The sequence below is a fragment of the Lupinus angustifolius genome, chromosome LG12 (assembly GCF_001865875.1).
Source record: "Lupinus angustifolius cultivar Tanjil chromosome LG12, LupAngTanjil_v1.0, whole genome shotgun sequence".
Lineage (NCBI taxonomy): Eukaryota > Viridiplantae > Streptophyta > Magnoliopsida > Fabales > Fabaceae > Lupinus > Lupinus angustifolius.
In genome coordinates, this window is record NC_032020.1 from 6,560,713 (window position 1) to 6,632,801 (window position 72,089).

Sequence of the window (72,089 nt, forward strand, 5' to 3'; positions counted from 1 at the left end):
ATTTGTTCCTTCAACTGATTTTCTAACAAATTTTTTATATATTACAATGTTTTTGTTAAAAGGTTTTCACATCCACTAGGAAAATAGGCAAAGATTTAGGAATATTGAAGCATGGTGAGTGACTTATAATATTTTTTTTCAAAAGAAGAAGAAATATATTGAAAATTAGGGATGAGCAAGACTCGACTCGACCCATAGATCCATCTTAACCCGATGATTTAATGATAGGTCTGATTTGTCTAACTAAATAAAAAAGGACAAACCCGATTAAAAGGGATGGAGCCGTTGTCAAAAAAGGACGGGTTCAGGTCTATGTCTGGATCACTCGGCCCATTCCTTATAGTTATATATCAATAATAGTTGAATAAGTATCTATCAATATTCATTATATCCAGCCCACATAACTCAAATACATACAAGCTCATACAACATATTCACATCAATTATCATATGATCCTTATTCCTTACCATTTTTTCATTGTTTAATTCTCTTACATAGAGAAGGATTGTTGCGATGAGAGTAAATGACACTACGACACTTAAGAATTAGTTATTTTTTGTTTGTCATTGTTTGTTTTTCCTCTTTCAAGTTGTTTATGCTTATGATATTGCCTCTAATTCCCAATGCCCAATAGCCTTCAACATGTCTTCTCCATCTTTTTTCGATTATTTTCAAGCCAACATCCAATCCATAATAGACTCTTGTCTTTTTCCTTTGTAGGTAACTGTACATATTCTAAACTTTTACTTTCACAAAATTTAAAACATAAGTTTCAAAATAATCGGTGTCCTTTATTTATAATTGATGTGACAAACCAACCATCTTGGTTTACTAGGTGCCTAGGTGGTTAATCATTATTTTATGTAGTAAAATTTTATTTAAAGAAAATTAATCATTAATTTATAATAGTTATTGCACTATGTCAGTACCTTGTGTCAACAGGAAAATTATAGTGACACTTACATTTTTGAATGATGCAATTTACGGTTTGAAGTTTATATACTGATGTATGTGAGATGCAGGTTTTAGTTAAGTTTATATACAGATTGTGATAATTTTGATTGTGCATGCTTATAGATTTGAGAAAAAAATCTACGTTTGTCATTTTGTCATTTTCCAACCCGGACTTGTTCCTATCTTGACTCGTCTTATCTTGGACTTGTCCCTCATGCGTCCCATCCTAATTAGGGATTAGTTCAAGTTTAAAAGTTGACCAAATTAATATTTAGGAATGGATGCGAGACATGCTTAATTCGTCTCACATTCACTCCTATTAAAATTGATGTTTTTAGGTATGGAGAAGTATTAGACTTATGTTATCAACGTAGGCTTTTTTGCTTTTGTATTTTTAAATAATGTTATTAGAACATTTGATAACATTTGCTTTTGTATTTTTCAATTTATAGTTTTTTTTAATTAAAAACTATAAATTGAAAATATGGAAAAGAAAAAGAAACCACTTAAAGAACTAGCCCAAAAAATATTAAAGTGAGAGAGTCTCACCTCATAAGATTATTTAGTATCACATTTTGAATTTATTACTTTATGCAATATGAGATCTATACATGGGATTTAATATTTATATATTCGTAATGTAAGTATTGTTTTATGTTGTCAGCAAATTATCTATTATTCATATGTTAACTATTATTGACTCTAAAAATAATATAAATCAATGATAGATGATATATAAACAATGTAAATACATAGATCTTAAACTCTAAATTGTGATGCCCACCCCTAACATTGGATGTAGTCACCTATTAGTATTTAGTATTCATTAATAATATACATTAATTCAACCTTTAATTAAATCTTTTCAAAATTCAACTTTCAACAAAATGTATCAATTGTTAGAACTTAATTATTTAAAAATAATTCATTCTTAAGTAATAATTCATTAAGTGAGAGTCTCTTAGCTATTTAACTGTGAAGAGCACATCTGATGTCCCACAAAAGTGTATTACTCTATATGTTATTATATGTGATTAATTGAAAAATGTATCGAAGTTAAAAAATTAATAATTAATTATTTTTCTGACCAATTATAAATAATGACATATAGAGAAATACACTTCTTAGGATGGAAGATGTCCACCCTCAACCATCCATTTTTTTCTCCTAAAAAAACATCCCACCTGAATTTATGAACTATGCCAAAAAAAAGTTGATTATTCTAGGACTAATTCATTTAAACATGTTATTTATTTTGTTGGGATATAATGTATGCCCAAGAATCAATTTGTCATGTTTATAATAAAAAAATTATATGAATTATTATCTTAATATCATATTCATTGTTTGTCAAAATAATTAATATAAAAGGTCCTTGATTAAAATAAGAGACTTATTATTATAATAGAGATTATAATAATGAGAAATAAATCTTTTATAATTTTAATCTAAATTGTTATTGATCATATGATTATTGGGCTTAGGACACTATTAATCCAAATAGATCAATATATGTGTAATGATCTTTATTAGATAAAGATTAATAAATCTCATTTATTAAATTACACATATAAATGGTGCATATAGATATATGACCATTGAATGACTCAAAGGAGAATTTCTAATGGTTAATATATTACCTTTGAATTGTTAATAGGATATTCTTATGAAGAAATATATATTTTCCTTAAACTTGAGATTACCATAGTAATTAACAAGTTATTTATTATATTTTGATATCTGACACCTAATGCCTTATGATATTAGTTGAATGATTATTGGGTATAATTAAATCCTTGTAGAATTAGTGATTAATCAAGAAAGAATCCATCAACTCATGGTACTGAATTTGAGCTCTATAGAAATAAAAACATTGACCAAGAGGAATTGAATGAATGAAGAAATGAGTTTCTTAAGTCATTCACTACGAGTTAACTTATTAGAATTTGACAATTATATCATATTCTAGAGTTAACATAGAGTTGTAAAAATGAAAGAAAATTTTATATTAATCTTCTAATGGGTCTAAAGTAAAAGATATTACTTCATTTCTATCCGGTCGTTAAGGAGTGTTGCTAGATGTCAACCTTGATTAGTAAATTAATGAGTTGATTTACTACCGTTTAGTAATGAACCTACATGGTCACACACTAACGAGTATTCTGATTTTTGTTGACGAGAAAATATCTAAATTAAATAGTTTAATTTTGTATATTTACTTTTAAGTGAAATATTGTTTTATTTTTTGCTTGCACCAAAAATAAAAATAATATTATTCAGTTGTCTTTAATATAATTAAGTGAAACTTAATTGTAATATTCCAAAGGTTTAAAACTGATAGTCAGTTTTGAAAACCGAAAACAAAAATTTAAGCTAAATTAATGAGTTGTTAATTAGCACTAAATGGATTAAAGGAGGTTTTGGTTTTATATTTTATAAACCAAATTTATGTCAAATAAATGAGTTGTTAATTGGCACTAAATGGATTGAAGGGGGTTTTGGTTTTATATAAACCAAAACTCACATAACCTTCATGGTAGAAAGTAACATAGGCAATATACAAAGAATCATATTGCTTTCTTTCAATCCTTTCATTTTGGTTTTATTTCAGTTGAATTTTTGCTCCACGGATCAAGTGTTGATACAACAAGGAATGGTTTTGGTGCAGATACGCGTGTAGGACCTTCATACTAATGAAGGAGAACATTTTCGAAAGTCATCACAGTCTCCTGATGTATTTTTACAAGCATTTATGTCTACTTATTATAGTGTATGCATATTTTAACACAAATAGATGATTTATTTTCCGATGTGCATGTTATGAACACGCTTAATAAACCTTCAATTGGTATCAGAGCAAGTTTTTGTCTTTTAATTTATGCTGCAATGTTAATTGGTTTTTTGAAACTGATTAAATTATTGAGACAATATGACTTGAACGTTTTAGGTTATGAATATATTTTTTTTTATTTCATCACATGGTGATTGCATGAAATTATTAAGACTGAGATATGAACAATTCTTAAAATTATTCAAACCCTTAAACTTTATTGTGTGTAAAATGTAAATTGGTAGACTGTGAATTTTTTATTCAATGTGTTGAATGTTCTTAAGTTTTATTCACACACTGATTATTCTATTGATTTGATCACATAGTTATTGGCTTTTACATTCATCACATGACTTGAATGTGTTGGATTGTGTAGATTTTTATGAAAAACAAAACAATCTTATTTAAAAGATTGTATCTAGCAAATACATATAAAGAATTATGTTAATAATATTTTAAATATTGCATCTACAAGAGTGTAGAGATCAATATGTGTTGTTGTTAATATAAAATAGTTATATATGAATGTGTTTAATCATATAATTAGAATACTGTGATATGCTTAATATATTGGCTTTTGTTGTTTGCGGTTTTAATTCACTCAATGATTGAGTTTTAATTTACAGTGAGTGAATTATTTTTGTTAACGTGTTGATTGTCACACTAATAAAAAACTAAATCCGGATGAATTGGTTATATGAGTTAGAAACATATGAATAAATGTTTACAACAATATATTGGTTTACAATATATGATTCGATAGTTATTAATTAATAATGATTAATTAGTATACTAATATATAAATTAGATTTATATATCATAGTTAGAAATTCCAGAATATATATATTTGTATATATATTAATCATAAGTTTCATGTGATGAGGTGTGTGGACAAAATTATTTTAACGTTCTTAAAATTATTTTGTATAAGATACATTTTTTAAGATTGTATTAATTATTTGATTTCAAGAGGCTGTAATTAAGATGACTAACATGGTATGTGATACCAATCAATCAATAAAATTAATTTTATCACTACTCGTCTAGACTACATAGGGAGTGTAAATATTAATTCAATTATACTTATAGAAATGATCTGACAAACAAGTAGCTATTTGTTATTTATTATTTTGAATAAAATTGTATATGATACATTTGTCTTAAAATGTGCATTAGAAATAACTTGACAACCAATTATTTGTTCACAATTTTAGAGACAATTATTTTATATTTCCACTAGAAGAAATTTTTATTTCTTAAATTGTTATTATAGTAAGTGAGAGTATTTTATTTGTGATATATCTCTTTACACTAATATGTTCTCACATGTTTATTTAACTCTTTGTAGATATCTCGACATTTCTTCTTTATCATTACGTTCGATACTTGCAGATGGAAATTTGGTTGGAAACAATTTTCATGACTGGTACCAAACTTTGAGAATCATTCTATAAGTCTGCTATGTCTGAACCAGTCAAAGAAGATGATGTTGAGGCAGTTTTAGCTTATGAGAAGTACTTGGAGGACTTGATGAGTACAAAATGCCTCATCTTAGCATCAATGAGTCCTGAACTCTAGAGGCAGCATGAGGATATGGTCCCAACTGATATCGTCACACATCTTAAGAAGATGTATAGTGCACAGAAGAACATATAGATACCAGTTGTCTAAGACTCTATTTAGGTCCATGTTGAATGTGAATGCTCAGGTAGGACCTCATGTTCTGAAGATGATTAGTCTTATGGAACAACTTGAGAAGTTGGGCTACAAACTTGTGAAGGAGTTATCCCAAGATTTGATTCTACAGTCACTCCCTGATTCGTTCTAACCATTCATTGTTAATTTTAACATGAATAAGATGGATTGTGACTTGCATGAGATGTTGAATATGTTAATTGACTATCAGAATCAGATTGACTCTGGAAAGAACCAAGGATTCGTCTTGGTAGTTGGAAAGTCCAACAAGAAAAAGGGCAAATGGAACAATAAGCCCAGAAAGAAGCCTTTCGCCCATAAAGGTGGTGTGACCAAACCTAGGGACAAGAAAGGTGGTGTTGACCAAACCAATGTTGAATGTTTCTTCTGTAAGGAGAATGGACATTGGAAGAGGAATTGCCACAAATATCTTGATTCTTTGAAAGAAAAGAAACAAGGTGAGACATTAATGAAAAATATTTTCATGATTTCCTTAAATGTTACAAATTCTTCAATATGAATATTAGATACTAGCAGTAGTTTTAACATCTGCAATTCATTGCAGGGACTACAAATAACTAGATGGTTGAAGAAGGGATAAATCAATCTCCAAGTGAGGAATGAAGCAAGTGTTGCAACCAAGGCTATAGGAATAGTCTCGTTAATAATGTCAACTGACAATGTACTAGTCTTAGAAAATTGTTACTATGTTCTTAATTCTGTTTCAAACATTATTTCAATTTAGATGTTGGATATTCATGGTTATCACTTTGTTTTTAATAAAGTGTTTGCTCAATTTATAATAATGACATCTTTTATGCGAATGAGTATATCGAACATGACATTTATATCTTACCTCAAGTGCGTTTTAATTCGATTATGCATATTTCTAGTCCTAAAAGAGAAAGAGATAATCAAGTAAACAAAACATATCTTTGGGATTGTAGACTTGGTCATATTGGTGAGAAAAGAATTAACAAGTTGCACAAGGAAGGTTACCTTGACAATTATGATTATGAATCTTGTCTCGAAGGAAAAATGACCAAATCTCCATTTATTGGAAATGGAGAAAGAGCCTCTGAATTGTTGGGACTAATTCATACTAATGTTTGTGGGCCCTTGAGAATTGAAGTTAGATGAGGATATTCTTATTTTATTACATTCACTGTTGATGTTTCACGATATGGTTTTTTATATCTCATGAAACATAAATCTGAATCTTTTGACATGTTCAAAAGATTTGAAAGTGAAGTGGAAAAACAAACTGGTAAAATTATCAAGATGCTAAGATCTGATAGAGGACGAGAATATCTTAATGCTAATTTTCTTGATTATTTGAAAGAAAATGGAATTCTCTCACAATGGGCACCTCCAGGTACGCTACAACATAATGGTGTATCTGAAAGAAGGAATTGAACCTTATTAGATATGGTTAGATCCATGATGGGGTTCACTGATCTTCTAATAAGCTTATGGGGATATGCTTTGGAAGCGGCAAATTATTTGTTAAATAAAGTTCTCAAAAAATCTGTCTCTACAACGCCATATGAGATATGGAAAGAGCGCAAACCAAGCCTTAAGCACATTAAAGTTTGGGGATGCCCATCCTATGTTAAGAGATTACAAACGAATAAACTTGAAGCAAGATCTGACAAGTGTAGATTCATTGGGTATCCTAAGGAAAAAATGGGATATTATTTCTACTACTCTTCTGACCATAAAGCGTTTATGGCAAGAGGATGACCTTTTTTAGAAAAAGAATTTCTTGCAGAAGGAATTCACTATAACGAAATAATGCTTGATGAAGATTAACAAACCAATGAAACATTTAATGCTCAACAACATGATATGGAACTTGAGTAACCTTGTTTAGATATTTTAAGTCCAATACAAAGGTTACCACCGTCAAATGTTGTGGTTCAATACCCGGTTGCAGTTCAGGAACAGGTTATTGAACCAGTTCAGGAACAAATGGAACAACCAATAAATCCAGAACAAAGGGATTCAGATGCACAAGTGTCTCTTATAAGATCTACGAGATCACATCATACACCAGATAGATTAAACTTGATGGTGTAAGATACAATAGCAAATGAGGATTATCATATTCATGATGAACCCAAATGTTACGAAGAGGCCATGCAAATCTTGGACCATGAGAAGTGGATAGAATCCATGGAATCTGAAATGGAATCCTTGAAGACCAACAAAGTATAGACTTTAGTTGAGGCTTCAAAGGATATAAAACCAATTGGTTGTAAATGGATTTACAATAAAAAGATTGGAGCAGATGGAAATGTTGAGACTTATAAAGATCGCCTTGTTGCTAAGGGATATCGTCAAAAAGAAGGAATAGGTTATGATGAGACTTATTCTCCTGTGGCAATGCTCAAATCGATTCAGATTCTACGTGCTATAGCAACATACCATGATTATGAAATATGACAGATGGATGTGAAAACAACTTTTCTTAATGGAGAGTTGGAAGAGGATGTGTATATGACACACCCCAAAGGATTCACACCTATGTCTGATCATAATAAAGTTTATAAGCTACAACGATCCATTTATAGATTAAAGCAAGCTTCTAGAAGTTGAATATTCACTTTAACAATACAATCAAAATGTTTGGTTTTGTAAGATATGAAGAAAAACCTTGTATTTACAAAAAGGTCAATGGGAGCATGATCATCTTCCTATTGCTATATGTTGATGACGTATTACTCATAGGAAATGATATTCCGGCATTGCAATCTATAAAGACTTGGTTATCAAAACAGTTCTCCATGAAGGATCTGAGAGAAGTAGCTTTTATTCTAGGAATAAAGATCTATAGAGATAGATCCATAAGAATGATTCGACTCTCCCAATCCTTGTACATTGATACCATCTTGAAGAGGTATAACATGGACATCTCCAAAAGAGGCTATTTACCTATAGGATCTGGAGTTACTCTCAGTAGGCAGGATTATCCTAAGACTGCTGAGGAAAGAGAACGCATCAATAGAGTACCATATGCTAGTGCAGTGGGAGCTATAATGTACACCATTACTTGTACACTACCTGATATCGCATATGCACTGAGTGTAACTAGTAGATATCAAGCAGATCCAAGTGCAGAACATTGGAAAGTGGTTAAGACCACTCTTAAGTACTTAAGAAGAACTAAAGACCAATTCCTTATATATGGAGAGTCTGAACTCAAGTTAAAGGGTTATACCGATGCAAGTTTCCAATTAGATAAAGATAATGCCAAATTAGTTTCTGGTTATGTCTTCACCTTGAATGGAGGCGCAATAAGTTGGAAAAGTTCCAAATAAATGGCAATAGCTGATTCAACTACTGAAGTAGAGTATATAGCAGCAAGTGAATCTGCTAAAGAAGTTGTTTGGATAAAGAACTTCCTAACTGAACTCGGTGTAGTTCATTAGATGGATGAACCAATTATGTTATTGTGTGACAATAATGGATTTATGGCTCAAGGACAGGAGCATAGATCGCATCAAAAGAATAAGCATGTCTTGTGAAAATATCACATAATTAGGACATGGTGATTTTAAGCTACAAAAGGTTGATGGCAAAGAGAATGTTGCAGATCCATTCACAAAAGCACTTGGCAGAAAAGAGTTTGATAAGCACAAGTGGGAGATGGGAATGAAGTACATGACTGATTGGCTCTAGTACAAGTGGGAGATTGTTGGGATATAATGTATGCCCAAGAACCAATTTGTCATGTTTATAATAATAAAGTTATATCAGACACTATTAATCCAGATAGAACAATATATGTGTAATGATCTTTATTAGATAAAATTAATAGATCTCATTTATTAAATTACACATATAAATGGTGTATATAGAGATATGACCATTGAACTGACTCAAATGAGATTTCCTAATGATTAATATATTACCTTTGAATTGTCAATAGGATATTCTTATGAAGAAATCATATTCTCCTTAGACTTGAGATTACCATAGTAATTAACAAGTTATTTATTATTTTTCGCTATCGGATACCTAATGTCTTATGATATTAGTTAAATGATTATTGCATATAATTAAATCCTTGTAGAATAAGTGATTAATCAAGAAAGAATCCATCAACTCATGGTAATGAGTTTGAGCTCTATAGAAATAAAGATCTTGGCCAAGGAGAATTGAATGAATGGAGAAATGAGTTTCTTAAGTCATTCATTAGGAGTTAACTTATTAGAATTTGACAATTATAACATATTCTAGAGTTAACATAGAGTTGTAAAGATAGAATGAAATGTTATATTAATCTTCTAATGGTTCTAAAGTAAAAGATATTATTTCATTTCTATCTGATCATTAAGGAATATTGCTAGATGCCAACCTTGATTAGTAAATTAATGAGTTGATTTACTACCGGTTTAGTAATGAACCTACAGGATCACACACTAATGAGTGTTCTGATTTTTGTTAGACGAGAAAATATATAAATTAAATAGTTTAATTTTGTATATTTACTTTTAAGTGAAATATTATTGTATTTTTTGCTAGCACCAAAAATACAAATAATATTATCCAGTCATCTTTAATATAATTAAGTGATACTTAATTGTATTATTTCAAATATTTAAAACTGATAGTCAGTTTTGAAAACCAAAAACCAAAATTTATACTAAATTAATTGAAACTGAATGGATTGAAGGAGGTTTTGGTTTTATATATTATAAACCAAAATTTATGCCAAATAAATGAGTTTTTAATTGACCCACTAAATGGATTGAAGGAGTTTTTGGTTTTATATAAACCAAAACTCACGTAACCTTCATTGTACAAAGTAACATAGACAATATACAAAGAATCATATTGCTTTCTTTCAATCCTTTCATTTTGATTTTATTTCAGTTGAATTTTTGCTGCACTGATCAAGTGTTGATATAACAAGGATTGGTCTCGGTGTAGATATGCGTGTAGGACCTTCATACTTTTGAAGGGGAACATTTTCGAAAGTCATCACAGTCTCTTGAGGTATTTTTACAAACATTTCTATCTACTTATTATAGTGTGTACATATTTTAACACAAATAGATGAATTATTTTCCGTTGTGCATGTTATCAACACGCTTAATAAACCTTCATATTTATTATTATAGGACTTAAGCTCTTCATTTTCATTCTTATATACACAATTAGGACTAGCTAGAGGAATAATGATCCCCTTTAATATAGAATAAGTGAGTTTTTGTCTTCAATTTTCTGAGTAAAATTGTTATATTGTTATAAAAAGAAATATAGAGGTATCATAATATATTAGTTTTGTTATTTATTTTGAGAGATTTCCCTTGATAATATTGAAAACAATCCTCACTCTACGGTCACGAGTAATTTTTTTATTAGCAATGAAAACTTTATGAATCAGGAGATAAATAAATTAGGAGAATAAGTGATACTCATATCCACATAATCCCAAATTAATAAACTGATAGACAATTTGATGGGTGTCTCACCCAATCAACAAGAGAATAAAAAAAAGGAAAACGAGCATTGAGAATGCTCCAAGCATGCATAAAAATAAACTTCATCACCTCATATACTTGGAACCTCTTATTATCAAAAATAGTTTTGTTCCTAATGTGCCAAGTAGTCCAAATTGTGACAAATCAAAGTGTCACCCACCATTTTTTGTATCTTATTCTCCAACCATAGAGCGTTTTCATGGATTGAAAAAGTAGACATGACATCATAATGAATAATGGAGGATATCCCAAAGCAAGAATAAAATTTTTGTCAAACAAGATAAGACACAGAATAATAGAAGAACAAATGACTAGTAGATTCCTCCACTTTACCATAAAGAGAGCAAAGAGGGGTGTCATGAGCATTTAGTCCACCTCTATGAGCAAGGTTCACTCTAGTTGGTAACCCATCCAACACAACTTTCCACACTAAGAATTTCATCTTTGTCGGAGCATTACAAGCCCAACATCTTTTGAAGAAGGCAAGACCACGAGTTTCATCCACTTTTTGTAGAGGTTGATAAATATTCCTAACCGAGTATTTTCCATTCGTATCATGAATCCAATTCTAAGAGTCATAAGAGTGTTGGTTAGACACAAATCCATGGAGATGTCTAAGGAGTTCTTCAAAATCCTCCACCTCCCAAGAGAATAAGTTCCTTCTCCATCTCAAAATCCACGACCAAACCCCGTTATTCCATGCACCCAAGGAAATAACAGTAGCCTATTTGTCCAAAGCCACCTGTAATAATCTGGGAAAAGATTTTTTGAGAGTATCTATCCCCGCCCATAAACCAGTCTAAAATTTAACAGAAGAGCCACAACCTAAAGTCCTACGGATACCATCATTTACTCAACCACGACCTATTTCTTCTATGTTCTGACTAAGATTATCTAGTTCTCTCCATCAAATATAACCCCTCCTAAAGCACTCTAAGTCACCATCCCATGTACACCTTAAAAACTCATCCTCATACCTCAACTTTAACACGTTCACCCAAAGAGAGTCTCTCTCAAACAACAATATCCATTTCCATTTATCTAACAGAGCTAAGTTAAATAGGAATAGATTTTTAATCCCAAGACCCCTTTTTCATCTTTAGGCCTTCACAATTTCTCCCACCTCACCCAATGAATCCATTTTCTCTCTTAATGCTTCCCCCGAAGAATTTACCACACTAATCGGGGCTTTATAGAATCGGGGCTTTATAGAAAGAAAAGAAATATATAGGTAAGGAACATAATAATGATTTTAGAAGAGTGACCCTACCACCAAAAGAGATGAGCTTATGCTTCCAAAGAGAGATTTTCTTTTGGAAAGAATCAATGATAGGAGACCAAGTAGAAAACCCTTTTAGGATTTGTGCCACAAGGAATTTCCAAGAAATTGAAAGGGATGGAGCCAATATCATAATACAATTTATCCATCGACTTCATAATAAAGTCACGGCTCGAGTTTATACCTATAAAACAACTTTTGTGAAAGTTAATTTTCAGCCTAAAAGTCAATTCGAAATATTTAAGGATACTTTTTAGCACCATAACATTATGCTCAAAATTCTCTCTAATTAGAAAGGTGCCATCTGCATATTGAAGATGAGATAATGCCACTAAGACCTTATGATAATGTCACTAAGACCTTCAGCAACAATAAGGAAAAGAAAAGGAGCTAAAAGATTGCATTGTATCAAACCTCTAGCCATATAAAATTCTTTGATAGGACTCTCATTTACCAAAATGGACACGAAATTTACCTTGAAGTAAATTCTTTATCCACATCCTCCATTTAAGACAAAAATCCAATCTCTCCATCATATAAATGAGGAACTCCAAATTCACTTAGTCATAAGCCATTACGAAGTCTACTTTCATAATAAAGCAATCTGCTTAGCTTGATCAATTACCTCATTAGCCACCACTATTCCATCCATGATAAATCTACCTTTTATAAAGGTAGACTGGCAATCAGAAATAACCAAGTGGATCACCTTTTTAATTCTAGCATCGAGCAGCTTCAAGATAATCTTTTGAATACATCCAATGAGGGAGATGAGACGAAAATCATTGAGACCCTGTGGAATTTTGTTCTTTGGAATAAGAACAATAAACAAAGCATTATATCATCTAGGAAGGTTTTCGAATCTATAGAAGTCATCCACCAAACTGATCAGGTCATCCTTAACGCAAACCTAGAACTTTTTGAAGAAAGTAAAATTGTAACCATCAGGTCTAGGACTTTTATCACCATCACAACTCCATATGGCTTCCTTGATTTCTTCAACCTCAAATTTTGCAGTTAAGAAAGCATTATTCTCATCAGACAAACAATTAAAATCAATATCATCAAGAGAAGGTATGTTCCGGTAGTTCTCCTCAAAGAATGTTGAAATGTGATTTTTAAGCGTGATTAGGTCATCAATCTACTCCCAATCAATATCAAAACCTGTGATTTTCTTGACACTCCGGTTTTTGTTTATAGATAAGTGGAAGAATTTAGAGTTAGTCAATTATCTTACAAAAGAACAGTTCAAGTTATTATAATTATTTCTTCATTCATATTTTAATGATCGTACATGCCAATTGTTTAACACATTGTTTGAAATGATGGCCTATGATGTAAGGTCTCGTTAGATCCTCAATATTATCAAAAGGTTAATTGTCAATGTGAGAGACAGTTATTGAGAGGGGTAACCACACACCCCAAAAATGATTAGTTCTTTACCCAAAATTGGGGAAAGTTCGAGATACTCTTAGTAGTACCAAAAACATTGTTTGAAAGTGAATATTTTGAAGCAGCTATTTTATATGAGGAGACATATGTTGGTGGTCTGCTCTCTTATATGATACATTATAATAATTGACATTATATGTCAAAAAATTGAGATTCAATCCTTTACTTAGTTTAAAGTTGATTTTTGTGTGATAATACTTGTAAGTGTAAATCTACACTTCCAATTAATTTTCATATAAGGTAACTTTAAATTTTACACTCTGGTTAACAATGTTTTATCAATTATTTAATTAATTTTAATATCTTATATAAGTTGGAACACAGAAGTTGAATTGTGAATGGAATGAATGAAACCAGAGTGAATGGAATGAAGAGAATGAGTTGCAGATTGAAAGTAAAGTGCAAATAGAAGTGATGATGTGAGAATTATGCAGGGAAGATTATGTAGAGAGCGCATTGAGGAATGAATATCAATGAATTTTATATTTTGTGTGTTAATTGCAAAGAGATAGTTAGGATTTACTATTTATAAAAACCCTTAACTAACTCAACTAGAATTTGAATTATACTTTCAACACTCCCCTATAATTCGAAATCTACAAACAAACGTCGAAGTCCAAAACATTTAACTACTCAAAACAATCAAATCTACTCCTGCATCAAACCTTGAAATTCTATCTTCATCCTCAAGTCTTTAAACTTATCTATCTTCAAAGGCTTAGTCATAATATCTGCCAATTGAAGCTCACTCTTGCAATGGATGAGCTTAATTCCTCCTTCTACAACCCGCTGCCTTAAGTAATGGTACCTTGTTTCAATATACTTGCTTCTATCATGTGAGACTGGATTCTTGGCTAAATCAATTGCTGAATTATTGTCTATCAAAAATGCTATTACTTATCCATTTTCAATACCAAGTTCCAGCATCAATGATGATAACCAAATTTCTTGGTTAGCTGTTGCACAAGCTGCTATGTACTCAGCTTCACAAGTTGATAATGCCACAACCTTTTGTTTCGGTGAACACCAAGATATAGGAGCACCTACAACCATGAACACATACCCCATTGTGCTCTTTATATCTAATATATCTCCACACCAATCAGAGTCGGAATAGGCCATGAGTTGTGAGCTAATCTTCTCATTTTGATGAGGAAAAACAATGCCAACATCATGTGTTCCCTTTAGATATCTCAAAATTCTTTTGGCTGCAATCATGTGAGGTGTCTTGGATCACTTATGAACCTACTAATCACACCTACACTGAAAAATATTTATGGTCTATAGTGGCAAATGTACCTCAAACTTCCCACAATTTGCCTAAACAATGTTGCATCCATAACCGTTTCTCCCCCACAATTATCCAATTTCATATTCATCTCAGCTGGAGTTTGTGAGGCATTGCAATTCATCATATTGAACTTGTTTAACACCTCAAGTAGGTAGTTCTTTTGGTGCATGAATAACCTTCTCTAAGTGTGTTGAAATTCCAGACCAAGGAAGTATGACAATCTTCCCAAATCCGCCATTTCAAACGCACCCTTTAGGCTTTCCTTCAACTCTTCAATTCCTCTCGAGCTACTACATCTCATTATAAGATTATCTACATATAGTGAGATGAACAAGACACTATGGTTTTGGTCTATAGTCTTGATGTACACACCATGCTCAACCGTGCATTTATGAAAACTAGAGTCATGTATAAATTTGTCAATCCTCTTGTTCCATGCTCTAGGTGCTTGTTTTAATCCATAGAGTGCTTTCTTGAGTCTTAGCACTTTATCATCATTGCCTTTGCTGATAAAACCATAGGGTTGAGACACAAACACCATTTCTTCTAGTGGACAATTGAGAAAGACTAACTTGACATCCAATTGGCACAACCTCCATTTCTTCCAACTAGCTAAGGCCCCCATAAGTCTCACAGTTTCCAATCTAGTCACTCGTGCAAAGACCTCAGATTAGTCAAGTCTTTCCTTTTGCATGAACCCTTTGGCCACAAGCCTGACTTTGTGCTTTTCTATAGAGCAATCAGTTTTTAGCTTAACCTTGAAGATCCATTTGACATCTATACGAGCTTTCTAATCTGACATGGTAACCAATTCCCATGTGTCATTCTTATCTATTGACTTGATCTCTTCTAGCATAGCATCTCCCCAAACATTACTAGAGATTGCTTCTTCAAAGCTTACTAGCTCAGCATCAGCTAGTAGAGCCATGTGTTGAATCAAGTCTCCATCTATATTGATAGCCCTATCAGAATAGAGGTGAAAGTCTTTGAGTCTAGATGAAATATTCCTTTGTCTTCTTGGTCTTTCAACAATTCCTTGTTACATATTCTTTTGCACATGGCTTGGTGCATCTATCTCTTGTTCTCTCATCAGTTCATCATGTTCTCAATCCACATTCAAGCTAGCCATATGAATAGTGTTGTCTTGAGACCATTTCCATGATTCAGATTCATCAAAGTGTACATCTCTACTGAACACAACTTTCTTGTTTGTAGGATTGTACAATTTATATGAACTAGTAGGATTGTATCCAATTAAGATCATTGGTTCACTCTTGTTGTCTAGCTTCTTTCTTCATTGATCTAGTATATGACTATAATAGAGTGAGCCAAATATCCTTAGATGTTCCACTGAAGGTTTTACTCCTGACCAAGCCTCTTCTGGCACTACTTAATTCAGCTTCTAAGTAGGACATCTACTCTGAAAAAATGAGCAGTGGTGATTGCTTCTCCCCAAAAACTGTGTGGGAGAGATTCTTGATCTTCAACAGGCTCCTAACCTTGATTTGTTCCATTCCTTCTTTATGCAATTCCATTGTACTAAGGTGTGTATGGAATAGTTACCTCCTGTACAATTCCTTGCTCCTTGCACAATTCAGCAAACTCCCTTGATGTGTACTCACCACCACCATCGTTTTTAAGGATCTTTATGCTCCTCCCATATTGCTTTTCTTCCAATCTCTTAAAGTCTTTAAAGATTGAGAAGACTTCATTCTTGAGTTTGATTAGATAGATCCACAACTTGCTGCTCAAGTCATCTATGAGTGAGACAAAGTACTTGTTGTTTCATAGTGAAGAAACATCAAATGGCTCACATACATAAGAGTAAACTATGTGTAGCAAGTCATTTGCTCTTGAGGCAGTGTATAAGTTGAAAGAATTTCTTGGCTGCTTGCTAATAAGGAAATTGTCACACACCTTCTTTGGAAGATCTATTGAAGGCAATCCTGGAACCATGTCTCTAGTTCTCAACATACTCAAGTCTCTGAAGTTCAAATCCCAAATCTTAGATGCCAAAGCCAAGAATCCTCAGATAGTATCATAGCAGATAACCACCGAGATTCCATCATTAGCAAGAGAGGTTGATTACCATTTTCTGTTTCAACTTCTTCTTTTGCCATGTGTGCTTCATTATGTTGTCTGTTTCTATTATCACCTTGGCTAGGAGAGGCTTTGCATTCATTTGAGAAGTGGTCAATTTTGCCACAATTGAAGCACTTTATCTTCTTCATATCCACTACTTTTCTACCTCCTCTCCATTGATTGAAACCCCTTATCTTGATTGAGCCTTCTAATCTATTAGTATTGATTCTTTCTTGATCTCTTTGTTGAAGATTCTTGAAATTTCCACCTCTGAAATCTCTACATCTACCTTAAAATCCATTTCTTCCACCAAAGCTCCTTCTACTTGTATGAGCTTGTAAGGCCTCCTCAACAGGTCTTTATATGGATTTTTTCACGAGCTTTTGCTCATGTGCCTCAAGAGAACCTTGAAGAGCTTCCACCTTCATTTCTTCTAATGTTTTGGACTCCTCAATTGCCACTACAATATGATCAAATTTTGGAGTTAAAGTGCGAAGGATCTTTTCTGTAACATCCCAAAAATTACAATATTTTAGAAATAAATTTTTGAACCACATATTATAGTTTTATTCTATGATAAAATATGTACAATGATATAATCAATTTATTTTAAGAAGGTATCTCAACATTAATATAAGAAATATAATATAATTGTATTGTTATTATATTCTTATTGTTATATTTATCGTTATTATTATCATACAATTATGTTTGTTAACATATTGTTTGATCTTACACGATACTATTTATGTATAGACTATTTTATTTTATTATTATGATGATATGTTTTCTTTATATAATTTGTATTATCCACATAAGCCAAGTTTTTGTTTATAGATAAGTGGAAGAATTTAGAGTTAGTCTATTATCTTACAAAAGAACGGTTCAAGTTATTATAATTGTTTCTTAATTAATATTTTAATGATCGTACATGCCAATTATTTAACACATTGTTTGAAATGATGGCCTATGATGTAAGACCTCGTTAGATCCTCAATAATACCAAAAGGTTAATGGTCAATGTGAGAGACACTTATTGAGAGAGGTAACCATACACTCCAAAAATGATTAGTTCTTTACCCAAAATTGGGGAAAGTTCGAGATACTCTCAGTAGTACCAAAAACATTATTTGAAAGTGAATATTTGAAGCAACTATTTTATATGAGGAGACATATGTTGGTGGTTTGCTCTCTTATATCATGCATTATAATAATTGACATTATATGTCAAAAAATCGAGATTTAATCCTTTAATTAGTTTAAAGTTGATTTTTGTGCGATAATACATGTAAGTGTAAATCTACACTTCCAATTAATTTTCATAGAAGGTAACTGTAAATTTTACACTCTGGTTAAGAATGTTTTATCAATTATTTAATTAATTTTAATATCTTGTATATGTTGGAACACAGAACTTGAATTGTGAATGGAATGAATGAAACCAGAGTGAATGGAATGAAGAGAATGAGTTGCATATTGAAAGTAAAGTGCAAATAGAAGTGATGATGTGAGAATTATGCAGGGAAGATTATGTAGAGATGGAATTGAAGTTGAGAGGAATGAATATCAATGAATTTTATATTTTGTGTGTTAATTGCAAATAGATAGTTAGGATTTACTATTTATAAAAACCCTTAACTAACTCAACTAGAATTTGAATTATACTTTCAACACTCCCCTATAATTCGAAATCTACAAACAAACCTCGAAGTCCAAAACATTTAACTACTCAAAACAATCAAATCTACTCCTGCATCAAACCTTGAAATTCTATCTTCATCCTCAAGTCTTTAAACTTATCTATCTTCAAAGGCTTAGTCATAATATCTGCCAATTGAAGCTCACTCTTGCAATGGATGAGCTTAATTCCTCCTTCTACAACCCGCTGCCTTAAGTAATGGTACCTTGTTTCAATATACTTGCTTCTATCATGTGAGACTGGATTCTTGGCTAAATCAATTGTTGATTTATTGTCTATCAACAATTCTATTACTTATCCATTTTCAATACCAAGTTCCAGCATCAATGATGATAACCAAATTGCTTGGTTAGCTTTTGCACAAGCTGCTATGTACTCAGCTTCACAAGTTGACAATGCCACAACCCTTTGTTTCGGTGAACACCAAGATATAGGAGCACCTACAACCATGAACACATACCCCATTGTACTCTTTATATCTAATATATCTTCACACCAATCAGAGTCGGAATAGGCCATGAGTTGTGAGCTAATCTTCTCATTTTGATGAGGAAAAACAATGCCAACATCATGTGTTCCCTTTAGATATCTCAAAATTCTTTTGGCTGCAATCATGTGAGGTGTCTTGGATCACTTATGAACCTACTAATCACACCTACACTGAAAAATATTTATGGTCTATAGTGGCAAATGTACCTCAAACTTCCCACAATTTGCCTAAACAATGTTGCATCCACAACCATTTCTCCTCCACAATTATCCAATTTCATATTCATCTCAGCTGGAGTTTGTGAGGCATTGCAATTCATCATATTGAACTTGTTTAACACCTCAAGTAGGTAGTTCTTTTGGTGCATGAATAACCCTCTCTTAGTGTGTTGAAATTCCAGACCAAGGAAGTATGACAATCTTCCCAAATCTGTCATTTGAAACGCACCCTCTAGGCTTTCCTTCAACTCTTCAATTCCTCTCGAGCTACTACATCTCATTAGAAGATTATCTACATATAGTGAGATAAACAAGACACTATGGTTTTGGTCTATAGTCTTGATGTACACACCATACTCAACTGTGCATTTATGCAAACTAGAGTCATGTATAAATTTGTCAATCCTCTTGTTCCATGCTCTAGGTGCTTGTTTTAATCCATAGAGTGCTTTCTTGAGTCTTAGCACTTTATCATCATTGCCTTTGCTGATAAAACCACGGGGTTGAGACACAAACACCATTTCCTCTAGTGGACAATTGAGAAAGACTAACTTGACATCCAATTGGCACAACCTCCATTTCTTCCAACTAGCTAAGGCCCCCATAAGTCTCACAGTTTCCAATCTAGTCACTCGTGCAAAGACCTCAGATTAGTCAAGTCTTTCCTTTTGCATGAACCCTTTGGCCACAAGCCTGACTTTGTGCTTTTCTATAGAGCAATCATTTTTTAGCTTAACCTTGAAGATCCATTTGACATCTATACGTGCTTTCTGATCTGACAGGGTAACCAATTCCCATGTGTCATTCTTATCTATTGACTTGATCTCTTCTAGCATAGCATCTCTCGAAACATTACTAGAGATTGCTTCTTCAAAGCTTACTAGCTCATCATCAACTAGTAGAGCCATGTGTTGAATCAAGTCTCCATCTATATTGATAGCCCTATCAGAATAGAGGTGAAAGTCTTTGAGTCTAGATGAAATATTCATTTGTCTTCTTGGTCTTTCAACAATTCCTTGTTGCATATTCTCTCAATCCAGATTCAAGCTAGCCATATGAATAGTGTTGTCTTGAGACCATTTCCATGATTCAGATTTATCAAAGTGTACATCTCTACTGTACACAACTTTCTTGTTTGTAGGATTGTACAATTTATATGTACTAGTAGAATTGTATCCAATTAAGATCATTGGTTCACTCTTGTTGTCTAGCTTCTTTCTTCATTTATATGAGGAGACATATTTTGGTGGTCTGCTCTCTTGTATCATACATTATAATAATTGACATTATATGTCAAAAAATTGAGATTCAATCCTTTAATTAGTTTAAAGTTGATTTTTGTGCGATAATACATGTAAGTGTAAATCTACACTTCCAATTAATTTTCCTAGAAGGTAACTGTAAACTTTACACTCTGGTTAAGAATGTTTTATCTATTATTTAATTAATTTTAATATCTTATATATGTTGGAACAGAGAAGTTGAATTGTGAATGGAATGAATACAACCAGAGTGAATGAAATGAAGAGAATGAGTTGCAGATTGAAAGTACAGAGCAAATAGAAGTGATGATGTGAGAATTATGCAAGGAAGATTATGCAGAGAGAGAATTGAAGTTGAGAGGAATGAATATCAATGAATTTTATATTTTGTATGTTTATTGCAAAGAGATAGTTAGGATTTACTATTTATAAAAATCCTTAACTAACTCAACTAGAATTTGAATTACATTTTCAACAATATAAATATGACTAAACTTGTCACGTGCAAAAATAGAATATAATTGAAAACTAAACGATGATGAAAACATTATACTAATAATACATTAAAAGATTGAACAAAATTTAGATATTCAAATGTAGATATAATAGATACATGTATCTCTCGGTTGAAACAAAACCAAAGAAATAATTTAATAATTTAATATTGGAAGTACAAATACGAACCACCTAACCCCATTCGTTTTCTATATAATTTGTATTATACCACTGCCCTCCATTCCAATAGTTGCCATGAGGAAAATTTGAGATTTTTTTAAAAACTTAGCAAATAAACAAAGAAAGAAAAGAAAATCAGACCATATACGCGCATTAGTTAATTAGAATAGAAGGAAACTCCCAACATGCACACTCTAAAGCCAAACCGCTACATATATTTTTGTATAACTAACGTACCCCGAGTTAACATTGTCTCTAAAAAGACAAATATATTATAATCAAAATGAAAAAATATAAAGATATGACATTTTTCCTTTAAATATATTTATATGTATGATACTTTTATCCTTTATTGTAAATGTAAGAACAAAAACTTATCTCTATTATTAGAGAGAATACTCTCATCTAATCATCTAATCATCTAATAGATAAGAAGTAATTAATCTCTTTCGGAGTGTGACTAATTATTATTGCGATCCATAATTACTAACAATATTATACTTTCACACACTTAGATCACATTATTATTTACAAGCTTGTAGTTATATAATTTGCGTCCCTAGATAATATCATTTTGATTTAAGCCGTCCCTAATTTTATTTAGTATTACTTCCTAATTTTGAGTAATGGTTGATTTTCTTTTCTGTCATTAAATTTGGATAAAAAATGATAACATGAAGAAACTAAACTTAAATGAGGAAAAAAAAAAGATTAAAATCATTGCGACACAAACACAAATTTACTTAGAAAAAACGCGTTGATTTTAGTTTTTGTGTTTTTATTTTGTAAGTATTCACTCCCCCACCTTAGCACTCTGCATCAATGTTATTGACGAATACAAAAATCAACACCTACTCAAGATGAATACATTGAATGATAACAAAGCTCGTGGACTAAAATCAACATAACTCATAAATGTAAGGATAAAAATGTATTTAATCCTTATTATTTATATATAAAACATACATTTTTATTTTACCATCTGACTATAATCAAAATGTCTCATTTTTTACATATATTCTTCCATTAACTAATTTTATCATATAACCAGGCAAAAGAAGTGTAAACAAAAATGATGTAAATCTTTGCTCAATATATCTCACATTATCATATTATGCATGCAGCGCCTTCTCTTAAGACTTAAGAGTGTGACAAATACATGTGAGAAATGTGAAAATATTTTTAACCCACATAAATAATTTTATAATTCTTGCAAAATATTCAATCTCACTGCTCTTACTTTTATTCCTTTTTAAATTTATTATGTTATAAAGTATTATTATTATTCTATTCATAAATTTGTTCAATACATTATTAGTTTTAGTTATCATTGTTTTATATTATTATATCATTGATATATAATTACCCTACTTTTTTCTGGCAGAGGACGGGCAAAATATTAGGACCACCCTTTATGCATGCTTTTACGATAAAGGATCATAAGAAAAGGTTACATTATTTCAACACTCAGCATATGGTACCTTAACAACATTTTACCTACACGATTATATCACTTCATAAATTTGTATTATTTTGGCATACATATGGTACCTTCACAACATTTTACTTGCATGATTATATAATTTCAAGGTCCACTTTTAAAGTTTGTAGGGCCCAAAAAGTGGGAAAAGAACAAAAGTGAAAAGTAAAGCTTTACAAAAAAATATGATTATAATATTACTATGTGTGAGTGACTAAAGTGGGGTATGTGATCACAGCTAGTGTTCTACTTAACGAAGAAGGGGGAAGGGGGTTTCTTTCATCTATGGGTTGATTCTTATCCAAACCAAAATTTCAAACCCCAAATAATGATTTTAGTTAACAATTATTAAAAAGAATATTTTGTAAACAAAAAAGCATGAAAGGTGAAGAGATGAACACATTGAACTCTGAATTTGCAATTTGGTCATCACATGCTTTGAGAAAATGGTGCTTTCTATCGGTTTTTTAGTACTACCAAGAATTATTTACTCTTTTTTGTGTGGATATGTAACTAATCTTTTTTGGAATGTGTCACTATTCTTCCCAACAAGTGTTACCCATAAAAATTGAATTTTTGATATTTTGGTCATCCTGAAAATTTTACAATATCTTATATTATTAGACCAACATCTTATTATCGACTATTAACTGAATTTGAAATTTGCCTAAAAGCATGTGCATATTTAAGCTTGATAGTAAATTTTGATTATGGAAAGAAATAGCTCATTTCAATTTTCAAGTGAGAAACACATTCTAGATGACAAGATGCATAATAGGGAATTGTGGAAAAAGAAAATAGGATTGCGCATTGCCTCTTATTATTTATTATTCAATGATGAATATTACATTATCAATACACACTAGTAAAAATTGATACAAAAGTCAATGATTAGTGTACCATAAATAAATAAATATATATTAACATCCTATCCATTTTGCACGTACACTTTTTAAAATAGATACATGCATTGTAGACATGCCAAAATTACTTTCAAAATAGATACATGTATTTTGGTTAAGGGTGGAAATACCAATGATGTAAAAATTGTACCGTATAGGCCGGTTCAACCGGAAAACCAGTGAAGTGGTCCCCTAACCAGTACGGTACAGATGTTGAATCGGTCAAGTATTAAAATCGGTCACAACTGGTTAAAAATCGGTCAAAACCGGTGAACCGACAGATATTTGACTAAACCGGCCGTTTATACACATATATTTTTTTTGAAAAAAAAACTTGAAAACTTAAAAACTCATTACAAGGTGACCCGTCTTTCCAACCCTTCTTCAACACTTCAAGGCACATGATTCCAAGGTATACTTAAATTACATCTTTTGGTTTCTAACATTCGTGTGTAATCTCAGTGACATTTGTGAATATTGGAGTATTGTCTGCAGATAGAATTTGGTGCAAAAATATAATATCGATATGAGACAACTTTGACTCATTGATGTTAAATGTTAAAACTCCAAATTTATTTGTTTTGTAGAGCGAGTTGTGAACTTGTGTTATTTATTTATATTTTACAGTTGTTAAGTAATACTTTTGAATTGATATATATTTTGTAATTTAGACTTTGAATTTGTTAAAGACTTAAAGTTGTTTGTTTATGTAAATTTTGAGTAGATTATGAATATGAATTATAACTTTGAGTATCAACCTATTTGGAATTTTTTTGTTATAGGTTTATATATATATATGAACATAAGTAAGTATGTCCGGTTTAATCAGCATGCGATTTAATTACTGAACTATTAGTTGAACCACTTTACCACTATATATCAGTACTTTGACCGATTTGATAAACGGTACGGTTTTAACAACACTAGGAAATACATCAAAATTAGCTTTAAACACTAAGTCTACATGACATATAGGAGATTACATGTAACATGTATGCTCTTTAAAAAAAATTCAAAGCATAAATTTGACATCTATTTAAATTTCAATCTGACCTATTAACATATTTCAATATTTGTTATACTATAAGATCTTGAAATATTTCAACATATCTATATTTAAATCGACTTATAGTCTTATTTTTAATTAGATTCATCTAACCTAATAATTAAATTATTTTTTGTGTATAATTTATATTAAAATCATATGAGCTTAGATCTAACATGTGTGCTCTTTAATTTTTTTTTTCAAAGCATAAGTTTGACCTATTTAAAAGTTCAGTTTCACTTACTAACATATTTAAATGTTTATTATACTGTAAGATCTTGAAATATTTTAATATATCTAGATTTAAATCGACTTATAATCTTATATTTAAGAAGATTCATCTAACCAAATAATTAAATTATTTTTTTGTGTATATTTCATATTAAAATTATATATATATATATATATATTTATTACTGATACTAAAATAATATAATACGAATATTATTATATAATATAATTAAATCAGAAAGTTGTTAAGCATAATAAACTTATTAAATCACCTAAATTCTAACATTAAACTAATATACTTTTTAAAGAGAATGAGTGTAATATGTTTACCAAAAAAAAGTTTAGTTTGACTTAGCTAAGTCAAATAATAGGTCGACATATTTCCACTACTCTTTTATTAAAAGTCATAATTAAAAAATAATTGTTTTAAATTGGATTTTCTACAATTCTATTTTGTGCAACTCCAACATTGCTCAAAGTAAAGTACATCATTGGAGATTGATCTATGTTTTGATGAAGACCAACATGAAGATAAGTTTGAAGATCATTCAACAAACAATATGTCAAGGACTCAAGTGGTGACTTATTAGACTTAGGTTATAATTTTTTATAATCTTTTAAGTCTAAGATGTTTGTCATAGATATTGAGTCTAAGTTAGGTAAACCTAGGTGTGAGTCACACAAGACTTAATAAAATAATTAATCTACTAAAATGAGACATCATCTAAAAATATATGATAATTATGTTCATGCATTTAAATACATTGATTTTGTGCATTAAAGATATTATATTTGGAAATCATGTATTGCATGAACATATATCATATAGGTAGTTCACCATGCATTAACAATCTGATTTTACATTGTTTAATCGATTATGAATAGCGTCAATCGATTAATAGAATCACAGTTTCAACAGAAAATTGGAAAACTGAAAATAGTTATTTTCAACAACCCGTTAATCGATTAACTGTGACTTTAGACAATTTTCTATTTAAACTGAAATATCAGCATATGTGGCATAAGAATCTTTACATTTTTACATCATTTTCTCTCCATATTTTCGAGTTAGTCACTGTCATATCTAGTAAAAAATATTGCATGTTGCATTAGGAGAAAAATTAGATCATACTAAGGCTTTAAGTTTCATATTCATATTGCATGTTCTTTGAAAATCTTTCTTGCATCATTCTTGTGTTTCTTGGAAAGAAAAGAGATAGTTTTTATTGATTGCATAATTTCAAAAATTTCATGCATGTACATTCATATTAGACTAGGAAGTCTTCTGAGTTCTTGCTTAGGTTTTAGTCTTTGATCTTTATTGTAAAATCCGAGTATTAAGTACTCATTCATAACTCAAAACATTGTAATTCAAGGATTATGAAAATCCTAGCTGCGGTTAGGTAAAGTGTTCTTTACAAAGATTTGGAGGTCTCTGGATAAAGAGCGATATTTTGGCTGGGGCCGAATCGCGATAAAAAATATTTTCTTGGGAGGCAATTTTAGGAAAGGTCAAACCAAGGGTGACGAAGTTCTTTGGGTTCCAAGAAAGAAGTGTTCGAGTCTTGTAATTGGAAGCATGTAGGTAACTATATATTGTATTCTATAGTGAAGAAGAAAATCTCTCAAGATCATAAGGGGAGGCCTGAATGTAGTTTTGTACTAGACCGAAAAACGAACCAGGATAACATGATATAACATGATAATTTGTATACTGGTTCTGTGCTATAACTAGTTTAATTTTGCGTAAAAATATATGTTATATGATTGCCTGATTTCTGAGTTGTTAAACAAAATTTTCTGCATTCTGTTTTTACCGTGTTTAATCGATTATGAATATTGCTTAATCGATTAACTAAGCATTTTTCAACAAGTATACAAAAATCCGAAAAGCGAAACTTGAGTTCCGGTACATCTATTCAACCCCTTCTAAGTATGTTTTGTCCACTAATACTTTTTCCTTTGAATTCTACACAATTGTTATAACATTGATCACGTATTCATATATAACTGCATCCATGACCAAATTTTAAAATATCAGTTACAAATTAAAGCAGTATTTACTTATTTATTTTTGTTAAAATTAAAACTACAGAAAAACATGCCACTAATTTTGAAGTTATAAATTATAACCTGTTTACCTATCTATAGCGGCATATATTTCTGGTTTATTCACCAATATAACATAAATACGTTCAAGGAAAAGGTGCCTTTACTTTCATCTGAGTTTCCACAAAATCAATGGCAAAACCTTGTCCATGTTGTTTCCAATAATCTGCCATTGGACTTATCATCTCTGGTTCTTCAATTTCTAATCTTGAACTTTTCATGCTCTCTGAGGATATGTTGTATTTGGTATCCCTCTCATGAACCAGGTCTGGTCTCACTAACCCAGGACTCACAGCTTGTGGAGACATCATTAGGGATGGTGCACCCAAAGGAAGCTTGTCCCCTATATTTTCAATTTTCACTAATGGGTTTATATATGTTTTCATAATCAAAATTCTATACACTATTTTCACATGGTAAAAGATTACCATAACAAATGTGTGCAATGTAAATGCTTCTAAAAAAATATTCATGTATCCAGTGGATATATAAATATCAGTCATTAGATTATAATCACTGGTACATTGTATTTTTTATACATACTGTCAGATTTGGACCAGACCATGCTGTCCAATCGGTCTGATTATTAACTGGACTTGAAAATGACTATGGTTTAAAATTTTAATTAAATGAGAGGTTTGACTTCTTTGAAGTAGAGAAATTTTGGTCCGACCATGTTAAACTCGGTTAAACTAGAATATTTCAAAAAGTGAACTGGGCGACTCACTTAAGAGTATGATAAAAAACTCATAAATGACTAAATTGATCAATATTTGTCTTGGACGAATTCAAATATTTTAGTTTTTGAAAGACCAAATTAATAAATGGGAGAACTAATATTATTTGTGTCAAGTTAATACACAATTTAAGGTACTTTTGACGTGTGCAACCAATTATAACAAGAAATATTAGGCAAATACATGTTTGTATGAAAATATAAACAAATGTATATACCTCTATCGACCTGCCAAGTACACCAGAATTTGCCATAAGTTTTGGCAATGTTTTCCAGCTCTGGCATTGCAATCATCTCCGGAACTCTAGGAGTCACCAACAAACCAGATTTGATCTGCACCATCATCCAAATGAGTTGGCCAAAACATTTTTCTAAAATACAAATCATTTCATAAGGAGAAAAAATAATGATGCAAGCAAATGTAGAAGCTCTAAGTTGTAGCTCAAAAACCTCATATGCATGAGAGTGCCAAAGTTTCTGCTCCTCAGGAGGAAGTGTTTCAAAGATATCATCAGAGACTATATACTCCACACCTTTTAGAAAAAAGAAGAAAAACTAAATAAGTTTTATACTAATATTTAGTGATATTTTCACACGTACAATGTTTTTAATATTTTAAACAACACAACCTAATCTCAATTCAAAATCATAAGATTACTCTGTCAAAGCATGAATGGACATTAACAATGCATACCAAATAGACTACATGACTTCAATCACTATTACAATTGCCATCATATTACTCTCCACTACCTTGGCATAACATTTTTTTAATGATTCAAATTTTAATTTCTTTAATAAATTAAATTTAAAAATCTTTAAGACTCATTCTTCATCTCATAGTCCAATATTGTTATATTCTAATGCTGGAAAGTCTAGTAGTTAAGAGAATCCTATTATGTTCTAGAGTCTAGTAGTTAAGAGGAATCTCAGCTAATCATTCTAGTATTGCAACAACTATTACAATTCACGTCATAGTATTGAAATAACTATTAGAATTGTCATCATATATTGCAATTTTAGTAATCACTATCACACACAATTCCTGCTCTTAAATAAGTGTTTCTAACACTTTCACATACCACACTATTACTAGAGATCAAAAACAAAAATCACGGAATATTGCCTCAAATTGTAATAGTAATTGAAGCTGCAATTTCTTGAAATGTTCACAATTATAATAAACATAATGACAACAGCAACAAGTGCATTAACCAGAATCTAAAAATTATAAATAGCAAGAGTGAAGTGAGTGAACTTTACCAACAAGACGAGCATTATTCTGATCAGAGTCATAGACAGCGCACTGAAGAAACTCCTGATTGAGGCGAGAGCAATAGTGGTGAGTCTCAATCTGACGAGACATGTCATGGCTATAGATAGCAAATGAGCACACGTGTTGAGATATCTGCTTTATCGGCTTTAGAGACTGCACCATCATCGCACTTTTATCGATGAAGTGCTGTCCCATTGTCATTGGCTCCCCGGGCGGTGTCGGATCATTACCCTTAGCTGGTGTGGGATCCGGTGACTTATCGCTCGAAGCCATTTAAAACTCTCGATGAATAATAAGTGTTGTCAATAATATGTGTATGGTTTGGTGTGTTATGTTATATAGAAGATTGAGAAAGGAGAACCACGTGGCGTGGGTTTTGGGTTTGGTTCCACGTGGACATGCAATGATGCTTATGTGGGTGAGAGCGGTGAAGATGTGTTGTCATTTTTGCCACTTGGAGGTTATGAAACGACACGTTTACTTGTGTTTTGTTAAGAGAGTTGCAAAGGTTGACACCATCAAATGATGATCCTAACGGTATGCTTCTTCACACTCGTCAATAAAACGACCACCGTGAAAATCTTTACGAACCGGAAGGAATTGGAACCCGACCCATCGCCGGATTCTCCAATCCAAATGAGGATTTTGGTTATCATGTTCTACCCTTCTACCTGAACCTCCTAAGGCGCTTGTGGAAAAGAATCCAGTAATGGAGAGACCATGCTGTTTTTGTTTTTCATCCCATTGTGCCCCATACTCATTTTATTAATGGAGAGAAAAGTGATAGGTTTTAAAGTAAAGAAAAAAAATAACAAATATTTATATTCTTTTTACTTAAAATAATATTACACATTTACTTTTAAAATACAATAAAAAGTTATTTATCTCTTTATTACTTGAGAGGAGCGTACTAAAATGGAATGGTAGTGAGAAAATTACTATTAAGATTACATAAAGATAAGTGTTTTAAAACAAGAAAATCCAATGTATAATTATACATTTATTATATTTCTTTTTGTAAATTTCAAGTTTATTTAATTTAAAATTATTCAAAAAATTAGGACACTTAATTTTTTATATGTGTTATATGTTAAAACATAAGTTCAGTAATAGACTCTCTGGTATTGGAGAAGATCTCGGCCTAATAAAATATATTTTTGTTTTTTAAAACAAGAAATTTGAAGTATTTACTTTTTCAATATCGGCATTATATTCACAAGATAAAAATGTTACATTATTTTTTATTTTACTTTTTTTTATGTACTCTCCCCGCCGATACCTGAATTTTTCTTCAACCGTTAGGCTAGTGTTCAATGATTTCTCTTGTGTAATTTCTTAATTTTTACCATTTTTTCTTGTGCTTTTGCCCCTTCATCTAAAAAAGGGCTAAATTACCTAACTGAAGAGTTCGGGTCCAAAAGCTTATGACTAATAAAGCTATATTATTAAATTAAAACTGTTTAATATGATTAATTGATTGACTAGGACATGTAAGTCTGTAATTTTTTTAAAGCTTTAACCAAACATACTCACTTATTTTCAGTCAAAAGATATATATAAATATATTGGTTATAAACCTCTTTAGCTATGTTGCCAAACACACGGTATCTTTAAGTTTTTTTAAATTAAATAGAAACTACTTAATATGTTAAAAATCCCAATGGAAGTTTCTAATTTTTATTTTCCTAGTGTAATATTTAAATTTTTATGTAAAAAAAACTGTAATATTGCGAAGGCGCGAATACTGAGTTTACCATCACCTCCAACTTTGTTATTCTTCACACTGAACTTGTTAAACCAGCGTTTAAATGAGAATGCTTACATGTATGAATTATTGTTCAATTCAAAGAAATCAACAAATATCGACAGTGTCAATTCAATGCATATAATCATCTAACTTGTCAAACATTTATATGACTTGAAAATACGTGCATTCTCAACAAAACCAAGCTTATACATTGACACTCTGAACCCATACAACAATACATAAGTCAATGTATTTTTTACTGCTCCACAATTTAAACTCGCTCAATGCAATTTCAAACAATATTTGACAACTCACAAAGAAGCTTCAAGCCTCCTCTTCTTCTTCCTCATACTCTTCCTCATCAACAGTAGCATCCTGGTATTGCTGGTACTCAGCCACCAGATCATTCATATTGCTCTCAGCTTCAGTGAACTCCATTTCGTCCATTCCCTCACCGGTGTACCAATGCAAGAAAGCCTTGCGCCTGAACATCGCTGTGAACTGCTCACTGACTCTCCTGAACATTTCTTGAATTGATGTTGAGTTTCCGATGAAAGTCGATGCCATCTTAAGGCCGTTAGGTGGGATATCGCACACGCTAGACTTGACATTGTTAGGAATCCATTCAACAAAGTAAGAAGAGTTCTTGTTTTGTACATTGATCATCTGCTCATCAACTTCCTTGGTGCTCATCTTACCACGGAACATTGCTGAAGCAGTCAAATAACGACCGTGGCGTGGATCTGCAGCACACATCATGTTCTTAGCATCCCACATTTGCTGTGTCAATTCAGGCACGGTCAAGTTGCGGTACTGCTGGGATCCTCTTGATGTTAAGGGAGCAAACCCAACCATGAAGAAATGGAGACGAGGGAATGGGATAAGATTGACCGCAAGCTTTCGGAGATCAGAGTTCAGCTGGCCGGGGAAACGTAGACAACAAGTAACTCCACTCATGGTAGCAGAAATGAGGTGGTTAAGGTCACCAACTGCAAAATAATAATAATAATAATAAATGAAAAAAATGAAATTCCAACTAAAATGACAATAAAATCTAATACATTATAGACTCCAATTAGAGGTAAGGAAAATAACTAAATCATTGCAGAACAGCAGAAGCTCAACAGCATTAACCACATGCTATGAGTGAGACACAAGACCTAAACCTACTTGAATCTTTGTACCAACATAATGATATTTAATCCTAATTTAAATTGTGAATTAAAAGTTCGGTGACATGATTATAATAATCATTACTAAATACTTAACAGTGACCATTAACAGTTTATCTCTAGCAACTAACTACACCACCAACAGTAGCAGAAGCAATAACAACATAATACAAGAACAATGATAATCATAAGTTGTGCTAAGTGGCTGAAATTCAAACACAGAAATCAGAAACTTACAAGTTGGTGTAGCAAGCTTCAAAGTACGGAAGCAGATATCATATAGAGCTTCATTGTCCAAGACCATGCATTCATCAGCATTTTCAACAAGCTGATGGACAGAAAGTGTGGCATTGTATGGCTCTACAACTGTGTCGGACACCTTAGGGGAGGGAAAGACGGAAAATGTTAACATCATACGATCTGGATACTCTTCCCTAATCTTTGAGATGAGAAGTGTTCCCATGCCTGAGCCAGTGCCACCCCCCAAAGAGTGACAGACTTGAAATCCTATTAATATATTTAATGTTCAAAATAAATGTCAATTAGTTAGCAGCAACAGAAGCCAACAAGTCAAAGGGGTGAAAATCTTGGAGAATATGTAATAAGTCTAAATTGTTAAGTTAACAACAAATGCCATTCCAAACAACAACCTGTGTGAATAAAGAAAAATGTGACATAACATAGGAACTCCAGTGAAGCCATAGTAAGAGCCACTTTCTGGGAGTCACTTTCATAGACGATGACAACAACCATATTACAGATTAACAGCGTAGCATGAATATAAGCACATTAAAAATATATGAGAGAATATATATACATATACAATTTGTATAAGGTACTACAACATGCTTTTGTTTCCTAATTTCCATATAATATAACAACATACACTAAATTGCAAAGAAGCTGAATAACATGTGCAGCTTATCAAGTAAATCATGCTAGTAGAATGATACAAAGGATTCCTAAGAACCGGGGCTATATAAGAAATATTTCAGAAGGAAAGATAAATATCTTTCAAATTCATAGGTGTTCATCATATTGTTATGTTAAACAAAATAAATGTCATAAACGAACATGGTACGGTTCCAAAACCCAATTCACCATTCTTTATAAGAAGCTTTACAGTAATCACAATATCCAAAACATCCAACTAGACCAACGAATAATCTTCTCGAAAATCACTCAATAGAAAATAAGCAACAAAGGTTGGCTATGGGTACCGAAATTATGTTTCTGGTGTTCCAAATGGAAACTTCACCAGACACTTTGACCAAGGAATGCAATGAACATTTATGTCAAGTCTATGGCAAGGTGAGGGGAAGAAAGAAAAAGCCCAAAATGTATGATTTCCAATTTTAGCAACATAAGAAGACAATATCTGTTCAGAAATTCAGAATCCTACCATTTCTATTATTTCTCCAACACATACATACGCATACACACAAGCCTTTATCTCACTAGGTGGGGTCGATAATATGGATCGAACGACACCATAATGCTCTATCATAAATCATGTTCATTGATAAAGTATTGATCTCTATGTTTTTCTTAATCAGTTCTACTGTGCTTTCTAGGTCTCTTTCTTCCTCTAGAAATTGGACTTTCCATTTGATCTACCCTCTCATCCAAAATTAGAAATGAAAATCCTAATTTGGTTTCTAAAAATCTAAATTGCAAGCCATATTAGTCCTTTGTTAGCACATATTCTCGGAACATATTAGTTCTTATAATCTTATTAGAAACTATTTTCATTAACATATTCATCTAAGTTATAGGAATCCTTTCCTACACTAAAACAAGACTCAGGGCACGAGGCTCCCACCCACAGTCTATCTCCATGATTTAAAAACATGACATCTAGCTAACAAGGCAAACAACTTACAGTTACGCCGAAACTCAAATTACACGAAAAAGTTATCACAAACAACAATTTCCTCTTCAATAACATAAAAATAAATGCTAAAACGCAATAAATCGAATTCTAACATATAAAGAAAGTGAGAATTTGAGAAATGATTGAAACCTTGCAAGCAATCACAATTCTCAGCCTCTTTCCTCACAACATCCAAGACAGAATCAATGAGCTCAGCTCCCTCAGTATAATGTCCCTTCGCCCAATTATTCCCAGCACCGGACTGCCCGAACACGAAGTTATCAGGCCGGAATATCTGCCCGAACGGACCGGATCTAAGCGAATCCATAGTTCCAGGTTCAAGATCCATAAGAACAGCGCGCGGAACATACCTTCCACCACTTGCCTCATTATAATAGACATTGATTCTCTCGAGCTGAAGCTCAGAATCGCCGTTATATTTTCCGGTGTGATCGATGCCGTGTTCGTTGCAGATTACTTCCCAGAACTTAGCGCCGATTTGGTTACCGCATTGGCCACCTTGGATGTGAAGAATTTCTCTCATTTTCGGAGGAAAGTGAGAGGGAATGGGAAAGGGAGAGAGAAAAATGTGTTGAGAGGTTTTTTTCTTTTGGGGTGAGAGAAGGAGAATATAAAGGTGTGGTTTGAGGTGTTATATTTGGGAGGGACAACTATTGTTGTTTATTTTTTGTTTTCAAAATTTGTTTTGAGTTTGAGTTTGGGGTGCTGTCGGGATACTTGATTTAGCTATTATTGGGTTTATTGTTCCCTTTTTTCTTGCTATTCTTCTAAAATTATGGAACTGTTTTTTTGCCTAAAAAAGAACAAGAAAAAGGTTAGGACTTAGGACTATCATATTTCATTCATGAATCTATCTATTAGTTTTTTTTTTAAAAATTGGGTTAGGAGAGAGTGGTGTTTTATTTCTTTTTACCTTTCCTTAGACTACTGTTTTTTTACCCAAATAAGAATAAAAATGATATTTGTCATTTTTGGGAAAAAAAAGTATTTGTTCTTCTTGTTGTTCTTCTTATTTTATGGAAGTAATAATAAATTATAAAATAATATATGAAATGCATATAAGAATGAAATTATTATTTTTCATCTGATATGTTCTTAAAATATCTCTATACAATGGAGAACAATATTTTCATTCTTATTTGGGTCACAAATATTATTTTATAATTTATTACAACTCCCAAATAAGAAACAATAACACCACAAATAACACTAAGAGAGAGAGCAAGGAGAGTTATTGTTTCTCCTTGTTCTACTTATTCTTGTAACTACTCTAAATACAAAGACAAACAACGATGCTCTCTATTGAAATATAAGAGAATACATGTTAGGTGGTGAGTATGTGAGTACCTTCTTAAATTAGCATATGATATTGGAGTGTTGAGTTAAGTAAGAGTGGTATGTTAATGAATGATGACATGACAAACAAAAAGTTGCCTTATCAAACATCATGTTAGCTAACCATTGGAGATCAAATCTTTAAGAAGACAGCTTAATCTTGAATTTGAGATTGACTAAGGCTATTCACTTTCCTTGAACTTGCCTATACCTTCTCACACCAATTCTTGTACCTCCTAATGATAGAAATTGTACATGCCAAAATCATCTACTTAAGTCAAACCGGGTTACATAAAACATACTACTCTTGTTGTGCCTAGTTCTAAGATCCATCCTTTTCCAAACTTAAAACATGGAAAGACTACTTTGCTACCTCTTGGTTTTCATGTTTTCAACCAAAGATAAATATGCACTTCTTGCTCTCAAATCTTCAATCATTCAGGATCCTCACCTTGAGTACTTTGAACCTTTGAAGTTACAAACATGGGTCTTAATGGTATTGTACCTTATCATTTGGGAAACCTCACCTTGCTTATTGAAAACAAATTCCATGGTGAGTTGCCAGAAGGACTAATAAAACTGCATAGATTGAAGTTACTCAACCTGAGCTACAATGAACTTAGTGGAAATGTTCCAGTTTGGATAGGTGGTTTATTGTCACTTTGGTACTTGTACTATACCTTGGAATAATAGCTTTGGAGGTTTTATTCCAAAATCTTCTTCCAATTAGACAATGGTAGAGATCTTGGGTTGGAGCAGTAATCTCATTGAAGGAACCATTCCACCTGAAGTTGGCAAAGTGACCCACTTGAGGATCTTATTAAAATCTAGGAACCGTCTTTAAACAAGGATCTGTTGTCCCAAACCATATCCCAAATTTTGCCTTGCACCAATGAAAACATGTCATAGTTGGGGACGTAGTTTGGGACAACATATCTTTTTTTGAGGCATGATTTAGTATGACATGTACTTATTCATTATCTTTTGGGGTCCATTCCTTCCACCATTTCTAACCTCACTAACCATAAAATTCTCCACAGGACTAATACCCTCATTCCTCAATAACCACAAGGGTATCACACTACCACAAACCATAAAATTCTCCACAAACTGCATAACTTTCTTTTCTTCATAATAGAAGAGTGATGCACAAAGTGGTTAACATAAACAAGAGGTAAAGCACACAAATGACACAACTCCAAGCCAATTATAGCACCCCTTCCAAACACTAGAAGAAAAAGGACACAAAAGCAATGAATTAATCTGTTAAAGGAAGCAGATTCCTTACATTCTGCTTCTCAAAAAATGGTCAAGCATTCAGGTGGTAAAACAATGGTTAGAATAAAAATTTTCCTAATCTAATATATTATTGTTTTAGTCTTGTTCTGTTCTATCATGTAACCTTCTTTTCCAGTCCTAGATTAAACCAATCAAAGGGCAATTTACCTGCCATCAAACATAAAAACTAGTAAATATTTATGGCCATGGAGAAACCATCAATATTAATTATCCACCTTGACTTCCCAAACACATTATTCAACATTTCTTAACCAAATATCTCACATTTGAGCATATAGGAACAAATTGGATAGAAACAACTTTGCCACCTGAATAAACAATTTTGACAAAGACTACATATCACAACTCCATTTTAAAATCAAATTGCTTTACTTTTATAAGCAATTTTGAGTACTAAACTAGTGGCATATTTTGTACAAAATTTGAAAAGAATTTATTGGAGATAAAATAATGTGGTTACTGACCTTTAACTGCTTAACATTAACAATAGTAGTGCACGTATCAAATGGTTACCACTTGTAAGGTTTTCAAAATGAAGTCCTAGCGGTGTGGGACACTACCCTATATATCTTATAACCACGTGTCCTTCCTTTTCCAAGTTCCATTTCTTAATTTCTGATACACACTACGTTTACACATAGCACATATTATATATACTATATACTTCTCATAACATTTGCACCATCATTTTCTCTTACACTTAATTTCATTTACTTTCTAAAGTCTTAACTCCCTGCTTATCATCAATTGATAAATAAGTTTAGAACTCATCAAACAAATATGATGAAGGTACATAAGCTGTTTTTTTTGCATAGGCTTGTTGTTTATTAAACTTTGCTGGTGAATGAGAAATATATGTATCTGTTATCATGCATTAAGTGAATGTAGATGATATATTTTATCTATAAGGTTTGAAACATTGTTATGACTAATAATAGGAATATTAGTCTGACAACTAGTTATTTTTAGCCTCCGTAGGTCTAACTTATTTAGACATCATCATTAATACAAATTAATGGTGGTTAATGTGCTGACAGCGTTACTGTGCATAGATTTTAAACTCCTTTAGTAAACAAAGGCCTTTTGAAAGAGGTATTAACGCTTGTTCAGTCACAAATATATTAGTATGCATTAAGCTTCAATTTGTTTCAATATTGGATGGTCATAAATCTTGATAATCTTGCATGGTTTCAATTTTAGATTCTCCAAAACAAAATTTAGAGCTGCTGTAGTTGTAATTTAATAGCAAAACAAAATGTATTCAAGCTAAAGTAGAAGCTTATTAACCCTTATCTGGACTCTTGATCATGTAGATGAAACAGAAGGTAATGGAAATAAGCACTAGTTAGTTGAATCAAAACCAACAAAAAGCCTTAGTCTAGTTGCGTAAGGCCCCACTAAATCTACGAGATGACAAAAAAGTCGAGGGTTCGATTCCTGGGAGCGACACTTATTGGGAGGGGTAGTCACGAACCAAGAAAGGATTAGTTCCTTACCATAAGGTGAAGAGATACCCTTTGTAGTACCCAAAAAAAATCAAAACAAATTCATATGAATAGATGACTTTGTACAGCATCATGATAGTTCTAAAAATAATGAGGTTGGTGCTTACATCTTATCTTACTTCAAATATAATTTTGTTATGTCTAGAGCAGGCTCATCTTCACTTGCAGAAAAGAAAGTCAACCTTGAAAAATGATGGAATTTCTGATGCATTGAAGGTAAATGTATGAAATCCAGTTTCTTTGTGTCCCTTTGTTATGATAGAGAATATAAAAAAATATTTTTAAAAATTAAAAAGGAATGATTGTTAGGTTATAGGATAATAATTCATTTTCTCTTATTTAAATAAATAAAAAACAACTTATTGGTGTTTTAGTAGGACTCTTGATCCAGAGTGCTTCAGTTCTATTTTTCTAGAATGTTTTATATTACTGCTTGGTACAGAGTTATTAAGAAATTGAATATATTAATATCACTATCCTAAAACTCAGTGAAGTCTAGCAGTAAATTAGCATAGTGAGGAGAAAAGTAGAGCATATGTTTTTTTTAAGTTCTGTCCTCTTTCTATTGATATCATAAAGTTCATATTGATTAATGATTTAATTTATTTCCCCTTTAAATTAGAATAAGAGAACAAGGATTGGAGGCTATGTGGACTCTCTTGAAAGAGAGGTTATTTTCTCTTTCCTTCTTTTTCAATGCATTATCATCACAGTATAATGAAAGTTTGATACTGTTAGTTTTGTGTGTGTATATTGGAACATAGTATTGTATTACATGGTATGTATGAGCTGTTTTAAATTACTATTGCAATCACATCTACTGTGATTCGGCCCAAATGTGGCCAGGTGCTGTTGCATTGTGATTCCATATCACAATGCAATTGCTGTGTGATTATTGTGGTGTGATACGATTGCAGTAGCCACCACAACTACAATGGTGTGCCATCGATGTGGTCCACAATTTGAGTCACTATTGGTATGGAACTACATAAGTACTCAGTTGAGTTCACGTGGAGGTCTGATTTAGAATTTTCTAATATGGGCATTCAGGTTGCAGTAGTCAATTTACTTTTAGAATTGTCTTGCATCATTTTATTTGTAGCCTCATTTGCATCATTCTTTCAAAAGTTTCTACTACAGTAATATGATCCCATAGTTTATCACCTGTACTTGTCACCTTTTTTATAAGCACATGTACTTGTTTCATACCTGCACATAACCTGTTTGATTGATCTTAATCAGCCAAAGCAAAACTTTTTCATAGGCTGAAATGATGAATCATGTAGAAGCCCATTTGTAGGTGTATCTTAGGGCATCTAAATCCCTAGTCTTAGAAAATTTAGAGTATAGTTTTAGCGTGGTTATGAGTCTTGACTCCCTCACTCATTTTCATTGCTTAATTAACACTCTAGTGCCACCTACCAAAACAATTTACCCACTCTCCTTGCCACATGTCAGTAGTTTATATTTCGAAGCATTTTTTTTAAAACTGCATACAATATTTTATTTAATAATACAAGAGTGTGAGCAATGAGATGTAGAATGCAGTTGTAGGAGTCTTGAGTTGAGTCTTAGTGGGTAGAATTCTGATGTGCAAAACTGCAAAGTCTTAAGAGTCTCAGGGATGCAGATATGCTTAAGAGTTTGTTTGTGAGTTAGGTTTTGGAGGAAAAAATGAAGACTTAAGAGTTATGAAATATACTTATTAGATGGCTCTGAAGCCTTCTCTTTCCATTCATTTCCATCTCAAACTCAACTAGGAACGAGACCCCAAGCTATTTATTCAGTTTGATTAGTTTATTTGGTAGTGCACTACTGCACTTCACCCTTTATCTTAGCTAGCAAATTCCTGACTTGCATTTGGGAGCAGCCAAAAGATGATTTTACCAGAGGAGAAAAATATAGTGAGGATGAAGATAACAACAATGTTGGTGACAACAATGATGAAGAAAAAACAGCAGATAATGATGCAGTGGATGATGATCAAGAAGAAGGAGAGTACTTATTAGGAGATGAAGATCCAACTGCTACAGAGGTATCCATGATTTTTTTCTCCCTGGGAATCTTGTATTGTTATGTACAATTTGCTACTTTATTTATGTATGTTCTTATGTGTCAAGGTTTAACAAGGAACCTTTCAATTGTTCAGTAATCAGCATGTCCCACAACCCTGAATCACACCCATTTTCTACTTTTCCTTGATTTTTAACCTATCATGCCCTTCTAGCTTCTGGTAGCTATGAGTTACATGAGCAAGCTATTTATTTATCCTCATGTGCTTATGTGGAAATTTCTAGCTACAAGTCTTTCTGAAGACTTGGTTTATGCTGCAATACCATGACATCGTTTGATCAATGTAAAATCACTTCAGTTAGTGAGAAAATATATATTTCCATCTATTCCACTGAATTGGACTCAGAATTTGAATTCCAATTCTGATGTATGTGCCACACAAAATAATTGGAATGGAACTCAAAGCTCAATCCAATCTTGATTCTGTGTGCCATGCAGTACCGAATACCCATATCAGAATCCGAATACCCATATCTGATTCTGGTTTCTAAAAGTTATCATTGGATTCTAAAAGTTACAAAGGAAACTGTAGGGTCTGTTTGCGAGTTAAGTTTTGGAAAGGAAGAAAAAGAAAGGGAAGACTTTAGAGCTAGTTCACCAGTGTATTTCATGGCTCTCAAGTCTGAAGCCTTCCCCTTCCATTCATTCCCTTCCAAAACCCAATTTGCAAACAGACCCTTAAAGGTTTAAATAGTACTTCCGAGGACAATGCTTTGAACTCTTCTTATAGGAGGAACTTTACAAAGGTATACTCACAAAAGATGCAGATGATAAGCATGAGCCTTCTACTAGACAATTCAGCCATGGATGCCACTTGGTCAGAGGCAAGATGGACCATGGGATGGAAGACTATATTTTTGCTCAACACAGGAATCTCAATGGTTATGATCTGGGTTTGTATGCAATATTTGATGGACATTCAGGCCGTGATGTTGCAAAGTACTTGCAAAGCCATCTATTTGAAAATATACTGAGTGAGGTAAATCCTTCAGTGAATGTATGTTTCAGTTTTAACATTGTTTTGTCTCATAATATTTGATTTCTTTATCATGCATGGATAGCCTGATTTCTGGGAAAATCCTGTGCATGCTATTAAAAGAGCATGTAAAGCTACAGATGATGAGATTTTAGAAAATATAGCTGATTCGCGTGGAGGATCAACAGCTGTTGCAGCAATACTAATCAATGGTGTAAAGCTAGTGGTAGCCAATGTCGGCGATTCTCGAGCAATAGCATGCAAAAATGGTGTTGCCAAACCACTTACTGTTGATCATGAACCAGAGAAGGAGAGAGATCTTGTTGAGAGCAGGGGAGGTTTTGTGGTTACAATGCCTGGTAAAGATGATATAAATCCATCAACATCTGCTTTATTAAACCTCATTATTAGCACTTCCATGATAGTATCTTAGTTCTTTATATCTTGTGAATAAAGATAGTATGATTAGTATGATTTTATGATACCTGCTTTTAAAAGGTAACACCTATTTCTCTACTAGAAACTAAGTTAACACTAATTCTTTGATATTGAGGCCAATAGTGTATGTCTGTCTTGCACTGTCAACACAGATTAGTTGTAAAAGAACACTAATTCTTATGCTTAGAAACATGTAACTGTATGACTGATATATTTGCAGCACTTGTAGTAGGAGTGTCTTTTTACCAAGTCATGCTAATCACCATATTTAATATATGGTGTCTACACAGAAGAACATACCAAAACAATAATTGCTTTATTGTTCTCTTTGGAAGCAAACAATATGACAAAATTATGTTTCATTTGTGTATAACCTTTTTTTTCACTAACCAAATTTCATGCAATATTTTTTCTTTTTCCATTTGGTCATGTTTTTTCTTTGCATTTGTGGACTTGGAAATTCAAGTCCACTGCATGATGAACTATAAAAAATAGGTAGCCTAATGCATGAGGCTCTCATTTAGTGGAGTTCGGAGAGAGTAGATGTATGGTAGTTTTACTTTCCCAAGTAAAGAGGTTGTTTTGAAGATTTGAACTCATGACCTTTAGTTCACAAGACAAACAATCTTATTGTTGGGCCGAGGTTACCCGCTTTTTACTTCCAGTCTTCCACTCAACTGAATTGTTAAAAACTTATATGATAGGATTAGGGAACGTTCCAAGAGTGGATGGTGTATTATCAATGACACGAGCATTTGGAGATGGAAGACTGAAGGACCACATTACAGCAGAACCAGATGTAACTATTCAAAAGATTGAAGAGGACACTGAGTTCATCATTCTGGCAAGTGATGGTTTGTGGAAGGTATGAAAATGTTACATGAATCATATAATTATTGACTAGAACAACTTAGCTGAAGTAAACCATGCATAAATACCTCTATTCCTACCAAACAAGTTTCACAAATATTAATTTTTAAAGAAGGATATGTCATGAGTGACGCAAAGCTAGAAGCCTAAAACCCGAAGAGTGATCATCTGTCAGTGAAAGTATACTTTAATATCAAATAAACTTTAGGGGTTCAAACATTGGAGTCTACCCCTTAGAGAGAACTTACCTTACACTCTTGGTTTGAAGGTTGGTCTTACAATTATGTCTAAGGAATACGTGATCAAAGATTAGAGTAGCTTTAAGATCTGTCAATTTGGAGGGTAAGAAAGAGAATATCAAAAGCTTAATAGCCATGAAATATACTTATCAGATAATTATAAAGTTCTTATGATATATTTTTAAGTTGAGTTTTAGAGGAATGATGGAAAAAGGAAAGCCTAACTGCTCTCCCTTGCACTGCTCTCCCTTGCAGTACAAATGTACCTGTCAATCTGTGCAGTACAATTGTACTGTGAATTAGTTCAGTACACTAAAGTACAATGCAGTACACTAGTGTAAACCTATATAGTTATATCACAAAAACAGCTTTTCAGTTACAAATCTCTCTCTCTCTCTCTCTCTATTCCTTGTTGCTTTCTTTACATGAGACAGGGTGTTGACTCCTCTATTGCAGGTGATGACAAATCAGGAAGCTTGTGACTGTATAAAGGATGTTGATGATGCTTATAAAGCATCTAAAAAGTTGGTTAAAGAAGCCAAATCTATGGGAAGCTATGACGATATTTCATGCATAGTTGTTATGTTCTAGCTCATGTGCTCCTACATCCTGCATTTTATTTATGCATATTTGTCTTTGTTTCTTCCTGTATATTGTTTTAAGTAAGTTTCTTTAACTCAAGGAACTATCACTTTCAAATTTGTTTGAGGATCATGTACTGTTTTATCTAATACATTGGACTTCTCTTATGTATCCAACCTTCCCCTTTCCACCATGCCAATTGATCTAACACAACGTTTCTTACATTTTGTCAAACTCATCACAAATCAGACCTCTTTTATTGGGTTTACATTCAAGAATTGATCAAAAGTTCAAATTTGATTCCTTGTGCAACCCTCATCTTTTGTTGTGTGAAGATTTAACTGAAAAATTAGGCTATTATTGTAGTAGAAATCCATTATATCACATGTTATTTGGGTTTATTAAAAACCAAGTTTTCATTATAATAAATTGTGACATGACTTGAAAATGGCAACTGCTTAGGTACTAATGCTTCAGAAGCTCAATTATTCTTTCTTCCCAAGGAAGTTGTTATTGACTTACCATAGACTATGACCTAGGAACAATCAAATGTTGTATCCTCTCATTTTGGAACCTTGCTGCTTCTGCTTGTCCCTACATTGTTACAGAAAAACTTGCAGGATGCTCAGAATGCTCAAGTTAGTATCAAGTGCAGACATTCGTTTAATATAAAATTTTGATGAAGTACATAGAATAGGGTATCACTATCACTAAGTGGAACTCGGACAGTGTACAATGTAGTTGTCAGCATGGCTTTGAAACAAATCTAGTCTATCAGCCAAATCTAGTACCATGTTAATCCTATCTTTTTGAAACTCTACCTTAACAAATGGTCTATGGATGCATGGTGTCTTTGCAGTAAAAATACAACAACAACCAAATTTTTATCCTACTAGGTTAGATTAGCTAGATGTATCATACAACGCTATAATGTTCTATCATAAATTATGTTTATTGATAAAGCATTGATCTAAGTATTTGCAGCAAATATAAATAGACATTTTAGTCGAACAAAAGTGTATTGTCAATATATGAATTTTTTCAATTACATTCTTATTTCTTCTGATAATATCTAGATGACAATTCATCATTTCTCATATATTGTTTACACACCAGACATGACACTCTACTTCTCACACATTATTAATTTGCCATTGACAATCAATAAAATATAGTTCTTATATAAGGAACCACTGAAGAAAGAAATGAATTTCTGAAGTTCTGTTGTGGCAACTGTTCTGCCACCAATATGTAGAAAAGCCCCATCACTCCAGTGTGCTGTTTGTTGCTACTGTAGTTGGACACTAGAGTTAGAGTTTCACCATCAGCTATCTTTACAGAACCTGGTTTAGGATAACATGTGGACATTCCTACAATGTAGTCTGCTTCATTTCCTGCTTTTGTTCCATTTCCATAGGTTGGTACTGAAGAACATATAGCCCTTCCATCCTGCAACCATCATGCACAAACTTCAGATACTTACAGCCCAATATTTAGTATGTTACAATAATATGGGTGTAAGGAGTATAATTAATCAAAAGCAAAAGAAGCATTGCTAATGTCATAAAATGTGAGCTTTAAAACCCAACAAAACATAGCCTCCCATGCCCATGCCTACCAGGTCATGATTTTTTTTGTTACTTGAAATGGTAAAGTTGTTGCTTAGTGCAATAATAAGGTTGTTGCTTAATGACACAGGTTCAAATCTTGGAAACAACCTCCCTGCATGTGGCGGACAAGGATACGTACATCTACCCTCCCTAGACCCCCTAAGTAGGAACCTCATATATTGGACTACCCTTGAAATACTTGTGATCAGAAACTAGAAACCTAATAAGACTAGAGGTTCCAAATTTGCTATTACTTGTAAATATAAAGGGCAAATTGTTATTCACTACCCTTGGCCATGTTTATATCAAGACATGAGACTTACTACAGTAGAAAGTTATATCCAAATATTTTTCTGAAAGAAGGTGAAAGCTAAATTCATTGAGTAAAATTAGTTGTCCATCATCATCAGTTAAGGGCATACCCCATGTTCCAAGATGAAAAAAAATACTAAAGTGATTTCATATAACTGTAATATCCCAATATTTGAGGATGATTTATAACTGTTAAACAGTACCTGTCCATATAGAGCTGAACCAATTCCACCTGAGTGCTGATGAGCAACACCATACACAACATACCCACCATTTTGCAGAGGAATGTTTGCCTTATTCACATGAACACAACCATTTCTATCCTTATGACCAGTGCTGCAAGGATCAACTTGATACTCAACCTGTAACAAAGAAATTTTTGTTTCTCACTTATACACAACAAGGTAACTAGCTAGTATTCAAGTTAAGTTGAAACTGAGACAATCTACATTGATAAATTTACATACCTTGCAATGATGAACTGGGTTTGTTCCTTTTGAGTTATCTGATTTCTTCACAGTATCAGTCACATCAAATATATAAATCTTAACAGGCACTACAAAATTATCCCAGTCTATCCATTTAACTGTGTATTTTAGGTAGACGCTTCTCTTTGTGCCCTTAAACCCTTCCTTTACCTTGCATTGTGCTGAATCAGAGCAACAAAGTAAACCTCCTATATAATCTGGACTCAAAGGTTTACCACTTTCATCCTTTGTGGTATTATAAAGGCTGCACCTACACTCAGTGCAACCCTTCTTATCTTCGACACCACGTGTGTCGATGGCATGAATATTAGCCATCCATTTTTCTTCATAACCCTCTGGAATATCTTCAGGATTACCTGATTCTATTCCAAAAGGGTCTGGAACATGTGTAGATGTTCCTCTTGTTTCAGAACCAAGGCCGAAAGTTTGTCCAAGAACTTCTCCTTGGCATAGGCCATGGTTCCTTACAGCATACCCTGATTTTTCACCAGCCCTTTTGTGTGTCACATTTTTAAGCTTATGATATTTCAAAACAACCCAATGGTGGAGATAAGTTTCATGAAGAGGTACTGAATTCCCAGCTTCATCAACTACTTCAGCATCAAAACTCTTTATTGCAATGTGGCCTTTTGGAAAATCAAAATCAAAGTAGATTTTATTTGAAACTGACCCAGGTCCAAGTTCCATCTTAGGGGATAGAAAAACAGCTGATTTTACATTATTTTCACTTTTACCAAAAGAACCTAAGCATGGTGTGGCTAACACTAGAACTAGTAGTGCCAATGAAAATAACAAAGCTTGAAACTCAAAACGCATCTTGATCTGCATGTTTTATAAAGAAAATGTGGGTATGTCAGCAAAATCTTAATGACTAAAGAACTAGTATTTATAAAGAAACAGATTCATATTGTGAAAAATGACCAACAAAGAGTTGGTCTAATAGGGTAACGCCCTGCTAGATCCCAGAATGACTAAAAGATCAAGGGTTTGATTCCTGATAGCGACACTTGTTGAGGAGGGCAGCCACATACCCCGAAAGGGATTAGTTCCTTACCGAAAGATACCAAAAAATGAGGGATACCATTGTTAGTACAAAAAAATATTGTGAACAATGAATTATGTTCATAAAATGTACAGAGAAACTCTACATGATGATTCTGCAATTTGACATGATCAAAAGGGAATTGTTATAGTTGTGGAAAATCAAGTGCCAATTAATAATCCACTAACAAAGTTTCTGCAACAATATCAAAATAGGCACATGCAGCAGATACACTGAATGTATTAACAATTATCAAAGTATGATATAAACATGAGGCAATTTAAAAAAAAAAAAACTCAAGGCATAAAAAATCAAATAAATAAATTAATGTACCTATGTTAAGTGTGTAATGCATATAAAGGTCAAAATACATATGGTGAGAGTTTATATGAACACCAAATGAAAATAAAAATAAAACTTTCAACACAATTAAGATTTGGAACATCATCTTAAACAGCCATAAATATAATTGTAACTAGAGGGAAAAAAATATGAATAACCAATAGACAAAGAATGTTATTGGGTAAAAATGTTCATGTTAATTAGAATTATGCAAGATGATGATTATGATGATTAAGAATAAGCAGGAAATAATGAAAATTGGTTGTTGAAGATAGAATAGAATGGCTTCAATGGATACCTTATGGCTAATGGATGGTCACGTTTTCACGATAGAGAAAATATGACACAGCTACATTAACTTAGTACAAACTAAGATTTATTTATAGATAGTTAGGTTTAATGTTATAAAGGGATTAGGACCCCTCCCATTAATCAAACTATTGCTCATTTAGTCGTTAGGAGGATCTTTAGAGCCTTATAATATTACGCCAACCATGTGGGAGAATGCAGATAAGTTCTTCTAGACTTTATACTATTGTGATAAATTTGAGTAATGGAAAAATAGATGTTAATTTTTAGAAAATAAATATCTTCTTATAAGATAATTTATCCCTTTAAATTTACTTGTTATTTAACAAGTATTTTATTTCCCTTCCTTCTAGAAGTTTTGTTTTAAAATATCTTATAAAAAGAAAAAAATAAAATACATGTCAAATTAAATTTAAAGCAATAAAATATATCTTAATATAAGAAAATTTTAAATTTTAAAATTTTATTGAAATGAAATAGAGCTAGGAATTTTTTGAGGGAGTAGTGAATTTTTTCTTCTTCTTGGGATTGGTTGCATTTTTGCTCACTGCTTTGGACATTGGTTGGACAGGTGGCATGTGATGGATCATGGAACATACAACAGCAGTGTCTTAGTACAACTATATAAAGTCAAAATATACTAGAGAAAAAGATGTAGACACTGACAATGTATAAGATTTATACACTGTCGTTGAGTCATCCACCATTGATGTTTAATTATTGTTGAATCTAAATAAAGTGTGAATAATAGTGTGCATGTGTATAAATATTTACCTAGATTTTACACTCAATATAGTAATGGAATGACGGCATAATTTGCAATTGGATTGATAAATCATTTAAATCTTTCTAGATGGGACAATACTCACAATATACTTGGAACCCAGATTACATGTGCTAAAAAACTGTGTCTGTAAAACTGTGTCTGTTTCTTTCCAATCAAAGTACATAAAGTAATATAATTATTTATTTACAATTTTTTTATTCAATTTAATAATGTATTTTAATTGGTTTGGTACATTAATTAGGACACAAATAGAAACAGATGATTTTCACTCATGTACTTGGGTAGCAACAAAAAAAGTACCAAAAAATACTCCGGTAGCAGTTTTTGTATGCATTTAATATTTGATAAAATAATTTATACATCAGTTTTATATATTATTGTATTATTTCTCATTTATATTAACTCTTCAAAAAAATAATATAAATAAAAAATATGTGATAGTATTATATTTATATGTATATAAATCTTTATAATGTACACTCTTAATATTTCAGAATAGAAATATCAATTTGTTTTACACCATATTATGTGTATATTGATCATTAGTGACTAAACATATATTTTTAATATATTTATACCTTGAACAACCAAACATTTAATTCTTTAATGTGTAATGCATTTGATTTTCCAATGTCTTTTTAGCTTTTATCCTCACCCATATAGGTAGAACTGTAGAAGGTAGAACCGTAGCAGTTAAGAAAACCCTGAAAATTTTATTCACGTGTTAAAAGAATGGCCACTAAAATTCTGCTCAAAAATTAAACATTTAAGTAGTATATGGAAAGTGTACGCTACAGTTATTTCAGTAAAAAGAGAAAAAAATGTATACTAGATTTTTTTTCTTGTTTTATTATTACAAATTGTATAGAAAGTAATAAGATGACATTTGAATTATTTGTTGTTATTGCATCGTCACTCTTTAATTACAGTTATTTTGTATTACTAAAAGTATTTATTACTTTTTTGGTAAGTAACTAATTCATTCTTTCGAGGTTTGTGATTGATTTTCTCAACAAATATCATTCTTAGAAATCAAACATTCTTGTTTAAGGGGAATATTGTTATTTCTTTTTTCTTTACCATGCATAGAATCCAGGAAAGATAGTGGATGGTGGTATTATTGGTTAGCCGTCGGTACTTTGTTTTAGCAAGATCTCAATTTGAGTGGAAATAAGATTATATCTTATTTTTGTATTATTAAGGGTATTTATCACCTTATAAATAAAGAATTAATTCATTTTAAAGTTGGAGGTTACCCAACTAATGAAGAGATCTTTGCGGAATTGCCACATATGAAATTTGATACAATTTTACAAAGAAATAGCCCCCTTGTTTCTCAAGAAGAGATGAATAAACTAAGTGCTACTTTCAAGAATAAAAAATTTGACATTTTTATCATCCTAGAGATCTAATGGGTCTTAGACAACTAAACCAATATTTTGTTGGTATAAGATTATCTCTCATGGGATTATTTGTCTCCTGCCTATAATTTTAAAGCATTCATACCCATCCCTACATTAATGGGTAACAACTTTAATTTGTGTTCAAACGTGTGGAATATCTATGTAGTATACATATCAAATTCAAAAATCTACAACTTAATGAATGTATTGATGTATCTTATAATAAACCAAAAATAATGAAAATATATTGACTTGTATGCTATTTGAATTTATCTCTAAAATATATCACATTTTGTTTAACTTAATTACACTTATCATCATTTTTCGTTTAAAATACCACACTTATTTATCATGCAGAGATAGTCAGTGTAATGTATATAAAAAATCAGGGGTTTATTTGTATGTTTTTGTATGTGTAAAAAATGAAGGGGTGATTTGTACAATTTCACTAAAGCTCAGGGGGTATCAGTGTAATTTACTCTATATTTAATATAAACATTTCTTATAATGAGTTAGAGTACTTTTTATCGCCTGCTTACTCTGTGCATGAATAGAGTTGTCATTACATTTATCCAAACAAAATATGGCCAACTCTCATTATGCTCAATATTGGAAAGCATGACCATTAGACTAAAGTTATAAGCTTGGGAGTTGATTCCTGATCTATGATGGTATTAGCATATTTTTAGCCTAAATTAAAACAATATTCTCACTAATTTTATAGACACAATTATACTCTAAATTTGTCCGGTTAAAATTTAGTTTTTAAATAATAATAATATTTTTTATTTAGACTATACTCTAAACTTCTCACTAATTTTGCCTTATTCTTTCGTATCTATATGTGCAAAAGGGAAATCAAGACTATATAATTTTGTATATACAAATATATGTTAGTTTAAATTATTTTAGTTATTAAGGGTGAAAGAAAAGAAACAACAATCATTGTAGAATGTTTTCGCTACTTTTAGAAATGGGAGAAGCAATATTAATAATTGTTGCCACATCTAAACTCCAATTACAAAGGAAAACATGATTCTAACTATTGCTTTCCTAAACTTAATATGATTTGTTATTAGAAGCTTTTTCTTATTTGTTATTTATTATTATATGATTGGATTATTAAAAAATATTTTTATCAATTATTATTAATTTCATATTAATCACTCATTAAAGATTTACCATTAATGTATTATTACAAATATTTTAAAACTAATTTGGGGTTTCTCATTAATAAATTATTATGAAAAATATATTTTTTTAAAATAAAAATGATATCTAATTCTACTAAATTCTCCAACAAATTCTAATATCTAAAAAGAAAGTAACATATGTCACAAAATGATATTTTTTTTATTAATGATTAGTTTACAAGTGACATGTCATATTCTTACATATGATAATATTTAGTAGGAATATATATATCATTACTCATTTGAGAAATTTTATATTAATGATTTATTAGGAATTTTTTTTTACCTAATTAGAGGATACTTCATTAATTATAATATTTTTAATTAATTGGGATTCAAATTCATTAAAAAAAAGTATTTTTAATTAACTAGAAGAAATAAGAGAATAGGATGAAAGAAGCAACTCTCTTCCTTAACCACTCTCCTTGACTTCAAGAGATTGAAGAAAGAGTACTAACGCCCGCTACTCTATCTCAACTCGGAAGGAAAGAAATATATTATCATAGTTACTACCTCTACTTAACCTCCCAAAGATGGTATATTTAAAGTATTGTTGTACATATTTAATTATTATCTACTTATTTCATAATTTTTTTAGTATTCAATTGTTTATTATTACTACATGTTATTAATTAATATTAGTAATATAATTATTAATTAATATTAAAGTAAATTACACTAACATTCTATGAGTTTTCGTGAAATTACATAAATCACTCATTTATTTTTAAACTTACACAACTTAGCCCTAATTATATACATATGTTATGCTCGCAACACTTGTATAAGATATAAGTGTAATTTTTAAACAAAAAATAGTGACGAGTATAATTAAGTTAAACAAATTATGATATATTGTGAAAACAAGTCTAAATAATATAAAACTCAATGTTTATTCATTATTTTGATTAGTTATAATACAGTATAAGAGTGGTTTAAATACCTCCTTAAAATTATTGATGCAGTTTGTAACGAACCAATGATAATGAATAAACATTATTTTTTATACTATTTTAATTTGTCTTCACAATATAGCATAATTTATTTGATTTAATTACATTCATCACCATATTTTTGTAAGAAATTACACTTATCTCTTTTAGAGGGATAACCAATGTAATGTATGTATATAATTAGGGATAATTTGTATAAACTTTAAAAAAGGAGAAATTGTTTGTATAATTTCACTAAAAATCGGAATATATAAATATAAGTCACTTTTAATACTATTTTTATTAAATAAAATAGATTAAATTATATTGACAATCTTGAGTTTTAGTAAAATTACACAAATCATCCTTACTTTTTAAACCTACACAAACTACCCATAATTATATACATAGATTACATTGACTATCTCTATAGGAGAGATACTGTAATTTCTTAAACAAAAAATAGTGATGAACATGATTAATTATACAAAATACGATATAATGTGAAGACAAATCAAAATAGTATAAGAGTCAATATCTATTCATCATTTTGGTTAGTTATAATATGGTGTAAGAGTGATTTAAACACTTCATTTGAATTATTATTGTATTGCAACGAATCAAAAATCATGATTATATATTGACTCTTATACAATTTGGATTTGTCTTCACGATATATCACATTTCATTTGACTTAGTTATCCTCGTCACCATTTTTTGTTTGAAAAATTACACTTATTTCTTTGATATGAGTAGTGAGTGTAATGTATGTATATATTATGAGTGATTTGTGTAGGTTTAAAAAAGGAAGAGATGATTTGTGTAGGTTTAAAAAAGGAAGAGATGATTGTGTAATTTCACTAAAACTCAGGGAGTGTCAGTATAATTTACTCTATAACATAAGAGTGTGGAAATAATTTTTAAAAAAAAATACACATATCAACATGTGGATGGGTGATGATATCAAGGATTGGCGCACGAAAAACTAGAAAAAGGATTCAAATGAGTTCTAGCTCAAGTACCAAAATATGTTTGTTATGCTATCCAATATAAATTTCGTAACATTTTGGCACCCTTTTAATGATATTGACATCATGATAGTCCTTTATCTATTAATGCTTCACTCACCTATCTTATTTAGTGATATACCTTAATTCAACTTATAGATATATTTTTCTATGACATAACTCATAGTGAAAGACAACAATTCTTAAGACCTGAGCACAATGTAGATAGATATTTCTCAAAAGACTAATTTATTAGATAGAAGAGTCTCATAAATTAAATACTATATTGATCTTCATATAATATTCAATGTGAGATTCTTAAAATGTTAGGTATCAGTGGTTACAATACACCTAGAAGGGGGGGGGGTTGAATAGGTGTCGCGGTTAGAATTACCGCTTTTCGCAAATCAACACTTAATGCTGAATCAACCCTATTTAATCGATTAAGGAGAAAAGGATAATCGATTATAAGCACAGTCTTAATCGATTAACACAAAAAACAGTTTTAAACAGAAACTATTTTAATCGATTAATAGAAACAGTATAATCGATTAACACAGGAATATTAATCGATTAAACAGAACCAGTAAGCAATTACAGAAACGATTAAATGCGAAACAAATAACCGATAACAGAACGAATACAGAGCTTACAAATTTGTATATCAGAATAGCTTGCAATACAACAAAAGAACAGAATGTATTAGTTGAATCAAATATACAAATTAAATCGATTGAAAACAGTAAAGAGAGAGAGAGAAACAAATCCTGCAACTCGAATTTTTATCCTGGTTCGTTTGCTGTCCACTGCAAACTACATCCAGGCCTCCCGGCTGACTTGGGAGATTTCCTTCACTATAATCGAATCAATGTAATTTACAAACACATTATCCAATTACAACACTTAGCAAATGACAAGAAATCAAAGAAACTATCCAATGGTTTGACTCCCTTCCTACCGATAAAGAAAACGTTTCTTTCGGCGTAGCCCCAGCCAAAGAATCTCTCGTTCTTTCCTTTTCTTACACTCTAAGCTATGAAGAAACACACAATCTCTACTGGTGATACGACACCAAGAGATTCCCTTTCACAACAATTATACAAGAATTACAAGAGTAATATTAAGCTATACCTAAGCTCAAATACAACATGAAGGCTTTACTCTAATGCACATTTAACACAAACACATGTGAAATGACAAGTATTAGTTATGAAAACAGAAGTTACAGAATCATAAAATTCATGAAAAAACGCATCAAAATATGCATGAACATGTGAGGGAAAACGTGAGAGATTATAACATGAAATGCACTCAATCCTAAAGCAAGGAATCTCTCATTTCTAAACTCACTAATGCAATTAACAAATAGATGCAGCAATTAACACGTAGAATGCTCTAACTCTCTAATAAATGCAACATGCAACTTATGAGATTAATTCTGAAAACGCAGTTTATAAAGAATCAGTCCAGAACCCCAGATAATCGATTAAATACCTTCTTAATCGATTAACGGGACTAAAAATCATAACTGATTCTGTTTTTCAGTTTTTCAGTTTCAACAATTTAAAAAATCAGTTAGGTTAATCGATTAACGTAAACCTTTAATCGATTAACTGCATTACAAAAACGTGTTCCAGTGGCAACCACTTTACACAGCAGTTGGGTTAATCGATTAAAGGTATGGTTAATCGATTAACACTAAATAAAATATGTATTTTCAAATAGAGAACATCAAATATGTTATGCACTTAGATAATACATGTTTGACACTTAGTTTTATGCCTAGAATGCATATATACATGTATTTATGTAATGCATGAACATATCTCATGGATGAAATGATTTAAAGATAAATGCATGTGAGACATGTTTTAGGTGCCCTAAGCCTTCGACTCAACTTAAACTAGAAACTAGTCTAAGCCTAGTACCAAATAAAAGACTTAAGCACGTTGGATTGTTGGTTATCTTCAAGCACTTTTAGGCACACGTTGTCCTCATCAAAACCATGACGTTCAAGGAGAGCTTTCCAAAGTGTTCCTCTTGACATGCACACTTTCATAAAAGACGTGTGTTATTGAACGATAGTGTCAAAACGTATAACGCACATAATTGGCATGTCGATGATTGGTTATTTGGCGCACACAAAAATTGGAATAGAAGGGCAGTGACTACAAGAATTTAGAGGATGGATTGTTAGATATTAGAAAATGGAGTTTTTTATGGACAAAATTATCATAATACCCATACCTTTTAGGAAATGATCATTTAATCAAAAGTTAAAAAATATGATTGTTATTTTCTTGACATGTCATTTAAATTTAAATTACCAAAATACCCATTGTACTTGGAAATTATTGAAATATCGATATATGAGAAAACGTGTAAAAATACTCTTATTAACCTTATAAACTTCCATAAATTACTAAAACACCCCTAACTGTTTAAAAATAGTGTAAAAGTTGAGTAAAAATGACCAAAATAATCCTAGTTGAGTAAAAAGCACTTTAAAAATTATAAACCTATAAAAAGACCGAAATTCCCTTATTTGGTCAATCAATTCTTTGAAAAAAATCATAAGTGCATGAAAAGGACTAAAATACCCATATTTGGAGAAAAACTCTTCAAATTATCTATAGTTGCATGAAAATGACAACAATGCCCCATTTATGTAAACACTTCATAATTTTTTTTGTAGAACAACTATTGGTTGGGCTAAAACAATAATATTTTTTTACATAAGCTTAAGAAGTATTGAAATAATCTTATTCTTTTTCTACTAATATAAAAAATAGTGTGGACAAAGTAAGATGTCCATATTGTCCTACACATTGTTGGTACTTATAACTTGTTTTAAAGTCTAAAGTACCAAATTGAAAGTTGTAAAGTTAATTGATTCCTCATTATGGGATGTCACCATCAATATGAAAAATAAGGATATATGGTCTCATACTATGTCACAAATCTTATCATCTAATAGGAGCTTCGTAATGCAATAGAATCTTAACAATAATAATGCAGAATAATAGAGAAAATTAAGAAAAATATACTTCATTCATAGCTTCCATAGCAGCTGGAACCATACTAAATACATAAGCTAGAGGATTCTTGAGGGTTTCCTAATAGATTTGGGCTAACAATGTAGGCCCAATACAGTCCAAAAACAGAATTAAAAATATTTACTTCCCTATTACATAATCAAATATCCATTTGGGGTTTTGTTTAACCCTGGTGGGCCTAACTAAAATTGGGCTCCTATCATCATCCACCCTTCAAGAGGCACCATGGCATCATGGTGAGATATTCTTGTGCCATATGGAGAGCAACAATCAACACTTAGGGAAGGGAAATCTGCATTAATATTGAGTGGGGGACAACTGGATGATTTTGAGGGCAGGATTAAAGCCTTCTCACTTCCCCAATTTTGAATGGATGGTGCAACATACCTTGGGGAAGAAAGCCATGTGGGTTTACAGTTTGTGGCTTGAAAAGTGGGTAACTTTAATGAGGGTACAGATAAGTGCAGAAGATCTTGTGGCATGCATTTTCGGTGGAATCCAATGGTCCACGTTGAAGTGGGTGGACTGCCCAAGATAAGTTACTTTTCAAATGTTCAAGTGGGTACTCAATCCCTCATTAATTCCATTCTCTTGTACTTCCAAAAACTCTTCTCTGCTTTTCTCTCTTTTATTTTTAACCCAAGTCTTAAGTTCTTGTCCATTCTTCAAAGGGTTCATCTTCTCCACTTTGTTAAAAAAAATCAAACCTTCCTACTCTTGGTTGTTCTCGGTGGTGAGCAATGGAAGGAACATTATCATTGTCTCCCTTATTCACCACGTGACTCATCACCCTCGCCTTGTCTCTAGTTGGGACCTGGTGTTCTTCACGAACCGCTAACATGGTATTGGAATGAACATCGTCAATCCCCGATCCAGCACTAGGAACCATTATGACAGTGCCATCTGACCTCATGGAGGGAAAATCTGGTGGAAGGTCAACAAACTATCATGAAGGGTCTCCATGGAAGCGCCTCAGTAAGGAGACGTGGAAAATAGGATGTAAGCGGGCCGAACCCGGCAGAGCCAACTGGTAAACCACCGACCCAACACGATGGATGATCTGAAAGGGCCCATAGAACCTTCGAGCCAGTTTTTGAGAACGTCATCGTGCCACTGAGTGTTGACGATACAGCTGTAACGGAGCAAAACCCATTCTCTATGAGTAAAGGTAATATCTGATCTCCCTACATCTACATGTGTCTTCATCATTTGTTGAACATGACGAAGGTTCTATTTGAGTATCTCTAACATTATTTTTCTTGATTGCGGGGTATCCAAAATGAGTGTGTTGGAGGTTGAACCAGCCAGATAGTCCTTGAGAGTCAGTGGTGCACGTCCATAAAGGGCTTCAAAAGGAGATAAGTGGAGAGAGGAGTGACAGTTTGTGTTATACTAGTACTCGGCTAGAGAAAGGTGAGTAAACCATTTATTAGGTTGAGACCCTGTGAAACAACATAGGTAGGTTTGGAGACCTCTATTCACAACCTCAGTTTGTCCATTAGACTGAGGGTGATAAGTCGTACTATAACACAACCTGGTTCCCAGGAGCTTAAATAGTGCGTTCCAAAACTTGCTCACAAATATCTTATCCCGATATGAAACTATGCTTTTTGGAACCCCATGTAATTTACATATCTCATTTACAAATCGACTTGCCAGTATTTCGGTTGAAAACCTAGTAGGAAGAGCTATAAAATAAGCATACTTAGTGAAATGGTCCACAATCACCCAAATCATTGTACGTCCATGTGGCACTAGTAAGTTTTTTATGAAGTCCATTGATAAGTCCTCCCACACTTTATCCGAAATAGGGAGAGGCTGTAATAATCCCTGGTATTTTTTTGTGAGGTATTTATTATACTGACAAGTGGCGTAGTTTCGGATGAACTCTTTGAGTTGTTGGGTCACACCGGGCCAGTAACAAGAAGCTGCCAACCGAGCCAAGGTCAGTTTCCAGTAGAAGGGATCTCGAGAAGTTCGTTCGGCAAGGACAGTCGCAGATCATCCATATGAGGTATAAACATTCTGTTATGATAAAATAAGAGTCCTTGAGAGAAATGAAATTTAGTGTTCCATGTTATGTCTGACTCCTTGTTTGTGATTAATTTCTTGCTTTCGGGTGAGTTATAGAAGGAACAAATATTCTTAATGATCACTGGAAAGGATGAGGACAAGGCTGAGAAAGAAGCGGTTTCATCATTGTGGCATCGGGAAAGTACATCATCAACCCGATTTGAGGTACCAATTCTATACTTAATGTCAAATTCGAACCCAATTAATTTTGTAGCTCTTTTTTGTTGTTCGAGAGTATAGAAACCCTGGGTAAATGCTTGAGACTCTATTGATTTGTATATATGTGAAATTTTCTGCCAACTAAGTAGTGCACCATTGTTTTACAAATTCTATAACGGAGAACATCTCGAGCACATACACCGAGGCATGTTGCATTCGGATGGACATCTTCCGACAAAAAAAATGCAACTGGTTGACCATCTTGAGAGAGAATGGCCCCAATGGCCACAACCGAAACATCAGTCTCCACAACAAATAGTTTAGAGAAATCTGGTAGATGTAGAACCAGAGTAGTAGTCGAAGCTTGTTGTAATTTTGTAAAGGCCTGTTGTGTCTCTGTCGGCAATGTAAAATTCTAAGACTTAAGTAAATCGGTGAGAGGAGTGGCGTGTGAGGCGTATTTCTTTATAAATTTTTGATAAAAACTAGCGAGACCCAAAATTCCCATGAGTGTCATGTTGGAACGTGGCTGCAGCCAGTCAACCATAGCTTGAATTTTGTCTGGATCTGGTTGCACTCTGTCATTTGAAATGATATGACCTAGGTAACTAAAAGTAGGCATTCCAAAGGTGCATTTAGAACATTTTGCATAAAATTTGTTAAAAACCAATAGGGTCAAAATGATATCCAAATGCATAACATGATCATTCAGATTAGCACTATAAATCAATATGTCATCAAAGAAAACAAGAACAAACTGGCACAAATGTGGGCGCAAGAGGTCATTCATAGCTGCTTGAAAAATGGCTAGATTGTTGGTTAGGCCAAAAGGCATAACTAAGAACTCATAATGACCATCAAAAGTTATGATTTCGATCTTATGAGTGTCCTCAAGCTTCATTTGAATCTGATGATAGCCAGATCATAACTCGATCTTGGAAAATATTGTCGCACTGCCCATTTCATCCAATAATTCATCAATGGTTGGAATTGGCAAACGATCAAGGACTATGATTACATTCAGGAAGCAATAATCCACACAAAAGGGCGATGTGCCATCTTTATTTTGACTAATAAAACTAGTGAAGAGAATGGGCTAGTACTAGGTGTAATAATCCTATCTTTTAGCATGTTTGAAATCATGGATGTCATTGCTTCTTTTTGGGAGTGTGGATAACAGTATTGCTTGGGGGAAATTGGGCTAGAGTTGGTGATTAGATTAATGGAGTGGTCATGTGGGTGTTTTGGTGGTAATTCGTGAGGGGTTTGGAAAATGGAGTTGTATTTAGTGAGGAGGGTCTATAGTTTTGGGTGGTTTTGGTAAGGTTGAGATTTAGTTAAGTCTATTGTTTGAAGAGGTAGGAAGATGAGTGTGAGAAAAGAAGCAATTGAGTTAGTGTGAATTAGCCTAGTAAGTTGGTGCAGTGAGGATTGTGGCATTAGAATTGTTGTATCCCCTTGTAAAGTAAGGGTATTAGTACCCACTTTAAATATCATTGATGGAACTACAAAATATGAGATATCGGCCTAGGGTGCATAATCATTCAATGCCCAACACGACATCAACACCTCTAATGGGAAGTAAAGTAAATAAAATGGAATATGAAATAGTCGGTTTGCAGTAAGATTGAGTATCGGGATACAAACCATTACAATAGATGTGAGCACCGTTGCTAACCATAACTGGAAATTAAGGGGTAGGTGTGACATTCACTTGTAAGTGGTGAGCCAAATGAGGCTGTAAAATATTATGCAAACTACTCGTGTCCATCAAGACTATGACATCATGTCCAACAGTTGACCCATTAAATCTAATTGTTTTTGGGAGGGCTGGTCTTCGAGGGCTTGTTCCGATAACTGTAAATGTATAAGATCTTCAGTAGGTGGAGGTTGTTTAACTTCCACCAGTTCAAGGGAAATCAACAAATCTTCATGTGGTAGCAAACTCGTCCACTAAGAGCACTAAAAATTGTTTACCTTGGCTTTTATGCCCATGAATGTATTTTTGTCACAATTATAGCTCAACCCTTGAGCTCATCTTTCCTGCATTTGAGCAGTAGTGAGACGCCTAATCGACATAGTTGAAATTGTATTGTTTTGATTAGTTGGAAAATCCGAGTTGGGTTGTTGGGTAGTGTGTGGGAAATGGTTAGACTATAAGGGTCTTGGGAATGTGGATTTAGAGTCCTTGATCTTTGATTCAACAAGCTTTGCCAATCCCAATGCCCCAACAATGGTAGTAGGTCTCAAAATAGATAGTTCCTTCTGAATCTTCGGTAACAGCGTAGACAAAAAATAATTTAGAATGACGTACGGGGGTAGACCCCAGATTATGTTACAATTATTTTCAAATTGTTGTTGGTAGTCATCTATGATCCCGTACTGGCGGAGCTTAAAAAGTTCTGCTTGATGGTTTTGGTAGGTGGACGGACCAAAACGAATTTATAGGCACCGTGTAAATGCTTCCCAGTCATTGAGGCTACCATTGTAGAAAGCCCATTTAAACCAACTTAATGCTTCACCTTTCATGTAAAAAGAAATAATATGGATTCATTGGTCAGGTGGGATTTGGTAAAGCTAAAAAAAAATTGTTCTGCTTGGAACAACCAGCCAAGTGGCTCTGATCCATCAAAGGGCATGAGTTTGAAGTTTGGGAGGTCTAGGTTGAGTAGATGGGTTAGCCATGGGACCCATGGTAGGACGTGTATAGTGATGGTGTGGGTTAAAGAATGGTGGAACTGGTGTTTGGACAAAGGGAGGATATGGGGGAGGTATATGTGGTGGAGTGTCGGATGGGGAAAAGTGTGAGTTGTTGGTATTGGGGAAAGAGCGGTTAGGGTTATGGTTCTGGTTAGTAATGTGGGAAGAGGATGCCATATTGGGAGGGTCTGGTGGTTGTGGGGGTAGTGATGGAAGAACATTCATATCTGCCAGCTTATCTGTTATGACACGAAGGGATTCAGCTATGGCCTCATGTGTGACATCTTGCTGCTCCTTATTTTCTTGCAGTTTTTCTGCAAAATGCTGCAATAAATTCTTATTTGTTTCCTTGTTGGTTGTCTTAGGAGGCATAGATCAAGAATGAAAGTATCAAATTGATAGAAGCTTAGTAATGCAGTAGAATCTTAACAGTAATAATGTAGAATAATAGAGAAAATTAAGAAAATTATACTTCATTCATAGCTTCCATAGCATTTGGAACTTGACTAAATACAAAAGCTAGAGGATTCTTTAGGGTTTCCTAATAGATTTGGGCTAACAGTGTAGGCCCAATACAGTCTAAAAACAGAATTAAAAATATTTACTTCCCAATTACATAATCAAACATCCATTTGGGGTTTTGTTTAACTTTGGTGGGCTAACTGAAATTAGGCTCATATCATCATACGTCAATGAAATTATGTTATCTAACTAAAAAAATTAAATAATCATTATTTTTTCATCATTATTATTAGTATGATACATGATTTGAGATAAAGTTCGGTTGTTCCAATGTAAAGGGAGGTAGAGAGTTATTTACCATAATGGAGAACGAAGATGTTGTGATCTCATGCTTAGTAAACCTTCCTTTTATTAAAAAAATGAAGGGTTTGCCAGAATGTGAAAATGTAGAGCAATTGTTATTTATTTGGTTCAATAGTTGGATTTTAATAATATTGATATAAACTTGCATGTTACGATTTTCTATTATTTCAAAAATTAATTAACATGTAAGAAGATGAATGATTGTCTCTGTTAAAGACATTTATGGTTAAACAAAATATAGATTGTGTGAGCTATTTTATAACTTACATTGCATATATTATACACTTTCATAATTTAGTTTTATATATCCTTGGTCCTTTTGTAAATAATGACCATGATAACTATCAGAAAATAGTCCTTCATAAAGATATACAGATATTGAATCTAAAAAGGAAATGCAAATATATTGAAATTAATTAATTTTAACACAAAAAAGGAGATATAATCTCAAACAAATATCACAATATTGGATGTCGGTGAATATCTTAAATATGTTTTAATTACCAATTTGATCTTACATTTTATACTAATTTTATGGCATTTTAAAAACTTAATCACCTCAAATAGTTGAAAATATACTTATGTATTATTAAAACTTGTTTGATAAGCTAAATATAACTTTTGAAATGTTTTGCAGGCTTAATCCGGAAGAAAGATCTATAATTTGAAATTCCGGACAAAACTCAGCCAAGTTCAATGCTAAGATCATGCTAAGCGGAAAAGACAACATATGATAGTTGCCTTAATGTTAGAGCCACACCCAGCGGATGAAGAGCCACACTCAATTCAAATATTGCGCTCAACGTCTAAATTAAAAGAATTCGAAACCAACTCTTTGTCTAGATTATGCTCAACACACTCAATCACGTTGAGCACAATGGGTGGTGCGCCCAACACCGAAAGCCACACCCAGCGCACGTTGGTGCATCCAAGTGTCACACCTAGCCAGCTAGAAGCCACGTTCAACGCACAGGTGGTGCGTTGAGCGTAAAAACCGACACCAGAAAAGTATTTAAAGACTTCCAGCCTTAACAAAAGACACACACTCTTACCTTTTCGAATTGTAATCTTTATTTTTTCTATGTTTTAGATAGCTTAGCTCACTTAGATCATAAAAATTAAGTGTAAGCATCTTAGGTGTTAATATATGCTTAATTGTGAGTTGTTCTACTACCCCATAAGCTTTGTATTATCCATATCCTACTTACGTTGTGTGAAAATGAGTACATAAGTACTCCATTGTTGGGGTTGAATGTAACATGAACTTAATCTATACATTCTGATTCTGAGTTTTGTATTTACTTTATGCTTGCTTTTAGTTTGATCAACTTCTTGCACGGTGTTTTAATAAATTGCTTAAGTTACTTCTTGCATTATTCTGAACTTGCATAACACAACAAGTAATACATTTGCTAGACATGGACTTGCATTATTTATCATCTCATTCATTTTATTTATGGTATCTAGACATAGTACTAATATTGTAATTTTATAACTCTCAAACTGAATAGCATATACTACTAGACATAGAGATATGTTTGAAGGTTTATAAAACAAAATTTTGATAAATATATATCAAATAAATATTAAATTAATTTTTTAAGTTAACATCATTGCACGTGGTAGTATTTAATTGACTCGTGTTTGAAATATGTTATTATATGAAGTCACACATTGCCTGGCATTATAATAGATTAGAGTATCATTGTTATATATAATGTCCCTTATTATTATGTACACTAGATAGAAGCACCAAATAGAAGTACCCCACAGACACTTGGGCCTATAGGTGTGCTAAGGCTTGTAATCCTTATTCTCCAATAATATCTTAGTAGTCACTCCGTGCTCCCTTAGAGTAGGCACAATTGGTCGAACCTCATTATCAAATTATTTGTATTATTCTCTTATCTCTACTATTTTATTATTTGATTGGTTGCTTGCACCAACAATTAGTATCAGAGCCAATTGGTATAAGATGACTCTTAACCTAGTTGCCAACTTTGAGTTGGGGAAGTTCGATGGAATTGGTAATTTTGGATAGTAGCAAATGAGAGTTAACGATGTGTTGGCTCAACAAGGTTTATTAAAGGCGCTGCTTGTGAATAAACCAGATGGTATGAATCAACTAGATGGAGAAGATTTGAAGGACAAGGAAACATGGTGTAACATGGTCGAGACCACTATTGAGTTGGATCGAGAACCTTAGAAGTCCATATATTGAATTGAGAGTAAGGTGGAGATAGAGGCAAAGGTGTTGAGACATGTGCTGACAATATCTCTCTTGATGTTGGAGAGGATGATCTCATATGATATGAGACATGGGATATCCCAATGGCATGTATGCGATGTCATAATGAAGGATATTGATTGCTAGTAGATCCACAAAAGCACAAAGACGCTGACTGACTTTGATGTAGAGTGTAACATGAACATTGGCTTTGATGCAAGGTGTAACACTAACATTGGTATAGATGCAATGTATGACATGGGCATTAGCTTGGATGCAAGGGTATGTCACGGGCATTGATGCAAGGTGTATGTTGTGAGTATACTCTTTTTGGTGGAGTATGGTAGTTCTTTTGAACTATGATTGTCGGAGTAGACAATGGTGGTAGTGGTTGAGGCTTTTCAAGGAAGCTCCATGGATCAGCTAGCTGAGTATTGAAGAAGGCGGATGTTGCTGAACTTTAGTGTAGAGGTTCCATAATATGAAAGACTTCCTAACAATAGGTGCTTGTGCGACATATTCCATTTGATGACGGTATGAGAAGGTGCACTAGAAGTTTGGAGAGTTAGGCTTTTGGTAGTATCATCAAGGATACTCAGAAATACTTATGTTGAAGGGGAGCAAACTCTTATGTGGAAGAGTTGTTAAAGAGAATTAAGCATTAAGCAATATGGAGTGAGATATTCGCTAAGGTGAAGATTCTTGTGTAGATTTTCTAAGGAGCGATATATTTTTCTATTTCAATCAATGTGGAGATTGTTTGAGATGTTTGAAATATGTTATTATATGAAGTCTCACATTGCCTAACATTAGAATAAACTAGATTATCATTGTTATATATTGGACTCATGTTCCTTGTTGTTATGTGCACCAGGTGCACCAGATAAAAGCACCAAATTGAAACACTCAATTGACACTTGAACACATGGGTGTGCTAGAGCTTGTAATCCTTATTCTCGAATAATATCTTGGTAGTTGCTAGTGACGTAGGCACATTTGACCGAATCTCATTACCAAATTCTCTTATCTTCTCCTCTTCTATTTATTCTATTTTTCTTTATTTGATTGTTTGTGGCCAACACTGTGCAATGATCGCTTCTACTTTACTAACAATTGGGAATAGAGGGAGAGTAATTTTGACATAAATTATTTCTATTCATTGTTACTAGACATAGAACATTTTTTGGTAAAGTGTTAGTATAGACCAAGACATTGACGACTAACCTATATAATTTAGCTTAAAACAATAAATAAAAAGTGATAGACTATAATCTTATAAGTCCTTATAGATACAATAACCCCTAATTTTTATATTTGTTTGCAACAATGTAGGCAATTCTTATACTCTTATTTATCCTTTAGCACATGCTAAGCTCGATACTTTTCCTTTCTTTATTATATTTTTCTGACATTAATTGTGGATTTTCTTTTCCTATATTCTCATATTGATTTTCTCTTCTTTAGACATTGTAATTCAACATAATCTATTGGGCAAAATCAATTTATAGTGGTGAGGTTGTAGTAGGTAAATGCGAGCTTGCGTTGGTAGCTAGCTTATTAGACTGAATTGTTTGATAACATTTAGATTTGTAATTTGGTGAAATTTAAAAAGTAATTAAAAATAATAATACGATTTTTAGTTAAAGAGATAATATAATTTTTTAATATGTTGAAGGATAAAGTTATTAAATAAATTAGTGAAAGTTCGTTTCATTTTCTAAATATTATTATACATAGCCTTTTGATAACTGTTTTTTAAACACTACAAACTCATTTTTAATATGTTGCCTTCAATTTTTATTTATTGGCTTAGATTCTAATAACTTATTTACAGATTTTGAAAAGTTTTATGGTACTTTAATTTGGATAATGTTGCCTAATCAGCTAATTGAAAAGGCACTTCTGCATATACCTAATTTTAATTTTTTTATGCAGTGCTTCGAAGTCAAAGAAATCTGGTGTAAAGTGATCGGTGCTCCAAAAGACTTTTTTATTTTGGACTGTAGTTCGTTAGCGGGTTCAACCAAGTTATAAGGTATGTCTTCCTTAAATATTTTTCTTCATCCTTTTTTTTTTTGGGTTCTAACAGAAAGAACCTTATAATTTTAGCCACTGCTTGCCCATGGTTTAGCTACATTTAGAATGGAATCACATATGTTGCCTTATAAATTGTATCGTTCTATGTATAATGAGTTCTAATTAGTTAATAGAAAAACATTTATATATAAAGTTTAATTGTTAAATATTCTTCTGATATAAAGAATAACTTAGATTATGGGCAGAAGATAGGCTCACATTTAAAATATTGCTCCCCAAGGTGTAGTTACATTTAGAAAAGTGTTGGTTAACAAGTTTTTCTATTTTTCTAGGATATATTGATATTGGAGATCCTATATTAGAATGCCATATCAATATTGTGGAGCCTATATGGTATATTAAGAGAAGACGTCAAAATACAAAAAGTACTTCAAATCAGTCCAACTTTTTGTTATTGTAAATGATATTTTAATGCATTTGTTAATATTCTCCATTAATCGGTTCAACGTTTGATTGGGCATCCAAGGTAACTTATTTGAAGTTTCCTAACTATTTATGAAAGAATAAATAAATATTTTTTTGTTGGTAATTGATGAAATCAAAAGATGTATTTAATCCTCAAGGGCTGATGTTAAAAATAGTCATTTTCTTGTGTTAAGAAACCTGATATTAGTAGTCTAAATCAAACCATTCTTCTTTGTGTTAATAAATCATTTGATGTGATAAAGCTACACGCACTTAATTATGCTAGATAAGAGTTGCTACAATATCTATTTTCTTTGATATGTATAATTCTTCCACCCAGGATAAATCCAGGTTGTTTGTAACTCGCCCCGGGCATTTGACCTTAGCTACGTATACCTACATCACCCGCTTGAGGTAGGTCATACCCACTATAGGTGCTATAAATGCTTCTCACGTGTCATTAATGCTTATGACTCATCATTTAATGTATCTCTGACTATGTCTTCAATGCGCCATTGGATCGCCTTTAATGTAAGCTGACATTCCACCCGCCACGTCGTCTGTACATTCCACCTACCCCCGGCAAGTCGACAAGCCCAGACCTACAGGAGGAACAAGGACAACCCGACATATCCCTATTGTACCTACCATGTACTAACCAATGGCCATATGCCATATCAACAACCTCAAAACCCTATAAATAGAGGATTCCACACAGGGAGTATAATTAATTCTAATTCCATCATTTATTGTTTGCACTTATTGTTATTGCTCTAACTTATCTCCTATTTACTCATATTCTCTATCTAAGACTCTATATTGACTTGATCGTCGGAGAACCTTTTCAGGTACCTTCCCTGACGGGTCTAGACGACATTCCGACTAAGACTTATGATCATCTCCATTATATCGAACGTTCGATACCGACCATCCCCGTTCAATACTAAAGAACCTTGGCGCCGTATGTGGCTTACCTACAACATGGTGACTACTCGTAACCAAACTCAACCACTCAACCAAGCAGAACCACTCACTATAAACATTCCCCCAAACCACGATACTCCTTCCATTAATCCCCCAGCGCTTGTACAACCATCTCAACAAGCAAGCCAAAGTCATCTTCAGCCACACCCTAGAAACACCTACTACTCAACAACTCCTCCAAATGATCCAAACCCAAGGCCAAATCATCCAATAGCAGTCCCAACTATTAGCTGAACTTTGCCAAAATATACCTGAGCCAAGCAACAGACCCTTGTAGCCAGTTGCCGATTAGCACTCCGCAGAGTGTACCGAAGCTTCCCGACTTATAGCCCCCAAACATAAAAACCACCCAGATAACTCATCCATCTGACTATAGCTCCTCACGTGTAAGACACCCCTTCACTGAAGCAATCATGTCATCACCACTCCCTAAGCATCTAACCCGCCCAAACAACATCGACCACTATAATGGGACCACTGATCCACAAGACCACTTAGACGCCTTTGAGGCCTCTATGCTTTTACATGGGGCGGCTGCCCCTATCATGTGTCGAACCTTTCCTCTCACTCCGAAATGCGCTGCCCTGTAGTGGTTTACACGACTGACACCAAATAGTATTGATCAATGGACGACTCTTGCTAGCAGGTTCAACATCCTGTTCACAACAAGCAAAGAACAACCCCGCTCTTCATATACCTTGTTTGGTATGCGGTAGCTGTTAGAAATTTATAATTTCTAATTAAGGTGGGCATCATATATTTGATACAATGATATCAACTATTTATTTCTGGGGTTACATTATAAGTGATCTAATTACTGGCACCCATCAGATGTCTAATAGCTGATAACAGATATGGGCTTAATGAGTGGATACCCATCATGTTAACCCATATGGGATAGTGGGAACCCTATAAGTTAACACATAAAGAAGGTTATGGTCCCCAATACACCAAATCAAATTCAGTTTTCTCCTCTCCCCATCAGAGTGAAAACGCAAGTCCCAAGAGGAATCAGGGATTTGGTTGAGGAAGGCCATCATACCACAAAACCTCTTTTAGAAATGTAGATCAAAGGAGCACATCTAGGAACATGGATTCAGGTATGACACTGCACCATTTGTTTCATATATGTGTGTGAGAATCATGAGATTCAAGATCCTAAGATTGGTATTTCACCAATCAAAAGGAATTCCCAACAAGTGGTATCAGAGCATAGGTTTTGAATTTTATGATTCTCCATGAAGGTGTTTTCGCAAAAAATTCGTATGAACCCTAATTTTAAATTTAAGGATTTTATTCCGCTATCATGTCATAAAGATTTTGAATTTAGGGTTTAATTTGAGAATTTTTGCAATATGATTCTTGCATAACTTTTGTTGATATATAAAAATCATTATATGCATTATTGAATCTCATTATGTGATGATATGTTTATTTGGAATGTTGTATACTGCATTACTGTTATGCACACTGCACTATATATATTTGAGCATTTATGTGTTTCACTACCTCATTACTGTTATATGTATTTAAGCATTAATGTTATGAGTTAAAGTTCATTGGATGCACCTGTATTTCACTGCCTCATTTATGTATTTCCATGAATATACACAAATGGCTCATTTATGTGTTTCTATGTATATACCCAAATGCATTTTTTGTTTCACTGCATCATGTGCAATTTTGTATGATGTTAAGTGTTTCCTTATATTATGTTATACTAGATTATCATTGTTATATATTGGACTCATGTTCCTTGTTGTTATGTGCACCAGGTGCACCAGATAAAAGCACCAAATTGAAACACTCAATTGACACTTGAACACATGGGTGTGCTAGAGCTTGTAATCCTTATTCTCGAATAATATCTTGGTAGTTGCTAGTGACGTAGGCACATTTGACCGAATCTCATTACCAAATTCTCTTATCTTCTCCTCTTCTATTTATTCTATTTTTCTTTATTTGATTGTTTGTGGCCAACACTGTGCAATGATCGCTTCTACTTTACTAACAATTGGGAATAGAGGGAGAGTAATTTTGACATAAATTATTTCTATTCATTGTTACTAGACATAGAACATTTTTTGGTAAAGTGTTAGTATAGACCAAGACATTGACGACTAACCTATATAATTTAGCTTAAAACAATAAATAAAAAGTGATAGACTATAATCTTATAAGTCCTTATAGATACAATAACCCCTAATTTTTATATTTGTTTGCAACAATGTAGGCAATTCTTATACTCTTATTTATCCTTTAGCACATGCTAAGCTCGATACTTTTCCTTTCTTTATTATATTTTTCTGACATTAATTGTGGATTTTCTTTTCCTATATTCTCATATTGATTTTCTCTTCTTTAGACATTGTAATTCAACATAATCTATTGGGCAAAATCAATTTATAGTGGTGAGGTTGTAGTAGGTAAATGCGAGCTTGCGTTGGTAGCTAGCTTATTAGACTGAATTGTTTGATAACATTTAGATTTGTAATTTGGTGAAATTTAAAAAGTAATTAAAAATAATAATACGATTTTTAGTTAAAGAGATAATATAATTTTTTAATATGTTGAAGGATAAAGTTATTAAATAAATTAGTGAAAGTTCGTTTCATTTTCTAAATATTATTATACATAGCCTTTTGATAACTGTTTTTTAAACACTACAAACTCATTTTTAATATGTTGCCTTCAATTTTTATTTATTGGCTTAGATTCTAATAACTTATTTACAGATTTTGAAAAGTTTTATGGTACTTTAATTTGGATAATGTTGCCTAATCAGCTAATTGAAAAGGCACTTCTGCATATACCTAATTTTAATTTTTTTATGCAGTGCTTCGAAGTCAAAGAAATCTGGTGTAAAGTGATCGGTGCTCCAAAAGACTTTTTTATTTTGGACTGTAGTTCGTTAGCGGGTTCAACCAAGTTATAAGGTATGTCTTCCTTAAATATTTTTCTTCATCCTTTTTTTTTTTGGGTTCTAACAGAAAGAACCTTATAATTTTAGCCACTGCTTGCCCATGGTTTAGCTACATTTAGAATGGAATCACATATGTTGCCTTATAAATTGTATCGTTCTATGTATAATGAGTTCTAATTAGTTAATAGAAAAACATTTATATATAAAGTTTAATTGTTAAATATTCTTCTGATATAAAGAATAACTTAGATTATGGGCAGAAGATAGGCTCACATTTAAAATATTGCTCCCCAAGGTGTAGTTACATTTAGAAAAGTGTTGGTTAACAAGTTTTTCTATTTTTCTAGGATATATTGATATTGGAGATCCTATATTAGAATGCCATATCAATATTGTGGAGCCTATATGGTATATTAAGAGAAGACGTCAAAATACAAAAAGTACTTCAAATCAGTCCAACTTTTTGTTATTGTAAATGATATTTTAATGCATTTGTTAATATTCTCCATTAATCGGTTCAACGTTTGATTGGGCATCCAAGGTAACTTATTTGAAGTTTCCTAACTATTTATGAAAGAATAAATAAATATTTTTTTGTTGGTAATTGATGAAATCAAAAGATGTATTTAATCCTCAAGGGCTGATGTTAAAAATAGTCATTTTCTTGTGTTAAGAAACCTGATATTAGTAGTCTAAATCAAACCATTCTTCTTTGTGTTAATAAATCATTTGATGTGATAAAGCTACACGCACTTAATTATGCTAGATAAGAGTTGCTACAATATCTATTTTCTTTGATATGTATAATTCTTCCACCCAGGATAAATCCAGGTTGTTTGTAACTCGCCCCGGGCATTTGACCTTAGCTACGTATACCTACATCACCCGCTTGAGGTAGGTCATACCCACTATAGGTGCTATAAATGCTTCTCACGTGTCATTAATGCTTATGACTCATCATTTAATGTATCTCTGACTATGTCTTCAATGCGCCATTGGATCGCCTTTAATGTAAGCTGACATTCCACCCGCCACGTCGTCTGTACATTCCACCTACCCCCGGCAAGTCGACAAGCCCAGACCTACAGGAGGAACAAGGACAACCCGACATATCCCTATTGTACCTACCATGTACTAACCAATGGCCATATGCCATATCAACAACCTCAAAACCCTATAAATAGAGGATTCCACACAGGGAGTATAATTAATTCTAATTCCATCATTTATTGTTTGCACTTATTGTTATTGCTCTAACTTATCTCCTATTTACTCATATTCTCTATCTAAGACTCTATATTGACTTGATCGTCGGAGAACCTTTTCAGGTACCTTCCCTGACGGGTCTAGACGACATTCCGACTAAGACTTATGATCATCTCCATTATATCGAACGTTCGATACCGACCATCCCCGTTCAATACTAAAGAACCTTGGCGCCGTATGTGGCTTACCTACAACATGGTGACTACTCGTAACCAAACTCAACCACTCAACCAAGCAGAACCACTCACTATAAACATTCCCCCAAACCACGATACTCCTTCCATTAATCCCCCAGCGCTTGTACAACCATCTCAACAAGCAAGCCAAAGTCATCTTCAGCCACACCCTAGAAACACCTACTACTCAACAACTCCTCCAAATGATCCAAACCCAAGGCCAAATCATCCAATAGCAGTCCCAACTATTAGCTGAACTTTGCCAAAATATACCTGAGCCAAGCAACAGACCCTTGTAGCCAGTTGCCGATTAGCACTCCGCAGAGTGTACCGAAGCTTCCCGACTTATAGCCCCCAAACATAAAAACCACCCAGATAACTCATCCATCTGACTATAGCTCCTCACGTGTAAGACACCCCTTCACTGAAGCAATCATGTCATCACCA

The 72,089-nt window shown here is 32.7% G+C and overlaps 5 protein-coding genes across 5 annotated transcripts; 2 read left to right on the top strand and 3 right to left on the bottom strand.

Annotated features, from left to right (window-relative positions):
* LOC109362107 lies at positions 5,449-6,083 on the top strand. Its single transcript, XM_019607679.1, has 2 exons — positions 5,449-5,938; positions 6,046-6,083. The coding sequence occupies exons 1-2, from the start codon at positions 5,635-5,637 to the stop codon at positions 6,060-6,062; spliced, it is 321 nt and encodes a 106-aa protein (XP_019463224.1). The 5' UTR covers positions 5,449-5,634; the 3' UTR covers positions 6,063-6,083.
* Positions 27,111-29,509, bottom strand: LOC109362561 (oil body-associated protein 2A-like). Its single transcript, XM_019608417.1, has 4 exons — positions 29,184-29,509; positions 28,371-28,453; positions 28,139-28,253; positions 27,111-27,527 (listed from the first exon to the last, which is right to left on the bottom strand). The coding sequence occupies exons 1-4, from the start codon at positions 29,467-29,469 to the stop codon at positions 27,271-27,273; spliced, it is 741 nt and encodes a 246-aa protein (XP_019463962.1). The 5' UTR covers positions 29,470-29,509; the 3' UTR covers positions 27,111-27,270.
* Positions 31,070-34,608, bottom strand: LOC109362560 (tubulin beta chain-like). Its single transcript, XM_019608416.1, has 3 exons — positions 34,139-34,608; positions 32,353-32,622; positions 31,070-31,932 (listed from the first exon to the last, which is right to left on the bottom strand). Exons 1-3 carry the CDS (start codon positions 34,530-34,532, stop codon positions 31,268-31,270), a joined length of 1,329 nt encoding a protein of 442 aa, XP_019463961.1. The 5' UTR covers positions 34,533-34,608; the 3' UTR covers positions 31,070-31,267.
* Positions 35,828-43,519, top strand: LOC109361837 (probable protein phosphatase 2C 58). Its single transcript, XM_019607372.1, has 10 exons — positions 35,828-35,980; positions 37,403-37,432; positions 38,299-38,364; positions 38,771-38,818; positions 38,913-38,916; positions 39,945-40,183; positions 40,952-41,200; positions 41,283-41,556; positions 42,340-42,500; positions 43,201-43,519. The coding sequence occupies exons 1-10, from the start codon at positions 35,828-35,830 to the stop codon at positions 43,333-43,335; spliced, it is 1,359 nt and encodes a 452-aa protein (XP_019462917.1). The 3' UTR covers positions 43,336-43,519.
* Positions 44,336-47,510, bottom strand: LOC109363095. Its single transcript, XM_019609278.1, has 4 exons — positions 47,419-47,510; positions 45,716-46,558; positions 45,452-45,610; positions 44,336-44,775 (listed from the first exon to the last, which is right to left on the bottom strand). The coding sequence occupies exons 2-4, from the start codon at positions 46,550-46,552 to the stop codon at positions 44,488-44,490; spliced, it is 1,284 nt and encodes a 427-aa protein (XP_019464823.1). The 5' UTR covers positions 46,553-46,558; positions 47,419-47,510; the 3' UTR covers positions 44,336-44,487.

Coding starts and splice junctions, on each gene's coding strand:
- LOC109362107 (XM_019607679.1), top strand. CDS start 5,635: ATGAATAAGATGGATTGTGACTTGCATGAGATGTTGAATATGTTAATT.
- LOC109362560 (XM_019608416.1), bottom strand. CDS start 34,532: ATGAGAGAAATTCTTCACATCCAAGGTGGCCAATGCGGTAACCAAATC. Junction 32,623..34,138: donor GAATTGTGATTGCTTGCAAG/GTTTCAATCATT, acceptor ATATATTAATAG/GATTTCAAGTCTGTCACTCT. Junction 31,933..32,352: donor GAAGCTTGCTACACCAACTT/GTAAGTTTCTGA, acceptor ATTATTTTGCAG/TTGGTGACCTTAACCACCTC.
- LOC109362561 (XM_019608417.1), bottom strand. CDS start 29,469: ATGGCTTCGAGCGATAAGTCACCGGATCCCACACCAGCTAAGGGTAAT. Junction 28,454..29,183: donor GAATAATGCTCGTCTTGTTG/GTAAAGTTCACT, acceptor TTTTTCTAAAAG/GTGTGGAGTATATAGTCTCT. Junction 28,254..28,370: donor GGCACTCTCATGCATATGAG/GTTTTTGAGCTA, acceptor ATGATGGTGCAG/ATCAAATCTGGTTTGTTGGT.
- LOC109361837 (XM_019607372.1), top strand. CDS start 35,828: ATGGGTCTTAATGGTATTGTACCTTATCATTTGGGAAACCTCACCTTG. Junction 41,201..41,282: donor TTGAAAATATACTGAGTGAG/GTAAATCCTTCA, acceptor ATGCATGGATAG/CCTGATTTCTGGGAAAATCC. Junction 42,501..43,200: donor CAAGTGATGGTTTGTGGAAG/GTATGAAAATGT, acceptor CCTCTATTGCAG/GTGATGACAAATCAGGAAGC.
- LOC109363095 (XM_019609278.1), bottom strand. CDS start 46,552: ATGCGTTTTGAGTTTCAAGCTTTGTTATTTTCATTGGCACTACTAGTT. Junction 45,611..45,715: donor ACCCAGTTCATCATTGCAAG/GTATGTAAATTT, acceptor TCTTTGTTACAG/GTTGAGTATCAAGTTGATCC. Junction 44,776..45,451: donor GTTCAGCTCTATATGGACAG/GTACTGTTTAAC, acceptor TGATGGTTGCAG/GATGGAAGGGCTATATGTTC.